Raw genomic sequence first — 71,314 nt, 5'->3', positions numbered from 1 at the left:
TGCATGATGTGATCAACCTTCAAACACTGAGGCTGCTGAACCAACACTTGAACACTTGGTCTGGAGCATAGTTGTATGGAGAGGGATTGTTATTGAATTTTTTTTTAAAAAAGCTTTTATTATGATTTATGTGGAAATCGTTGTGCATTTTTTAAGGTTTTATTGTTTATGACTACTTTTTATCTTGTAATTGCATAATTTATTCATGTTGTAAACAAAACTGTGTGTGAGAGAGAGAGAGAGAGAGGGGGGGGGTACTTTATTCCACACTAGTCACATTGGAAATGTTGTGGTCGCTTTTAGATGACCTGTTCATTACACACACATTCTCCCAGTGTTTCCTATTTCAAGAGAGAACATATGTCAATGTCACAGAACCTGCATTATATGCAGAAGGTCCCAGGTTCAATCCCCAGCATCTCCACATAGGGCTGGAAGAAACCTATGTCATCTAGTTATCTAGCTATAACCTACTGTACTTGGTTCACACATGGAACACATATATGCATGATATCATTAATTCACGTCTTCCAGAACTCAAGTAATTTGGCTGCAGTTCTAGGCACCAGCCTTCACTAGCCTCCAGATATTTTGGATTCTAACTCTCATTAGCTGTGATGGGAAGAGTTGGTGGAAGTTGGAGTCCCAAACATCTGTAGGGAATCGGGTGCGTGAAGGTCCCTGTACATTCTTATCTGAGAGTAAGACCCATTGAACTGAATAATACTGACTTCTATTCCCTTTACGGTAAGCCTGCAACAAGTGCATTTAACAGATGCACATTCAGCTTAATTTGCTTAGAAACAAATAAAATTAACACTTTAAAAGAGGGCAGAAAGGGGTGGGTGTCTGGGGTAAAGAGGCTGGCCATCCTACCTGCCATTGTACTCCATGTGCTTTGACTGTACATGGTTTTGATTTTAAGTGTGACCCCCAAAACTCCTGCATAAGTTGTGTGCTTACTGTTCCTTTTAAAAGAAATCACTGAAGTGTTTTGATATGTTTATATATTTAAAAAGAAACTTACAAACTGCATTCCTTTCCTTATTATTTGATGGTAGTTTTGGAAAACCTGTTACAGGGAGAAGAGACTCATGGATAAATTGAATGAGTTTTAAGATTACTCACCAGAAAATGGAGATATTAACAAAGAATATGACAATATAAGATCAAAATACTTTGATGGAGAATATACGGATTCAAAATGAGAAAAACGTAAAATACTTGGGTATTAACACGACAAATGCAAATTGAATATTGTTTAGAAATAACTATGTTAAGGCATGGGCTGAAATTTTTAAAAGATACTTTAAGATGGGAGAAACAAAAATTGTCATTGCTAGGTAGGATTTATGTGATAAAGATGAAAGTTTTGCCTAGAATGACATTCATGTTTCAAATAATACCTATTTTGACTATGGACACACCATTTAAACAATGGCAAAAAGACATATCTAAGTTTGTACGGCAGGTGGAAAAGGCACAAGTTGAACTCCAACTTATGCAAGATGCAAAGACAAGCTCAGGATTGGGCTTGCCTGATTTAAGGGTGTATTTTGCAACCTGCTGTTTGGTATTGTTGAAAGGATGGGTGACACTGAGAAATAAGAGACTTTGGAATTAGAAAGAAATGATTTAAGGTTCGGATACAATGGATACATGTGGTATAATAAAGTAAATGTGGACTTTAGGAACCACTTTATTAAATGTGCTATATTATGTATATCTGGAATACATATAAAGCTAGGTCAGTCACTTTGAATGATTTATGTTCTATTGCAATAGAACCCATAATCAATCCTGGTTGCTCAATACTCACTGTTTGCAGGTGGTCCTGGGGGTGTGGCTGTAACCCCCAGCCTATAAAGGAAGGCCTGGAGAAGGAAGAGAATTTACAGTATCTTTCATCTCTGTGGTAATCAGTGGGAACAGCCATTGACTAAATAATTGAAGTGAGAGGTTATAGAGATGGGTCATCAAAGGTCCTGGTCAGTTACATCTGCCTGTAACACATAAATGTGTGTTGATCGAGATGGACAGCATTCTGTAGCTGCTTTCCATGCCAGGAAGGTTTTATATGAAGAAGGCAGATAAACAAGACCCTGTTATAGCAAACATGCTAATACCAACCTGGAATGTTGAGCTTTATCTCCTACAGTGCAGCTATATCATTAGCCCTTGATCATCTAGCATTCTCCATTAGCTGGGAAGGACAACTAAGAGGATGGTGTAGAAAACAGGTGGGAGAACTATCAAGAGCTACTAGAGTGAAACCAAGGAGACTGTAAAAGTGACTATAAAAGAAGGGAACAAATAACAGTGGAAGGTTGTAACTTCTAGTGGTTTTCTCACTTACAACTAGTAGAGGCATTTAAGTTGTCTTTGGAACAAAGTGAGATGGATTTTGAAATGTAACTGTAAGGATGATGAACAAGTTGCTTCTAATATATAAAAATATTCAAACTTCTGTTGAAATTTCAAATGGAAGAGGAACAAGTTAAAGAATGTATGATTAAATGGGCAAAAAACCCTTTGCTTATAACATAGAGATGGAACAGTGGGGACAGTTAAAATGCACATTGTGCTATGACTTGAAAGAGAACAAGGAGGTTTAAAAAATGCTTGGTGAAGGTTTAAAAAAGCTAAACAAATTGAATACAAATACACTGATACCGAAGATTTTGGAGATTAATGTCCAACTGAAAGCAGTAAAGGAAAGGGCGGAAATGGTAAATGCCGAGATCTGAATCCAAAGTCCCTGATGTTTAGGGAGCACCCACAGATTGGCTGCCTACCTAAAAACAGGGTTTGATTGAAGGCAGGGCCTGAAGCGACCACCTCAGGGCAGCAGATCTGACCCCCAACTCATAGTGCTTCTCCTACTTAAATCTTCCTCTGGCTGCAGCCCACCGCTCTCCTTCTCTGGCCTTGACTTCCATCCAGCTCAGCTTCTGACTCCTTCTTGATCAGAGGCCCCTGTGATGCAGCTACGTTGCTTGCTTTTCACCAAGGTTGGAGAAGGGCAGCAGCTGAAGGATGAGGAGAAGGAAAAGCCAAAGCCTACACTTTGCCAATGCTGATCTTCAACCCCACTTCTTTTGTGCTCTTTCTCTTCCGCTTTCTCCCTCTTTTGGCAAAGATCCCTTCTTTTCCAGCTCCGTGCAAACTTTGCCTCCCCTCTTTCCCACCCCCAAATGCAAGCTTTCCCTCCACTCTTTTCATCCTCTCCATGCTAACTCCCCTTCCGTCTTTGTTCCAGGGTTGTTGCAGTGGAAGGGGTTGCTGTTATTGATATAATTTTTTTATTTTTAAAAGCTCGTATGATTTATGTGGAAATCATTTGTTGTGCATTTTTTGATGTTTTATTGTTCATGACTACTTTTATTATGTTGTAATTGCATAATTTATTCATGTTGTAAACAAAATTCTGTGTGTGTGCATGAGAGAGAGAGAGAGAGAGAGAGAGGAGGGTACTTTATTTGGTTTAAAATGACAGATCTTTGCAGCTGGGGAACCCAGTCAGATGGGTGGGGCACTGCTACTACTGCTACTACTGAAGGAAGGGCCGAACAGAACTTATTCTGTACCCCAATTTTGTGTAAAAAGTAACAAGCCTCTTTGCAAAATGAACCCCAAGCCAGAGCCTGTAAAAAGGAGAAACTTTCTCTCAGCAAAGCTTGCAGTTCACAAAGAGGTAAAAAGTTGGCTCTGATCGACTGAACCTGGTCTCTGGAATTGGCAGAGTTTAGCAGTAAGGAAGCTTGCTAATGCTAATTAGGAAGATTTATATGATATTCTAGGGAAGTAACATTATCTAGGCTGTCTCTTTGAAGTTTGTGAGAATGCTACAGGAAGGGAGTAATGAGTGAACTATTCCTCAGGAAGGTTACCATGACCAGACCAGCTGGACGCTATAAGAAGATTGGCAGACTCAAGGGATGAGAAAGTGTGTTAGCTAAGGAAAGTTGAAGGACTTGTTTGAAGATCAAAAGCCTGTAGGGAGGAACTGCTACTGCTTGCTTGCCAAGCTGTATCCTGTATGTCCAATCTTGTAATATGTCAAAGGTCTCATAAATCATGTCAATTTCTGGCTAACAGAACGTCCTGCTTCATAAATCATGTCAGAGTTCTGGACTGCACTACATGTTAATGTGTCATACAGATTTGCTTTCTGAAAAACCTATAAAAGATTGATCTGAACAGAGATCGGGACTCCATTCTGCTTGGGACTGAAGTCTGGCTGCAGCCATAAATAAAGGTGTTATTCCTCGAGCCCCTGGTCTCTCTTCCTTTGTTCTGAAAACTCCTGCTGCTACACTACTACTACTACTACTACTACTACTACTACTACTACTAATCAAGCTGCAGGCTTGCCAAGTCATGTCTAGAAAGGGCTATATGCATAAACGTATTGCTCAAAGGACATCAAAGTGCAGTCTCCAGGATGGTTCATCATTGCTCAGAGTTAAGGCACATGCTTTGCATGCATAAGATTCTAGGTCCATTCCATGCTGTACCCACTTAAAGGATTTCATATAGGAGACTGGGGTATGATCTCTGTTTGAAGCGATGAGCAGCTGTTGCTAGTTCATGGCTGATCTAGCCCTGCCAGGGAAGATATTTAGTAGGACCAATGGGTCATCACAGCATTAAGATTTGTGACTTTGGAATGCTGACCTCTACATTGCCTTCCGATTTAGTGAATCTAAAGCTTGGGATGTAGTAAAGATGAAGACTGATAGCTTATCATGCCAGTTGGACAGAGCTAGGCTGGCATACTCTTTCATAAGGCAATATATAGGTGATGTGATGCCATGGGAATAAAACAGTGATGGTTCTTCAAAGCTCATCTCAGTAATGACAGGAAATAGCTATTCTGCTATGTGCGACAACGTTGCTAAATGAACACATCTGTCTTTCCCTCAACCCATGGGAAAGGCAATAAGTCTTTGTGTGAAAAAGAACAAAGTTTTGAATGAGGCAGAAGGGGAGAGAGAGAGAGAGAAGAGCTTTGGCCTGTGTGAGCATGTGATAAGAATTGAGCAGAGTGGGTTATGGCTATTGGAGTGCTGAAGCTAAGTTTCTCCACTTAATAAGGACAAATAAAGAATGCAGCTGGATTAGATCCAAGGAACACCTGGTTCAGCATACTGTCCTTACAATGGTCAACCACACTTCCCATTATGGGAAGTCCTCAAGCAGGACCTGAGTGCAAATGGGTGTGATCAACCTCTGGAATAAATGGAAAGTGTGCATGTTCCCCTCTCAAATGTACATACAAATGAGGAAACCTTTCTCCTCATGGCCAGCCTTCTGGGGCCTGCATGCAAGTGGGCCTAACATAAGCAGGCAGTACCAGACCAGGAGCACACGCACACAGAGAGGCATACATGCATACATGCGGCACACACTCCACACATCATGTACTCTCACAGGCCTATATCCACACATACAGCTGAAGCAACTATCACTGATCTATGGCCCTTTTGCACAGACATCCATAGTAGTCACTTTGCACAGACACCCTGCAGTCACTTTTAATGCTTTATGTTCTATGCCAATAGAACCCATCATCAATCCTGGTTGCTCAATACTCACTGTTTGCGGGTGGTCCTAGGGGTGGGGCTGTGACCCCCAGCCTATAAAGGAAGGCCTGGAGAAGGAAGAGAATTTACAGTACAGTATATTTCATTTCTGTGGTAATCAGTGAGAACAGCCATAATAGCTGAAGGTCATCAAGGTCATCAAAGGTCCTGGTCAGTCCCATCTGCCTGTGACACATAAATGTTTGTGGATCTAGACGGACAGCATTTTATACCTGCTTTCCACATCAGTAAGGTTTTATATGAAGAAGGCAGGCAAACAAGACCCTGTTGTAGCAAACTTGCTAATACCAACCTGGAATGTTGAGCTTTGTTTCCTACAGAGGAGCTATATCATTAACCCTTGATCATCAACATTCTCCATTAGCTGGGAAGGACAACTAAAGAGAACAGGTGGGAAAACTTTTCCATTCCAGCTTTCATATTCCTCCCTTTTAGGGGTCCTGTGTCAGTGATGGGTGCTAGCATAGGCAAAGAGTGGATGCAGACATGGATGTGACTCTTAACTTTGTGCAGCAGCTTACAGTCCAGCCATGTAAATGTCATCTGCTCTATACAATTAAAGTAGTATCATACCACTATAAACAGTAATGACTCCCCCTCCACGAATCCTGGGAACTATAGTCCATTAAGAGTGCTTAGAGTCACTAAGAGACTCCCTCTCACAGTGACAATTCCCTGGGAAGATGCATTGATTGTTAAACTACTCTAGGGACTGTAGCATTGCTTGTCTTGATGAAGCTCAAACCTAACCAACAAGGGCCAAGATTGGTGCGGAGAGGGAGGAATAATGGAAGTGACACTGTGCAAGCAACTAACTAACATTAAAACACAGCCAAAAAAAATTATGTTGTTTTATTTTTACAATAACGAATAGGATTCAATAACTTGAATAGAATGAAAAAGGGTTGGAAAACAAGCAAAAAAGTTTGGTAGAGTACGGTGCTTGTATGATAAACTAAAGAAAGACAAGTTGAACAGATAAATAAGGATAGGACTGAGATTGATGGGGAAGAGGAGGAAACAGGGCTGGTAGAGTACTGAAGTAGGAAGGACAAGCTGCCTCCAATGCCTTTCAATATGATTACAGTGGTACCTCGGGTTAAGAACTTAATTTGTTCTGGAGGTCCGTTCTTAACCTGAAACTGTTCTTAATCTGAGCTAATGGGGTCTCCCGCTGCCGCCGCACCGCCACCACACGATTTCCGTTCTCATCCTGAGGTAAAGTTCTCAACCCGAGGTACTACTTCCGGGTTAGCGGAATTTGTAACCTGAAGTGTTTGTAACCCAAGGTACCACTGTATATGCATTTCACAAGCAAAATGAATGCTGATAAGTGGTGCTCCATTTGTCTGAAGTCAGATTGGTTATGATGTCTCTTAAGTACAACAGTTCCTTTGACACATCTGCTTCCTTTGAGGCACCAGGAGGAGTCTACAGTTGAGCCTCAACTTCCTCATGGCTTCCTTTACCTCTTGGTTCCTCAGGGTGTAGATGAAGGGATTGAGGGCAGGTGTGACCACCACGTAGAACACAGAGGCCAGCTTGTTGGTGTGGGAGCTAGAGAAGGGCTTGAGATACACAATAGCACAGGGCACGTAGAAGAGGCAGACCACTGTCAGGTGGGAGCTGCAGGTGGACAGAGCCTTCCCGCTGCCCTGTCTGAAATGGCCACAGAGGCTGGTCAGGATTGTGATGTATGAAAGGAGCAAGGCCAGAAAGCATGGCAGAGTTAGCAAGCTGCTGTTGACTACCATGAGGATCTCATAGGCATATGTGTCCGCACAGCCCAGCTTGATCAGTTCTGGGATATCGCAGAAGAAGTTGTCCAGGACATTGGGCCCACAGAATGGTAGGTGGGCAATCAAGACCATCTGGATGGTGGAATGAATGAGGCCCCCTGCCCAGCAGAGCATGAGAAGCCTGAGGCAGCACTGGCTATTCATGATGACTGTGTACCTTAGTGGGTGGCAGATGGCCACATAGCGATCGTAGGCCATGAGGGTGAGGAGGAGCATCTCTGCACCACCGAAGACATGGAGGAAGAAGATCTGGGCCATGCAGCCCCCATAGGAAATGGTACGGCCACAGTTCAACAGATCTGCAGCTAGCTTTGGAGCAGCTACTGAGCTGAGGGACATGTCCGCAAGACTCAGATTGGCGAGAAATAAGTACATGGGGATGTGTTGTAGCTGTTTCTCAGACATCACAGTCACTATGATCAACAGGTTGCCCAGAATGACAATGGTGTAGCAGGCAAACACCATGACAGAAAAGAAGATCTGGGAAGGGCGGGAGGCAGAGAAGCCCAGCAAAATAAACTCTGAAATCGTGCTTCCATTCATGATGAGGGCTGATTCTAGTAGGAGAGACAGAGAGAATTGGCACAAGGTGGTAACATTCCTTCAGCCCATGTTCATAGGGACAACCCAATACATTTTGCTGCCTGATGGGAAGGACATGAGGGCATCCCCCATACCATGTGCAGAATCTGACTGAGCTGGCTGTTGAATCTCGTTTCAGCACTGGTGGTGGGGCAATATCTTCCACCAAATCTGAGGGGTGCAGGAGAACTTAAGAGATATGGAGCAGGAAACGTAGGGGATTCAATGACAATCATAGGGTAGAATGAGTGCTACGCCCTTTCATCAGGCTGCCTCACTTTGCCTTATGGGAGAACCTGTCCTTAGTCCTATCTCTTCTGTTTTATTCCCAAGTTACCGCATGCAACAAACTGTTTCAAAGTGATATTCATCTCTTTAAGAAAAAGACTCTGTTTAAAACAGCACTATACCTGAATTAGGCAGATTAATGAGTTTGCTGATTTACATCCCCCCACACACAAATACACTCCTTTTGTTTTTGCTATGCATAAAGAGTTTGGGTAAGACTGTAGAGTGCAGAAACCCAGTCCCTGACAGTAGAATATCACTTTTGATATGCCACTAACCATTTCAAGCATATATTTACAGTATTAAGATCTAGAAACTAGATTGTGAATGACAACTGAGATTTTTCAGGATGTCAAGTTCTGTGTCTAGCAAAATTTTGGAGTGCATACAACTAAGACTATCCATAATATCAGGCACAGCAATGACCAGATCTGGTTTCCTCATTACTGGAGTTTCAGATGCAGATAAAAGCTTATCAGTTTTTTGTTTTTTGTTTTAAAAGGTGGGGATTTATGTATTTTTGGCAAGTGAGTTACTACTATGGTAGAAATGGTGGTGTTCTCTTCTGCTGTCCATAAAGCCCAGTTCTATTCATGTATCCTCAGAAGTAAGTCTCACTATGTTAAATGGACCTCAGCTCAAAGAAGTCTGCATAGTCCTATTGTGTTCAACGACACTTTGGAATTTACATACTAAGGATTCTACTTTTATCATTCTTCTAGTTTTTCCTATTTTTATTAATTGTGTTGGTCTTTCTTGCTTGCAAGTCACTTTGGGAGCTGCAAATAGAAAACAGATCCAAAATCTCATTAACAACAACTTAAATTATGACTACGAATTTGTTATCATCATCATATTATAGATTTATAAACAATCCTGCATCATAAAATCTCAGGGTGGTTCACGGAGTAAAATACAGGGTAAAAACAATAATAAAGAAATAAAAATAAATTCCCATTGCTGGGTCAAGAAGAAGAGACATAGTCTGCAATCCTAAATCAACTTACCACAGAACTCAGTGGGATTTACTTCTGAACAGTATTGTGCTGTTAACTATGATAGCAAAATGACTGGATGCAAGAGTCATGGCACTACTAGAAATAACTACCATGGTCACTTTCATATCAATAGAAGGCAATCCAGTGTCCATACCTCCTTCAATCTCTGCTATCAACACACTATTCCAAGGCAATCCTGAATTCTCCAACTTTTGTGATCTTTTAAAAGTATCTAGGTGGACAAAAGGAGAAAGAGGGGGGCAGGAGGTTGGTTGGTTGGATGGATGGTTGGATGGTGATTATCTCCAGGATTCATTTGTGGGGGTGGATGGTGGTGAGGAAAAACTGAGAACCTGAGTAGAGGGGGGTGGGAATCCTCCACACAATTGTGAATATTGAGAATACGAGTAAGAATGAGCACTTTCCTCAAATTTCTCCCAGACCATTTTGAAGCAAAGAGGTGGCATATCTCGGAGTTTCCTTTTATATACTCCTCCTGCAATAGATGTCTTTGGTTCCCACCCTATGTGACTAAACATGGATTAACTCTTCTTGATGCTGCTTAGCAGCCTAGAGAGATTGTACTGGCTGCTGTGTGGTCCCAAATGAGGTAATTAAAAATCGAAGAGGCTTAGAAGCTGTTTTAAAAGATCTTATCTGCTGCATAATATGTTGGCCTTTCCCACCCCACTTGGGAGAAGATCTGATGCTAGTAAATATTGGTGTGTTTTACTTGTTTTGTATCAGAACCCTTCAAGGGTCTCCAATGTTCCCATCTCATTTTCACAACAACTCTGTGAGCTAGCATGGCCCAAGGACAATAACCTACATAACCCAGTGGGCGCAGCATGACTGAGTTGGGATTGGAACTCACCTCTCCCTTAAAAATGAACCAGTGAGATGTGATGGAGGTTAGTCCATGAGGAGGAATGGGGCACTGTCCCACCAACCACAATCTGCCCTCAGCCAGCCTCCATGTGCCTCCATTTCAACTTCACAATGAGTCCAGGGGGGCACTACCTGTTGGCTTCCTCCTCCATAGTCTCCATGTAGACCCCAGGGACTTCCTGCTCCCATCTCTTCTACTGTCACCTGCCAGATTATGCATTTTCTCAGAAGTTGGAAGGGGGGAAAAAACGTCCTCAGCTTAAAAACCCAGATGACTTTAGTACAGTGGTACCTCAGGTTTCATACGCTTCAGGTTACATACACTTCAGGTTACAGACTCCGCTAACCCAGAAATATTACCTCGGGTTAAGAACTTTGCTTCAGGATGAGAACAAAAATCATGCTTCTGTGGCGCAGCAGCAGCAGGAAGCCCCATTAGCTAAAGTGGTGCTTCAGGTTAAGAACAGTTTCAGGTTAAAAACGGACCTCCAGAACGAATTAAGTACAGTGGTACCTCGGGTTACAGACACTTCAGGTTACAGATGCTTCAGGTTACAGACTCTGCTAACCCAGAAATAGTACCTTGGGTTAAGAACTTTGCTTCAGGATGAGAACAGAAATCACTCAGCAGCAGCACGGCAGCAGCAGGAAGCCCCATTAGCTAAAGTGGTGCTTCAGGTTAAGAACAGTTTCAGGTTAAGAACGGACCTCCAGAACGAATTCAGTTCTTAACCCGAGGTACCACTGTACTTAACCCAATGTACCACTGTACCAATCTCAAGAGGATGTATCCGATACTGCCCCATCTCCGATGTATTGATCATGACATATAGTGGACGCTCAAGTTGCAAACGTGATCCATGCGAGAGGCAAGTTTGCAACCCGAGGCGTTCGCACCCCACAACACTTCGTCTGCGCATGTGCGGGTCATGATTTGGCACTTCTGCACATGTGCAAGCGCCGAAACCCGGAAGTAACCCGTTCCGGTACTTCCAGGTTTTGGCGGGTCCGTAACCTGAAAACGTGTAACCCGAAGCGTCTGTAACCCGTGGTATGACTGTATATACAAATAAAACCTTCAAACTTGTTATTTCATGACCCTTTCTTCCAGGCTGTTTGATATGTTTTCAACTCTGCCATGAATTGCATTCAGCAATACTCCAATGAAACAGTAAAACTGAGCAATTTAATAAAGCAGTTATGATCAAGATGGCAGCAGTGTTATTTTCACTAGCAGATATGGAACTCACACATACTACTTCAGGGAAAGGGCTTCCTTCAACATTAGTCATACTCAGAGGGGACCCATTGAAATTAATTGCCCTAAGTTAGTCATCACTATTAATTTCCACAGGTCTGTTTCAAGTATGACTAACATTAGATGCAATGCAAAATGTTTGTGCAGTGTCCCTCCTTGATACTCGGGTGGGAGCATTCAGAAATGTTCTTTCTTCACCCTGTCATCCAGAATTTTACCATCCAGCTCATGGGTATGGAACTTCAGACCTAGGGGCTAAATGTGGCCCTCTAGGCCTTTCTGCCTGGCCTTTGGAACATTCCCCGGGCAACACACACCTCCTTAGGCCATGCCCTTCACTTGCTCTGCTTCATGCACAGAATGTTTTGGCCTGGCAAGAATGCATCTTTGAATTCTGACAATGCATTTTGGATGCCTGGATGAAGGATAGAAAGGGATCTGTGAGTGTGTGTGGAAACTAACCTACCCTCAGGGCTGGAGTCGTAGGCAAGTCAGCATGAAAGACACAGGGCTTTCTTGTCAGTGAAGCTAACCTTTTTATTCAAGGAAATAAAGAATCATGGATCCACTGTGTGGATGGGGAAGGGTCATGATCCATGGTGGAGCATCTGCTTTGCTTGCAGAAGTTCCTAGGTTCAATTCCCAGCATCTCAGTGCCAGACTTTTTTATGTTCTAGAACTATTCAGACCAATGATCAGATTTTCTACAAAGCAGCTTTTTATGTTCCTGAAAGTTGCAAGCCATGCCACATTTTCCTGTGGGTCTCATTTGTTCTTGATATTTTAAATAAATTGGAGATTCCTTTCAGGAGATGCATTCCCCATCTGCCCACATTCCTTGAGGCCTGCACATCAGCTTTATCAAAGCAGTCTGATGTAACAAGAACTCAGTGATGCAATAGAGGCTCCTCTGCCTTTGTTACTTACCTGCTTGCTCTGCCTGCCCTTGAACCACACAGGTGGTAATCCATGGGATGTCCTTGTGCAACAAATTGGATGAGCCTCCTGCAATAGAGGTCTATGAATCCTCTGTGAACATCCTAGTGACCTTTTCTGAAAATTGTTGACAAAGGTGTCAAAACTCCGGGGAATGCTTGCTACTGTTGAATGCCCCAGAGGGTAATTAAAAATAATGATTCAAGAAATTTTGGGAAATATTCAGCTCCAAAACAGTTCAGCATGTGCAAATATGGATATTTGAGAGATTTCCCTATTGGGGCACCATATATAGCACCCTTCCAATATACCTGATGAGCAGGCCCACCCTCTTTCTGAACCACTCTTGACCTTTCCGGCATCCAGTATTTTTTACCATGGGTTCCTTCTGGATTTGCCAGCTATCACATTTAATCATTTGGAGAAGCATGGGGAATGAATTTTCTCCCAACCACTGTGTTCAGAATAACTTTATGAAAATAGGAAGCTGTCTTACTCTAAGCCAGACCCTTGGTCCATCTTGATCAGTATTGCCCATGTTGATATGGCACCTGCTAACCAGGAGCTGCCAGGGATTGAACTAGGAGTTCTAACTATCTATTGCATGTTTGTGATGCAGAGATACAACAGAAACTGTAACCAAGAAAAATAAAACTAATCCAGCCAGTATTTTTTTGGTGGTTTTTTTTGTGGGGGGGGGGATATAATAGTACTTCAACATTCCCAGTTTCTTTAAATAAGTTCTCTCAATTAGAAGGAAAATATTGATACTGTTTTGATTTTGATTTTATTTTTTACTTATATTTATTCTGCCGGTGGATAAGCTTCCACATCTCATTTAAATTTTGCTTTAGAAGAAATCCAGTGACAACATATGGCTATTGTCCTAATGCATATTGAAGAGTTGCAGATAAAGCTTTAAGTTAGAGATCTGGAACACATATTGGCCCAGTGACAATATTTTAATGACTTTTCTTTTTCACAGAAAAGATTCTGTGAGACATGGAGTAAAGATGAGAGAGAAATTTGGTTTTGCTCACATTTTAATGCTCCTAATTTGCATTTACCAAAGCAATACATGAACCAAAACACAGCTCTCCTTTGAAATCAATACTTCTCCAAATGTTGCAATATAGTTCTTGAACCAAAAACATGTGTGCAAAAAATGTGTACATTCATGAGAATAGCATATAAAAATGCATTTTATTAAGCTTCCAAAAATGTACATATTAAGAGAAACAAAAACTAAAACACTGATAAATTATTGTGAGGACTTTGCAAACTGATATGGGAATGTTGTGAAAAATGAGAAACTGAGAGGAACCACAAATAACAGATTTGTTCATCCCTAGAATGAAGAGAATTTGGGTTGGAGCCAGACAAACTGAATCACACTTCAATCCTACTGATATTAATGTAACTAGAACCAAACCCCAAAAGTTGTAAATCCACATTCCCATATTAACTTTCCAGTTAACATTACAATTTCATAATACTATACCAGCAATAGTTTCAGATGTTTATTTTCTTCTTGTTACTCCTTATTAGCTGCTCTCTTCTGTTCAGTTCAGGCCTCAAAAGAATTATGTATACTTTGGGGAAAAAGATGCAGCCCAACAATCCAGTGCTGGAGGCCAAGATGGAGAAAATTTCTGCAGCCACCATGTATTTCCCTTTGGTGCTTAGATAAGCTGGAACAAAAGAGACCCACACACTGAAAAACACCAGCATACTGAAGGTGATGAACTTGGCTTCATTAAAAGTATCCGGCAGCTTCCGAGCAAAGAAAGCTACAGTGAAGCTGACAAAAGCCAGCAATCCCATGTAGCCAAGAATATAGTAGAACATGTTGGCTGAGCCTTCATTGCATTCCACTATGATTTCTTCAGGCAAGGAGTGCATGTCCAAATTTGGGAAAGGAGGGTTGGCACATAGCCATATCATGCAAATGCTTGCTTGAATACCTGAGCAGCAGAGAACAAGAGAGACTGAAAACCGGTTCCCAATCCATTTCCTTATCTGGGATGTAGGCTTTGTGGCCATGAAAGCCAGAACCACAGTAAGAGTTTTTACCAAGATGGAAGAAATGGACATGGAGAAGACTACTCCAAAAGCTGTTTGTCGTAGATAGCAAGTCAGCAACTGGGGACGGCCAATGAATAGCAAGGAACAGAGGAAACAGAGCAGGAGGGAGATGAGAAGAGTGTAGGTGAGGTTCTCATTGTTGGCTTTGACGATGGGAGTCTTCCTGTGTTTGATGAAGATTCCAAGCACCAGAACTGTGGCTGCAGAAAAAGTCAGAGCCAAAATAGCCAAGCTGATGCCCAAAGGTTCAACAAAAGATAGGAAGTGTAGATCCTTTGGAAGGCATCCATTTTTATTGGAGTTTGGATACAGAGCTTCTTGGCAAGCGAAACAGTCATCCATGTCTGGGGGGTAGAATGGACAAAGAAACAAAGAGATATGATCTCTTTAACTCCAACATACCATAACTGTTTTGCCGTCATAACATGCCATAATTGTTTTATTCCATGCTGAAGGAAACAACTAGGTTTTCTTTCAAAGGCAGAATCCAACAAACTCATCTGATCAGTGCAAAGATTTACTCTTGCACAATGGGACTTCCACCTTCTCTTCTCCCTGGGTGTGCCCTGTAGTTTCCTCAGATCTGCTCCAGAGGGTTGTGGGAATTCCCAAGATTTGATTTAGGGTGCATGGGGAGGAGGGAGGATGGGGTAAGTTCTATGGTACAAGCATAAATCTTTACACTAATTGAACATGTCAGATAATGTCCAGTGTCTGGTTATGCCTATACAATCATCATGAAGCATCATCATGCGGCAACTCCCTTGGAGATCCTTCAAAATGCAGGTCAGAATCAGAACAAATAAAGACATAGCTTTCTTGAGACTTCCGGTCGAGCCACAGACCCGTCGCAAGCGGGATTTTCTCAGTAAGAGAAAGTCCGGGTTCTCGAGGGTAAAAGGGAGTGCTACAGGGCGCGATAGCCCCCCAAAACCCCTCTGGAGGGAAACCATAGGGTCAGGATCCCAGCGGAGCCATTTGCAGATCGCCCGGCCGCCAGGTAACTCCATAATAGGAGCGAAGAGAGCAGCGGGCGGAGAAAGCAGGCACCGGGAAGCCATTGTCTCACCCTCGAGAACGCAGCCCCAGGCTTGCAGGGTGAGTGACTGATTCTCAAAAGCAATCGGAGCCTAATTTGGATTACAATTGGAATATGAAAGAAAGGCTTTGGAAAAAAAAGAAGGAGATAAAAAAGAGGTCAGTTTTGACTGCAATCGGAAAGGAGCGCAAGACTACGAGCGGAGCGTGGAGCGGAGGTTGGTAAAACGGCAAGCGGTTTGAGCTTCTCCCTCTTAGAGAACTTGTTAAAAGTGAGATAAATTGTTGCAAAAGTAACAAAAAGTTGCAGAAAAAGAGGATAACTAAAAGAGGGAGCAGAGGGTAACTACTTTGTGATTTTAAAAGGTCTTTGATACAACGAACGGTCTGAGCGAAGTTAGAAAGAAAGAAAGTTACTTCTTGGTACTTTCGGTTTTGGGAAAAAAAACTGCACAACGAAATAGAACTTTTGTTTCTCCATTTTAAGTTAAGGAAGTCATCCAGCGACAAAAAATATAATAAAGGGATGGAAAGACAATATTGAACAGTAATTTTTTTTCTTATATGATTGGATACCTCTGCATTTAATTTAATTAAATTTGAACGTTTAAATATAAAAGGAAAGAAAAAAGGACTATGTTGGAATGAGGCTATCTACCCAAGTTGTTTTTGCTTTTTTTTGTTTTTTTGTGTGAGTCCGCGGAATGAACTGAGAAAGAACAGCTTAGCTGTCTGTCTTCAGTACTATATTTTTATTTGGAGCTAAGGAAAATTGGAGCTGAACTAATTACTCCTCCATGTTTCATTTTTATTTTTATTTTTCATTTCCCATTATCGGATTAGTCTGGACTGTCAAACTAAAGATCACTCTTCTTTTTCTCTTCTCCCTCTGTTTTTACATCTGAATTTAAAAATATTATTGTTTTCATATTTGAACTCAAATATCACTCCAAAATAAGGAGACTGGTAGCCTTTACAATTATTGGTGGTCAGACTCCTTTAGATACTTCTTCTTTATTTCCTACCTCTGGATACACTTGGTGCCCCTTGGACATTTCTGGATATAATTGGAACACCTATCAGCATTTTTAAAAACTTTGGCCACATAATTGGATTATAATTTTGGGAATACAATATATAACCATTGGATTACAAAAATTTAGACAGTACAGCAGCATTATTCGGAGGGTATTTCTTCAATAAGAAGTCGGTATGGATATAGCCTAAGTGGTGGCAAGAAGAAAGAAGAAAGGAAGTTAATTTCTTTTTTGCAGTGGGAGATTGATCTTTCAAAAGTGTGAATCTTAAAAATTTATTGGTGTTCCCCCCTATAAGTATATATTTGTGAAAACTATTTTGGAAAAACTGATATACATAAATTGAGTAATATTTAGGTTTAAGTGCATGAGAATTGGGAAGGGTAAAAATTCTTATTTTTTTCTTTCGACGCCTTTTTCTGAAAAGAAGTGATTTTATGATTTATATTAAGATTAAATATTGATTGTTATTGATCGTATATATATTGATTGTCTTTGACTGTATATCATATCAGGTGTTCGGAAATTAATTACAATGTCTCATACACAAAAGAAAGGGGGGAGGGAGGAACACCGGTAGAGAGGAGAGGATCAAAACAAGAAGCGGACTTTAAAGGAGAGATTTTGAAAATGTTTGCAGAGATCAATTCCAATATTAAGCAGAGTGAAAAAAATATAGAAGCAAAATTAGAGCAAATGGACAAGAGAATGGGCCAAATGGACAAAAAAAATTATGTTACAGTTAATGAACTGAAAGGGCAATTGAAGGATGTGAGTAAGAGGACACAGAATTTGGAAGAGGGGTTGAAAAAGACAAGATTGGAAATGAGGGAAGTGAAGAAGGAGGAAGAAAAAATAAGGACGGGAATGTTGGAAATTAATAAAACACAAGAGGAAGTCTGGGATGCAATTTCTATGAACGAACTCAGGCAGAGAGAAGTGAATTTAAGATTGAGGATGGTTCCAGAGGTGCAAGGAGAAAATATTAAAGAGAAGTTAATAAAAGAGATTGCACAATGGATGGAGATGAATGTAGATGAGGTGGCAAGATCGGTGCAAAGTGCTTTTTGAATGAAGATAAGATCGGCTAAGGCAAGAAAATTTCCGGGGGACTGCCTGATTACCTTTAAGGACAGAGAGATGAGAAATTTGATACTCCAGAAAAATAGAGAGAACAGGCTGAACATTGAAGGAAACTACATAATCATTTTTAAAGACATCCCGATCAGACTACTTAAACGGAGAGACCCATATAAACCAACAGCTCAGATTTTAAGGAAGAATAATATAGAATTCAGATGGGAATACCCGGAAGGAATCTCTTTTATTTACAAAAGTAAAAGACATAGACTCACGAGCCCGGAAGAAATAGGAAAAATTTTAAGAAAATATAAAGAGCTGCGAAGTGATGAGGAAGAAACAAGAGAAGTGGAACCAGGAATGGAGGCGGCAGGAGGAGTGGACCCGGATGAACAAGAGGAAGAAAGAAAGAGGGAAGAAGAAGAGAAAGAAGAAGAAGAAGAAGAAGAAGAAGAAGAAGAAGAAGAAGAAGAAGAAGAAGAGGTAGACGAATTATAAAATTTGTAATAAAGAATTCAAAATGGCGAAAATGGAGCTAAAGTTATGGACTTGGAATATTAATGGGATTAACGATAAAAAAAATGAAATAAAGTCGAACAACATTTAAAAAAGAAAAATTTGGATATCATTTGTCTACAAGAAACTCACGTGGCAAGAAGACATAAAAAAAATTTAATTAATAAAAGACTGGGAAATGAATTTATATCTTCGGATAGGAGTAAAAAAAGAGGAGTAGTTTTGTACATCAGAAAAAAATTTGAAGCTCAACAAATTTTTAAAGATTTAGAAGGCAGAGTTATGGCAGTTCAAATTAAGTGGCAAGGAGAAAAAAATAATAATTGTTGGGATCTATGCACCAAATGGAAACAAGACAGAATTTTATAAAAATTTAGAAGAAAGATTGTTCGAATATATGGATCAGAAAATTATAATAATGGGAGACCTGAATGAAGTGGTGTCAATGGAAATGGACAGACTGAAAACAACAGGGGTGAGCAAAGATGGGAAATTACCTAAGACTTTCTTCTCAATGACTAAGAATTGTAATTTGATTGACATTTGGAGACTTAGACACCCACTGGAGAAACAATTCACGTTTTATTCAGAACCAAACCAATCCATGTCAAGAATAGACCAGGTGTGGGTCTGAAATGAATTAACTCCAAGAATCTCAAAAATTGAAATTCAACCAAGAGTGATTTCGGACCATAGTGCAATAAAATTTGAACGAAAGGGTTTTGAAGAAAGAACGTTTAGATGGAGAATAAATGACTATCTTCTAGATGATCAGAAAGTAGTAGAAAATGCTCAAAAGAACCTGTCGGAATATTTTGTAAATAACTGTAATAAGGGAACAAAAATGAGTACGGCCTGGGATGCCAGCAAAGCTGTGATGAGGGGCTTTTTCATTCAACAAAATGCCTTGAAAAATAAAAATAGGGAAAAGAATAAAAAGGAATTATTGAGACAAATAATGGAGAATGAACAAAAATTGATAAAAAAACCAAATAACGAAAAGATAAGACAAAACATAAAGACTTTACAAACACAGTTTGCAATGATAATAAATAAGGAAGTAGAAGGGAATATAAAAAGAATGAAACAAAGAAATTTTGAATTTGCGAATAAATCAGGAAAATGGCTGGCGTGGCAGATAAAGAAAAGAAAAGAGCAGAATACAGTAAACAAAATCATCATTGAAGGTACGGAAATAGAAGACCCGAAAGAAATTAGAAAAGGATTTCTGGACTTTTATAGACAACTGTACAAAAACAAAGAAACGAATAATATGAGGAAGATTCTTAAAGGAAAAAGAAGTGCAGAAGATCCCGACAGAGAAAAAAGATAATTTGAATGCCCCAACTGAAATTGAAGAAATTAAACAGGCGATAAGCGAATTGAAAAAGGGGAAAGCCCCAGGACCAGATGGATTCACAGCTAGATACTATAAGGAAATGAGAAGCACCCTACTTGCACCACTGAAAGAAGTTGTAAACAATATCTTGAAGAATAGGGACTTGAAACTATATTATGAAGCATCATGCCTCTGTTGGTTAAAGGAAGGGATTAAATTAGTGAATGGAGAGTTGTTAGATTTAGAAGGATTTGATAATAGATTCGGGTAGCATGCATATCTGTGGTATGAAAAGAAAAAAATTCATAAAGGATTTGAAAACCACATCTTCCGAAGATCATTGATAGAGGTGTGGGAGAGGTATAAAAATTTGTTGGAACCAAGACTCCCCCATTGGCTTTCACCATTGGAAGTGATGAGTGTGAAAAAGATAAACATGAGGGGGAGGTGGATAACTTATGGAGAATTGATAGTAAGAGAGGGGGGAAATGGAAAATGAAGACTTATGAAGAGGTGAAAGAATTTGTTTATGATTGGTTGCACTACTATCAGATTAGTGAAATGTTTTAAAAAGACTGTAAAATGTGCGGATATGAAGGAAAAGAATCAAAATTTCAAATAGAGGTATTGAATAATGAGTATAAAAAATTGTCTAAAATGTATAGAATGTTGTTGGAATGACATACAAAAGATGAAGAGGTGAAATCAGTAATGATACATTGGGCCAGAGACTTTGGTTATAATATACAATATGATGATTGGACGAAATTATGGAATGAAAGGTTAAAATTTACGGCGTGTACTGCGTTGAAGGAAAATGTAATGAAAATGGTATATAGATGGTACATAACGCCAGTTAAATTAGGTAAAATGTATAAAACATGTAACAAGTGTTGGAAATGTAAAGAAAAAGAAGGAACTTTCTATCATATGTGGTGGGAATGCAAAAAGGTGAAAGGCTTCTGGGAAACCATATATAAGGAATTGAAAAAGATGTTGAGATATACATTTGTTAGAAAACCAGAAGCCTTAGTACTAGGATTGGTAGGTAATGAAATTAATAGAAAAGATTGTAAACTTTTCCAATACGCTGTAACAGCTGCAAGAATACTTCTGGAGCAAAGATGGAAGCAGGAAGAAATTCCAACTGTGGAAGAATGGAGAATGAAACTGACTGAATATGTGGAATTGGATAAACTGACCGGGAAGATTCGATATCAGAAAGACCAAAATTTTCTCGAGGACTGGGGAAAATTTACAGATTATCTGAAAAGCATATGTGATGCACAGACAACGCTTGTTGGTTTTGAAGAGTCTCTGTGAAAAATTAAGAAATATTGTAAAAAAGAAAGTAGGAGAAAGCAAGAGGAATGGTTAAAGGCAATAATAAGTTCAGAAATGCGTTAACAATAGAAACTTTAACAAAAGATTGGCAGAGAAACTGAGGGAAGTCAAAAATTGATGAATGTGAGAGTTAATATGAGTTGATTGTATAAGAATGTTTGGAAAACGAATAAAAAATTATTATAAAAAAAGAAGAAGAAATACACTGCAAACTGAATTATACAGTTTAACAAATTCATAGCAAAAAAAAAGACATAGCTTTCTTAGAATTATTTCTGAACTGGCTTTGAGCAAAGAGGAGTCTGACTGACCAACTAAAGTATATGCCACAATACATCTGTTAGTCTTGACACAACCCAAAGATCCTGCTGTTTGTGCTGACAGAGGGCAATAAACAACAGAATTATTAAATTCTAAAGGCAAATTATGATTCAGTTATCTTCTAAGTGGCAGAAAGTATAACAGGCAAATGCAAAATATGAAGAAATCTCATTGTTTTTCTGTTAAAGTTAAATTAAGTGTGTTCAAGTCCATGCAATGGGGCAAGCTCCTGTTGCTCTGCCGCAGCTCCTGTCAACCCAGCAGTTCAAAAGCATACCAGTGCAAGTAGATAAATAGCTACCACTACAGCAGGAAGGTAAACAGCATTTCCATGCACTCTGGCACTCATCATGGTTTCCCATTGCACCAGAAGCAGTTTAATCATGCTGGCCACATGACCTGGAAAAGCTGTCTGTGGACAAACGCTGGCTCCCTTGGCCTGAACTGAGATGGGCACTGCACCCCATAGTCAGGTTTGACTGGACTTAACCATACAGAGGCCCTTTACTTTTTTAAAAAAGGCCTGGGAGTCCCTACCTGTGTTATAAAGTTTGTTGGAACCTGTTCTGAGACTTTATGGAGAAGGATGGGAAATAAATCTAATAAAAATAAAATAAGGAAGGAAGAAAGGAAGGAAGAATTGAAATCAATCAGAACTGATCTATTTTGCTTCTCCTACTATGCTTTTCTGCACTGAGCATTGCACATCCTACCCTTGTTGTCAGACATCTTCCCTTTTGGGCATGGAACACAATCATAGCAACAAAATGGCTGTCCTTCCTTCTTTGTTCTTCTGTAGCCCGGATGGCAGTTGTCATTGCACAAAGAAAGAGGCAGAACCTACAGAGAGAGAGAGAGAGAGAGAGAGAGAGAGAGAGAGAGAGAGAGAGAGGGAGGGAGAGAGAGAGAGAGAGAGAGAGAGAGAGAGAGAGAGATTGTATTCCCTAGGGAGGAATCATAGTCTAGTACTACACATTGGTACATAATGAAACCAGGTTCACTTCACGGTGTTGCCATTTACAAAGATGTTGTTCCTAGCTGGAATCCACAAATAATAAAGAGCAGAAAGTTGAAGATCAGGACCACAGACAGCTCCCTTTAAATGGATATGCAGGTTTAGGCTGCATATGAGAACTGCCTAGAAGCACTAGCCTGGATCTGACTTTATATCAGGGATGTGGATTGGAACCTCCTTCAGCCAAAGGACTGCATTCCTTTCTGGGCAGCCTTCTCAGGGCCACATGCTGTTGGTGGGTGGAGACTTTGTTTAGCTTTGTGCAATACACACACATACCAAGTTTTCCATGCTTCATCCAAACAAGAAGCCTTATCAGAGTTCAGTGGCACATTCCAGCCAAGCAGAAAACTGAAGTAGAGCCAGTGAGCAGGTTGGGTTGGAGAAAGTAAGCTCCAAAAGCCCCAATTAGCCCCTGGACCTGAGATTTCCTGCCCCTATTAATAAAGTCCTGCAGAAAGAGAAGAAGAAGAGGAGGAGGAGGAGGAGGAGGAGGAGGAGGAGGAGGAGGAGAAGTTTGGATTTGATATTCCACTTTATCACTACCCTGAGGAGTCTCAAAGTGGCTAACAATCTCCTTTTCCCTTCCTCTCCCACAACAAACACTCTGTGAGGTGAGTGAGGCTGAGAGACTTCAAAGAAGTGTGATTATCCCAAGATCACCCAGCAGCTGCATGTGGAGGAGCAGGGAATCGAACCCGGTTCACCACATTACGAGTCTACCGCTCTTAACCACTACACCACACTGGCGTTGATAGCCTCACTGGATAGTGCCTGCTTGGATATTTCAAAGATTTTGCAGTTCAATATGCCAATGTAGACTCAAACAAGGTTAATGAGCCCCCTTCAGCACAAGGCTGAGGTGATCTAGCACAAGGTAACAAATGACGCTTCATGGCTTGGAGGGATTTGAACCTGGGTCTCCCCAGTCCTGGTCTAACACTCTCATCACAACACCATGCTAGCTGGTGAAAAGCCAGCCACATTCTTGTTAAAATGAAATGTCTAATACATTAAGTTTGTGCTCACAAATCACTAAACTACCCCCCCCAAAACAGACAGATCCTGGAACTGTTGGCAAGATTCATATGCTCATAAAAACATTTTTGCAAGGGCTAAGTCCAGAGATTCAAGGATATTGTATAGAATTTACCCAGCATTCTCAATATGCCTTAGAACTACTTTGATATCCTACCTGATTATACGTGCTGTGCCAGGTGATAATATCCTCATTAATAGTGAACTCTCTGCCTGGTGCTTGGGGATCCATCCTTCCTACCTTCACTCTTTTAAAAGATTTGTTTGGGAAAGTAACCCAGTTTATAATATCAAGGCCAGCTGTCAACACACCATTCTCATTGAAAGATATTGTGTCCCCAGCACTGTTATTAAATGAGATTGTCTGAAGAAAAGGGTGAAGCTAGAATGAAAGTGAAGAAGGCAAAATATAGATGTTAATGGAAAAGGGCATGTGGGACACACGTCCCTACTTGTCATGTGATACCACTTCATGACTGGATTACTAGAATGCTGTCTCTGTGGAGCTGCCCTTGGGCCTCGTTCAGAAGCTCCAGCTTTTGCAGGATCCAACAGCTGAGGCTGCTGATGGGGCAGACATCTGCTAGATCATCTACACTGGCTGCCCATAGGTTTTCAAGCCATATTCAAGGTTTTGGGTTGATATACAAAGCTCTGAACTACTTGGACTCTGGATACCTTGAGGACCTCTTGTGTCCTTATACACCAACTGAGATAATCCTGAGGAGCACTGTTGAGTCTTCTCTCTGTTACACTGGCCCGACTCATCTTAACTAGAAGTTGAGCATTTACTGTCACCAGTCCCATCTGCAGAACACTCTTCCAGCTGTGATCAAGCAGGCACTCTCACTTTGGAGTTTCAGGCACCTCTTGAAGATCTTTTTAGGCTGAGAGGGCTTTGCAGCCATTTGATTCTAGTTTTAACCTTATCTATGTTATTTATGTGACGCGGGTGGCGCTGTGGGTTAAACCACAGAGCCTAGGACTTGCCAATCAGAAGGTCGGTGGTTCGAATCCCCACAACGGGTTGAGCTCCCATTGCTCGGTCCCTGCTCCTGCCCACCTAGCAGTTTGAAAGCACGTCAAAGTGCAAGTAGATAAATAGGTACCGCTCCGACGGGAAGGTAAACGCCGTTTCCATGCACTGCTCTGGTTCGCCAGAAGCGGCTTAGTCATGCTGGCCACATGACCCGGAAGCTGTATGCCGGCTCCCTTGGCCAATAAAGCAAGATGAGCGCCACAACCCCAGAGTCGGCCACGAATGGACCTAATGGTCAGGGGTCCCTTTACCTTTACCTTTATGTTATTTATGTTTTTATATATTTAATGAAATTTACATACTGCTTGATTGTACAAAACCTCACATGGTATAATGCTGTAAACCTAACAGATAGGTAGATGATAGAGATAGGTAGATAGGTAGGTAGATAGATGATAGATAGATTAGATGATAGATAGATAGATAGATAGATAGATAGATAGATAGATAGATAGATATAGATAGATGATAGCTAGATAGATGATAGATGATTGATAGATAGATAGATAGATGATAGATAGATGATAGATAGAAAGATAAATGATAGTTAGATAGATAGATAGATAGATGATAGATAGATAGATGATAGATAGATAGATAGATAGATAGATAGATAGATAGATAGATGATAGATAGATAGATGATAGATAGATATAGATAGATGATAGATAGATAGATAGATAGATAGATAGATAGATAGATAGATGATAGATATAGATAGATGATAGATAGATAGATAGATAGATAGATAGATGATAGATAGATGATAGATAGATAGATGATAGATAGATTAGATAGATAGATAGATAGATGATAGATAGATAGATATAGACAGATAGATGATAGATATAGATAGATAGATAGATAGATAGATAGATAGATGATAGATAGATAGATAGATGATAGATAGACATGGCAGTCTAGAAATACTTTTATAAATAAATAAATGTTCACATCCAAAATGGTGTAGCTATTTTGGAGGACATTAATTACCTGCCATGTATGCAGGATTTCAGACTCCATCATAGCTCCATTGGTCACTGCTCTACATTTGGATCTTGAAGAGTGCATGGAATGCAAAGCATGTGCTATGGCATACACAGCATTATAGATGCTGTAGCTCTGGCCAGTCATGCTCATTTCAAATAAAGGCCCAGGAAGGTTCTCCAGTTGTTCCTCACCTGTGCAGTGTACCTCCATATCCTCTTCTCCAGAACCTGAAAGTAAACAGCTGAATGCCTGCTCCCAGAAGACTCTAGTAAGAGTATCTCTTCTTGTTGAGTGGGGATTTAGACTTTGAAGGAAATGTTGAAATTCAGTCACCTCACTGGAGTGAATTGCTAAAGACAAGGCACCATGGAACAAATCTGTGTCAAATGCCCTTTGAAATGTCTGTAATTCAAAACTCCAGTGGGCAGTCATAATCCACACCTTGCCAGCATACACACCTCCCATATATGTCTCAAGAGATAAATAGCAGTTCAACCCAAGCATGGTCTGAATGTCTGCATTTACAATAAAGACACTGAATGTGGTGGTCTTACTTAAGTAAAAGATCTCATTCTTTGTGATATCAAAGTCGTTCACCATGTCTGAAAAGTATTTCATGATGGGTATTCTGTAAGTCAAGGCAGTGCAGATGCCATTCAGGGAAAGCTTTGCTATCAAGTTCTGCAAAAAAGTTTCACCTTTATCGTCAGCCGTTGCAATGAGCCCGACCCAGTTCCACTGGAAATGCAGAAGTAGTTGCACGATCCCTTCATACTGATATGCTTCATTGGGGACCATTTGGTATAAGAAAGGGAGCTTGGCTCGATCATTCACTGTTGGAGCAAATAAGCTATAAGTGACCTAAGAAAAACAAGGAGCGGAGTGTGTGTTTTCAGCTGGGTTAGAGATTGTTTCACACTCATCATCACACACTCATCTTCACTAGACTAGGCAAAATCTCACATTAAAAGCCTGCTGGAATTGAAATGTTTCCAGTTTCTTTATGACTGAAATACAGTGGTACCTCAGGTTACATACGCTTCAGGTTACAGACTCCGCTAACCCAGAAATAGTGCTTCAGGTTAAGAACTTTGCTTCAGGTTGAGAGCAGAAATCGTGCTCCAGCGGCACAGCAGCAGCAGGAGGCCCCATTAGCTAAAGTGGTGCTTCAGGTTAAGAACAGTTTCAGGTTAAGTACGGACCTCCATAACAAATGAAGTACTTAACCTGAGGTACCACTGTACAGGAAAGGGGAAACCTCAGAAATCCTTAGAGGGATTCTCCAGAGCTGCATCTCAAGTTCATTCACTTAAGGCAGGGGGCTGGGAAACTTGTACAGCACAAAAGGTCCATATTGCCTTCTGGGCAAAGTTCCATGGGCAACATACCAGTGAGGGGTGGATTGAGAAGCAAAAGTGTGAGAAGCAATGATATATATTCATATATGTCATTGGGTTTATAAATGCAATTACTTGATATGTGTTTTATTGTATTGTGGAATCACTTGGAGATGCTTTGTAGGAAGCTATTCATAAATGAAACAAACATCACCAACAACAACAATTTATCTTTGTAAAATAGTCTACATTCTTCACACACTCCTTTGTCCTCCATCCAGGCAAAGAAGAGGCTTTGCCAGAGTCATTTGGACAGCACATGCCATTTTAAAATTGTTTTTGTTCATGTCTTATTGTTGCATTTGTAGTCTAGCTGTAAATCACTTTGGTCCTTTCTGTCAGAGTTCAGTGAATTCCAATCTTTCCCCACTCACGGCAGACAGCCAAAGAAAGTAGACAAAGAAGCTCTGACTGAGTCTTTATTCAGTCTTTATTCAGTATTCCCAGCAAGAGGCATAGGTATGCTGACTCTTAGGTTAATGACATTGCTCCAACTGAGCTCCTCCCCCCCTCACTTCTTAGCAACAGCACTTACCATTACGGTGGCCAACAGGGGCTAATTGTCTCTGAGTCCTTTGTTCTTCCACTTTCAGTGCATGCCAGGTTATGGGAGAAGGGGGGTCAGGAATGCTTTCCAGTGATAATGTATCAGCTGGCTGCTCTGTCTCTGTCTCCCCCTTATCTTCTCCCAACACCTCCCAGCTCTTCTGTTCACCTGTCTCTGATCTCTGATCTGTCAAACCACTGCTTTAAATCAATACTGCCTTCCTCTTCTTTGGAAGGTTCAAGAGGAGGGGGGGGCGATCTCCACCACTCCTCCTCATTCCAGTCCCCCTCAGCCCAATTCCTGACACTTTCTTTTAGTGGGAAGTGCTATATAAATTTAATAAACCTAACCTAAGCTAGTGATGAATCCCCCCTATACCATGCATGCGACCCACCTGTGGAGTCTTGTAAGTGCCTAAGATAGTGGCTATGTGGAGGGAGGTTTCCAAGTCCAGCCCCCCAATGATGGTTACCATCTTCTTCTCAGTGTCACAGATGTAGTTGGGCACAATCTTATCCTGACCGCAGAGAAGCTTCAAGGTGTTCTGGTAAGTCATCTTTGCATCAAAGTAGTTCTCATAGACATGGAAACCCAAAGTGATGTTGGGTAAGAGCTCAGAGTTCTCACTGATCTCCTTCACAGCAAACACCAAGGAGAGGACATGCTGGTAGTTCTTTGGGACTGATCTGCAAGAAGAATCACATGTCATTTTTTGCTCTCTGTGAGACCCTAAATAAGAAGAGACAAAGGTAGAAACTGCCATTACCAAACCGAGCAGTCTTATCGGTGTCTATATCTTAATCAGCACTTGCTTGTTAGTTAGTTTGAACAATTTTGATACTGCTTAACACTGTAATTTCTGAGCAGTGTACAATAAGGCTACAAAATGAAATGAAATCAATGAAAAGTAACCATAAAAGTGATATTAAAATGCCCACTGGTTATTTACTTATTTATTATTTAAAGTCTTCACCAGGGAAGGAGGCTATCTAATCTCAGCACAGAGGAAGTTCCACAGAACTGGGTCTACAATACTGATTACACAGCTTCTGCAAAACCATGGATAAAACACTAGCAGTGTCTGCACCAAAGACCTCAGGATGTAATTTAGTTCCACTCCCAAAGAACTGCTGTCTCCAAGTGCCTTTACTTACGCAAGTCCCTCTATCTGCTTCATTTGGGGTGGTCCATTGAATATTATGCTATCTGAGAAGAATAAGAGTTGAGAAGCAATTCCACCAATGATGAAACTACTTGGTTGATAATACTGGTGCTGGATATGGACTGGATTGTCAAAAGTGCACATTGACAGATTTGCCTTACTGTATCTTTGAGGCTGAATAACTAGAAGAAACAGGAAGAGCCCAAGCATTCTGGGGGGCAAACCCCTTTCTCCTGACAATAATCCTGCAGTTTCCAACACAAACGTCACTGAGGTAGCAAACCTGCACCTGGGCTAATCATTTCACCTTCTGGGTGGGAAATCACATGGAAAATTATCAAAGGACTTTGCCCACAAACTATAAAGCATGGAGAAAAAACTTCCAGAGTCCCTCCCCACCCAGTTCTGTATGGCAAAAGGGCATTTTATATAAGCCTTCAGGGTTGGTTATTGATGTTGACTATGATCTCTCCAAAGTCTGGTGAGAACCATCAAGACTGGGAGTGGACAAGATGGGGAGTACATTCAGATAATTACAGGATTCATAATCTTCTCTCCAGAGGCACACTGTGTAAGAAAACATGTTTGTCTAAGTATGCTGCAACTCTTCTCTTAGAAGTGACAGGAGGCTCACTTGTGCTCAGTTTCACTCAATTGTATTTTAATGTCCTTGGATGGAACCAGAGAGGAGGTGACCATTTCTGGAAGCATATGTTACATTGTTCACATTGTTGATCCCCTTTAGGAAGAAGAACCTGTGGGCCTCCAGATTTTGTTGGACTCCAGCTCCCATCATCCCTGACCATTATCTACACTACCTGAGGATGATGGCAGTTGGTGTCCACATGGAGGGCTGCAAGTTTTCCATCCTTGCTGTAAGGCTAGAGTCAAATGAATCATTAGAGTTTTGAAATATCAACAGTGTTAATGTTAACTATTCAGAGGTGTGAGTTGGTGTATCACAGGTTTGCCCCCACTGTCAGAAAGGCCAGTGGCTGTGGTAATCAACAGGAGGAGGGTTATTGGCTTCATGTCCTGTCTGTAATCACCAAGGGAAAATAGCGTGCTGGACTAGATGCGCCGTTGGTTCAATCCAGTAGAATTGCTCTTACATTCTTAATCACATCCACTCACATAGTCCTGGAAGTCCAAAAAACCAGTGTGATGGTCATTCTCTCTGTTGCATGTCTGATAATAAAAAGCTGGGGCTCCAATTCAAAGTCCAATACTTAATATTAAAAGACCTAAATGGCTTGGCACCAGGAGACCTGAAGGAACACCTCCTCCTATATATACCTCTTTGGACCTTATGCAGTTGGTAAACCAAGGAAAGGGCCTCCTTTGTGGTGGTGCAGGTTTTGGAATTCCTGCTTCATTGCAGAGGGATCGTGGGTGGTGAGAGGAATGTGAAACCATCCCTCCCTGCACATTATGGTCCCAATAAAAAAAAGTCCCTTAATACTTAAAAAAGAACCAAACATATTCCATGTTTTCCTTTTAGCAAAATATGTTATTTGACTTTAGAATGTTTCTCATCACTCAAGGTACAAATTGTCTCCACTGACAACTATGGTGGTTTAGGATGATGCAAAAAGTCTTGTACATGTGCAGAAACTGAGCTTTCTGACACACAGAATAATGCACCCTCCCTGTCTCCTTACCCTCTTGAGGACATGAAGTTTCTTTCACTTCCTGTCTGCAAATGAGCACCGCACAGTCACAAATTAATAATTCCCTTTGCAACAAAGCTCTGGGATATGGTGTCACTAACTTCTCATGAACTATTCATTCATTGTGCTTATACTTGTTTCCTTTGCCTTCAGAAGTGATATATCAGCAGCCACAAACAGCTCCACACTCCTAAATGAAGCTGCAAGTTAGACTGAAGACCACTAGGACAATGGAGGTAAATGCCTCCATTAAGACATCATGGCTTATTACAGCATTTCTAATGGCTGTGCTATTTGCTGAGGCTGTTGGATAGAATTATTGCCTTGGTAGACCTTGACCTGAAGCAGCAAGTTAAGAGAACCTGAGTAAGCACTCTTGTTTTGTAGACTTAAAATATGTAGGTAGGAGCGGGCGTGTGTGTGTGTGTGTGTGTGTGTGTGTGGAGTTGTGTCATATAAGACAGGTGTTAGCCCATCTCTGATGTAAAACAATACTTTGTTGAATTGACATCCAGGTCAAAAACAGCATGGCAAGGGGAAACCTGACGTAGTCAAGTAGTTTGTGTATTTATTTCTTTGCAATTATTCTATACTTCCAAAATGAAGAAAAAATCACAGCATAATAGCATAAAATCAACAATAACATTTCATAACTACAGTGGTACCTCGGGTTAAGAACTTAATTCATTCCAGAGGTCCATTCTTAACCTGAAATTGTTCTTAACCTGAGGTATCACTTTAGCTAATGGGACCTCCCGCTGCTGCCGCACCACCACCACACAATTTCTGTTCTCATCCTGAAGCAAAGTTCTTAACCCAAGGTACTATTTCTGGGTTAGCGGAGTCTGTAACCTGAAGCGTCTGTAACCCAAGGTACCACTGTAGGGGCATTACAAATGCTTACTATGTATCTGTTAATCAAATTGCTATTTATAAGCAATATAGTCATGATGCAGAGGTGTAGGCAGAAGTTCACCCCTCTTTTCTTTGTTTTAAAAGAAAAACAACAGCAACCTTAGCTCCACCATTCAATTTTTTTATTTTTTTTAAGATAAGATAAAACTTTATTAGCATTAGCCAATGGCCATAGCAACAGTAAACATTACAGTATATACAGAAAAGGAAGTTTGATATAACAGCACAATTTAAAGTCCTGAATCAGCCGTCAGTTAGTGGCCCTTATTCTGATTGCTCCTGCTATGAACCTTTGCTGTTATCTGCTCATTTTGATCTGATAGAAGAAAGGACATTGTGGCAGTCGTTGAGCACCCTGGGATGGTTAGTACGAGTGGGGTGATGATTTTGTTCCTCAGGTCTTTGTAGAGAATACAAGACAGGAGGACGTGTGCCGCTGTTTCGGTGCTACCATCTCCACAGGGGCAAAGTCTTTTCTCAGGCGGAATCTTTTGGAATCGACCCTCAAGTACTGCAGGTGGCAAAACATCCAGTCTTGCAAGTGTAAAAGCACACCTGTATTTTGGGATAATACGTTTGTGCAGATATAGGGCCAGAGAATCAAAATGGAGTGGTGGAAAATGAACATACCAAAGGCAGATTTTCCTTATAGTGGCCAGGTTATTCTGATGCTCAATATTTTTTGGACATTGACCAATTAGACTGTTTGCTTTAGTAGGGCCCATAGTGAGTAGGTGTTGTGGGGATAGGCCACAAGAGTGAAGTTTTGGATAGACGGTTTTAAGCCAGGCACTTTTATGGGAGTCTTGAAGTACTAGGGATAGTAAACTGGGAGGATTTGAGTTTAGGCAGAGCCAGAAGTTAAGAGTTCTTTGCCAAGTCTGTACTTCTACTGAAGGGAGACTTGCCTCCAGTCTCAATGATGCGTTTGGGATGCATGGTGGTACAGAAAAAATCTGCCTTAGAAACTTTGATTGAACAGCTTCCAAAGTGCTAAGGTGGTTAGAAGTCCAAATCTGAGCCCCGAATAATAGCTGTGCTAGGGGTTTAGCTTGGAAGACTTCTAGGGCTGGTGGTATATGTTTGCCACCCTTTGTATGGAAAAAGCGAGTCAAAGTTTTGGCACTCCTCATGACCCCGTAGATTGGAAGAAAAGGCCCAAAGAGTTGAAAGCTTTGACCTGTTTGATTGGCTGATTGTCCATACGCCAACTGTGGGGCCTATATTTTCTTGAGAAAACCATAACTTTGGTTTTCTGATGGTTTACGACCAGGTGTTCTCTCTGGCAATACACTGAGAATTATCTTCTCAATCTTTTAAGGACTATTTTTGTTTGGGATAAGAGGACCGCATCATCAGCATATAATAGTACAGAGATTGGTTTTGAGGCCAGTTTAGGGGCATGGAACTCTGGAGATGTTAGGCACTGGACCATGTCGTTTATGTATAGGTTAAAGAGTGCCGGAGCTAAAATGCATCCTTGCTTGACTCCCTTTGTGGCTGGTACAGATCCTGTAAGTTGGCCATTTGTAGAGCAACACACTTTCAGCACAGTGTCTTTATAAAGGCAGTTAATCAGATATAATAATGTTTTGTCTATGCTCAAGGTGTTCAATTTAGCCCATAGTCTTACTCATGAGATTGAGTCAAAAGCAGCTTTCAAATCAACGAAAGCAGCATACAGCACACCGTGAGATTGCTTGGCGTACTTATCTATGAGGTGGGTTAGGATGAAGCAATGGTCTATAGTAGATCTGCCTTGCCTGAATCCTGCTTGCTCTTCCGCAAGGATAGCCTCAACATCAATCAGGTTGATTAACTTATTGTGGAGGTGTTTTGCATATAATTTACTAACTATAGGTAAGAGGTTGATAGGTCTGTAGCTGGCCGGATCCGATGTGAGTGGCCTCTGATGTGGCACAGGGCAAATTTATATTTCCCTCTGTATCCCAATATGAGCAGAGCAACCTGCCTTATACTGAATCACACCATTGATCCATGTGGCTCAAGGTGCAAAGCAGATGCTCTACCACAGAGCCCTGACCCTCCCCTTAATGTTCAGGCTGTTGAGTGTCATTGCTTATGTAACCAAAATAGCACCACTCATGAGAGGGAGGTACCAGAAGGCACAGAGTAACTTCAAAGCATTCGGGACATTTTTGAAGGAAAGTATTCTAAGGGAAGCGGACTCCAAAGCATCCCAGTGAGAACTGACCATTGTCATGGAATGCCCACGTGAAAAGGGGAAATATAAAATGGGAGAGGGGTTGGAATGAAGTAGAAACACTGGAGATCTAGGACTTCCGGGTTAGCGCCATCAGCAATGGCGGAGTTCCTCTGACCGGGAGGAACCCGCTCCGCAAAAACCGGGTCTTGCCGCCGCGGCGAAGGCGGAGACCCCTCAAAAATACCAGGCTGATGAAGCCTGGGGACGTGGGATTCGGCTGACACCAGGAGCGCCTCCCCTACTCGCAGGGAAACCCCTCTTTCGGGTTTCCAAAACGACGTGGGGTGAGCAGCGCGGTGTTTTGAATCGACTGCTACTTTTGTGGAGTGAAGCCGCATAGCCGTTGCCGGAGAGCGCTGACTTTTTCCTGTGGACAATTGGATTCTAAAATAAGTACCCGTGAGTAGAAACGGAAAATTGGATCAAGAAACAGGTTAATTTGGCACCAAAGCGGGAAGGTTCAAAACAGGAAGTCCGCCTTCCGCTTTTTGTAAACAGACTGAAGCAAAAATCTTGTAAGCTATTAGCCTGCAAAGTCGTTTATAAAGGCTGAAATTTCCTTCATTTTTAACTATGAAAACCCCCTTGGAAGCAGGAGAAAGGGGGGGGGGATTTTGATTGTTCAAGCCTGCAGGAGAGGGAGTAAAGAAAGTTAAGTTTCCACCGTCTCAAACCTGGGAACGGGGTGTCAGAGACAGAAATTGTCGGAGACGTTCATTGACTGTGAATGGAACATTTTGACAGATAGCTAAAAAAGAGAAACAAACTGATTCCAATGTTGCCTTTTGCATTTTAAAGAAACAAATTATTTGAAAAATGAAAGTAACTTTCCTTTGTTGGACTTGCTTTAAAAAGATGGACACAAATAGAAATTGTCTCCTCTAGAGGGAGCTTGTTAAATTGTTGCTGCAGCCTACTGGGGGACTTTACAGCTGTGAGATTAAGATCGTGGGACCAGTCTTTTGACCTTGAATAAAAATGTGTTGGGAGGAAGTTTTGGTGCTTGCTTTTTGCAAGACAAGTGCCTTGTTGGAGCAGATGCATGAGAAGATAGATTTGATGAATGAGAAGATGGATTTGACGACTGTTGTAGTCAGTAAATGCGGACCAACAGGGAATACTGATACAGAAATCATCCAGGGATCAACTCAGGAACCTGTTTTGACTGGGCAGGTGCAAGTGCAGATGACAATGGAGGAGGTGGCGGTTGCACCTCAAGTAATACAAATGGAATCCGAGGCCCTGCAGGAGCATAAGCCACTGTTTTTGAAGATTGAATTTGGAGTGGGCCAGGGGGTGTCTGGAGCTGAGGAGGCCCTTAACTTCGGAGGGACTTTGGAACATACTGTTAAATATTTTTTGGATTACACTGATGACTGTGGGGAGTGGGACTGTGGGGAATGGGCTGGTCTGATGAGGGGAGATGGAGATAATTTTGGGCTGGAATCCCCCAGAGACCTACTCCTCAATGAGAAAGGGAAGAAATTAAGAAAGAGACCAACAAAAGACAAGGAAAAGTGTAAGTATAAACAAGAAGAAGAAGATCTGCAGAAGGGACATGGAAGAGATTTAAGAGCCTCGGACATAAGATTACCAGGTTGATGGACTTGAGAGAATGGACAGTAAGGACTGACATAACCCAAGACCAGGAAGAAGGGACGTTGGATGAAAAGTGGAAGAAAATTTTTAAAGAAAATTTATATTTTGGGAATTAGTGTAAAATTAATGAATATTAAGGAAAATGTTGGAATGAAACTATCTGGCTTTAGTAGAAATGATATAAGGAGTTATGTAGAAATAAGTATTAAGTTTTAAGCTCTAAGGTATTTTATGGTAAGATAAGGTTAAATAAATTAAGGCAAATTGAATAACAGAATATGGTGAAAGATGCAAAGGATCTGCTGAGTTAATTAACTAGGTTAGACTGTTAAGATAAATTGTTCAATATAAATTGAGAAAGATGGAAAGAATTTGCTGAAACAATTAATTAAGCTAGAATACAAAAAGGGAGGTGTGAAGAGGTCAAGGAAATAAGCAAATGAAAGATAAAGAAATGAAATATGGGATTTGTATTTTTTATTTTGTTGTTGTCGTTATGTTGTTGTATTGGTTTCTATGTATTTTTTCTTTTTTCTCTTTTTTTCTTTATTATGTATTGTAGTGTTGTTTCTTCTTTTTTCTTCTTTTTTTGTAACTTTGAAACTTTTAATAAATATTATTTTTTTAAAAATAGAAACACTGGAGATCTAAATAGCAGCTCTGCCCACTGCAATTTTGTTGCAGTTCCTATGTTTTAAGAATGAGAGCAAAACGAGTAAAGTGGTACCTCGTGTTATGAACTTAATTCGTTCTGGAGGTCTGTTCTTAAGCCGAAACCATTCTTAACCTTTTGCTAATGGGGGCCTCCCGCTGCCGCTGCGCGACTTCCACTCGCATCCCGGAGCAAAGTTCGCTACCAGGAGACCTACTTCCAGGTAAGCAGAGCTCCTTACCCAAAGCATTTGTAAGGAGGATGGTATGTAACCCAAGGTTCCACTGTACTCAGAAATACCACCAGCTGCATACAGCCCACAATGTGATGCTTGTTTCCTGACACACACACATCCAACCAATTCTATCAAGTTATAACTATAGATCAGTGGTAGAGTATCTGCAGTCAGGAAGTTCCAAGTTCAATTCCCATCATCTCCAGGTAGGACTGAGAATGTCCCAAACTGAAACCCTGGACAGCCACTGCCATCCCATGTGGACAACACTGAGCTGAATGGTCCAATGCTCTGGACTGATATAATGCAGTTTCTCATGGTCCTATCAAAATGTGACAAAACGTTGCACACAACATCAATGGAACAATTTTTCTTTATTTAATTTTTTTCTTCCATAGGTTTTATTGATAACTATCCTGTATTCTTTCAGAGTCCTATCAGTGGGGCCTCAACACACATGATGGAAGCAGAGAATGGCACCACTGTGAGAGAGTTTGTATTTCTTGGGCTGACCAGCAAGCCAGAAGTGAAGGTCCTCTTGTTTGCTTTCTTCTTGGCTGTATATGGCACAACCATGCTGGGCAACCTCTTAATCGTTAGCCTAGTGGCTTATGCACCTATCCTCCATACCCCTATGTACTTCCTCTTAGGAAACCTCTCATTCCTTGATTTCTGCTACTCTAGCATAACTGCTCCTAAAATGTTGGCCGGTTTCCTATCAAAGACCAACACCATCTCTTATGTGGGCTGCATTTGCCAGATCTTCTTCTTCCACTTCATTGGCGGCATCAAGATCTTCCTTCTTGTCATCATGGCCTATGACCGTTACATTGCCATCTTCTGCCCATTGCGCTACATGGTCATCATGAATGGGGCAGTGTGTGGTGCCCTGGTGTGTGCCTCCTGGACTGGTGGCTTTGTCCACTCCATCATCCAAGTGGCCATTATTACCCAGTTGCCCTTTTGTGGCCCCAACAAGCTGGACAACTTCTACTGTGATGTGCCACAGGTAGTCAAACTGGCTTGTACTAATACCTTCGTGGTGGAGCTACTCATGGTGTCCAACAGTGGCCTCGTGACTTTAATGTGCTTTGTGGTGTTGCTTGTGTCGTACTCCATCCTTCTGGCCAAGCTCAGAGCAGGGTCTGCACCCAACCGGAGCAAAGCTATCTCCACCTGTGCTTCCCATGTCACTGTAGTGACCCTGATTTTTGGGCCTTGCATCTACATTTACATCCATCCCTTCCACAGCTTCCCCATGGACAAAGCCATCTCCGTTCTCTATACTGTCATCACTCCCATCTTGAACCCTTTCATTTATACCCTGAGGAACAAAGATTTCAAAGTTGCATTAGAAAAGCTCAAGGGAAAGAAGCAAAAGAAATTGACTCCCTGACAGACTTTGCAACTGACTCCCATTCGTATTGTTTATGGTTTCTTCACCATTCAAGGTGAAGCTGTGTACAAATGACCACACTGTGGAAATCAGACCATGAGAGAATCATTTGAAGCATATGCCGGGGCATCACTTTATTTTCTGATATGCGTATGAGAAGAGAAACCTTGTACACCTGTGCCATAGGCGCTCTGAACATTGTAAGTGCAAAATATTTATACAGAAGTTGACATACGACAAGCACACAAGTCACTTTCTCAAATATACTGGAAAATTACAAAAGTTGCAAGAAGTAACTAAAATAGGTTTGCTCAGCAGCTTTCTTAGTGTTATGTGATAGTTTATAGTTATCTCCATCCTTTGTTTCATACAAATGTTAACTTTTGTGCGGAGCAAAGTTGATTTGTCAATTATCCAGAAGTCTAGGCCTTACTGATTTCTCCGGCAACCTCTTGATTTTCTGCACCCTATTTGTGGGGAGAGAAATTGGAGCTGCCACATCCCACAATTTTCTAAGGGATAGGAAAGCAATTCTTTAATGGTTTCTCAGGGTTTGGGGGCCCTCACCTTTCCAAGTGGCACTAAGAAAAAGCTTCCTTCTTGTTTTTCTGAGATTACTTGTTTTCTACCACTGCTAGGGATAACAAGTACTTCCACACCACTTTGCATCCACCACAATTTCCCAGACCTAGCATCTTTCCAGGGAATTGTGTGTTTGTAATGACATACAAAAAATGCTACATAAGCAATGGCGTTCGCAGCCTTAACATTAAGGGAAGGGTTGTGGCACAGTGGGAGAGCATCTGCTTTCAAAACTGAAGGTCCCTGGTTCAGTCACCATCAACACTAGGTAGGGCATGGAACGATTCCCTGCCTGAAATCCTGGATGGCTGCTGTATAATACTGTACAATATTGTCTACATACATCAACATTGTAGGCAAAATTAATGGTTCCAAATATTTGGAGAATTTCAGTGGCTCTCCTCTGAGCCAAACAAAATGATGTAATTGTTATTAATAATACCACTTCACTAGAATGGTTTACAAAAGATGAACAGGTTAAATCTGTAATGATACACTGGGTGAAAGATTTTGAGTATGATATGCAATTTGCAGCATGGGAGAAGTTATGGAAATGTGATTTTAAATTTACAGCATGTTGTATGTTTGAAAGAAAATTATATGAAAATGATGTATTGATGGTATCTAACTCCGAGTAAATTAGCAATAATGTATAAAACAGGATCAAATATGTGTTATGTGCAGAAATTCCAAGAGAGCAGAAAATATTATTTATGTACGCACTGACGGCTGTGCAGATGTTATTAGCCCAGAGCTGGAAAGAAGACAGAGTCCCTCCCGGAGAAGAATGGCAGATTAAGTTGATGGACTATGCCAAAATGGCAACAATGACCAGAAGAATCAGAAATCAGGATGACCAAGGCTTTAACAAGGAATGGGAAAAATTTATAATTTATCTTAAAAACCATTGTAAACAGTTAAAATCATTAGCGGAATTGGAATAACATAATGTTACAATGAACTATGGACATAATGGAGATACACAAATTTGGATTAATATAAAAGATGCAGAAGGAAAGTATTAACAATAATACCCACAAAGGGGAGGAGGGAAGTCCAAGGGATTCTTGGGAATCTTGTTTTTATATATTATGTTATTATGTGAATGTAAATATTAATCTGGAAAATTAAATAAATAGATTTTTAAAACAACAACAACAACAACAACAATAACACCACTACAATTCCATGTATGTTTTTTGTTCCAAGGTTGAGATAGTTGTGTTTTGTTTTTTTTTAATTTGCTTCTGCAATCCATTTTATGTTGTATTATACATTTCTGTTCTTCTAGGTTTTTATTACTATTATTATTACTGTAAGCTTCCTGGAAAACTTGGTTTCTCACATACCATAATTTTCCATGTATAAGACATCCCCATGTATAACATGCCCCCTGTTTTTGAGGACTCAAATTTAAGAAAATGGGGGGAGGTGGCACATGTCACAAAATCCACCTCTTGTCTGTCCCCATTCTGCCAGAAGCTGCCAATGGCCCCGCCCAATTGCCGCAGCATCAGCCAATCAACACCAGTCATTGATGCAGCAACCAATGACATGCCCAATAGCTGCTGAAAGCCACGGCAGAAGCCAATCAAACGTCCGTCCTATGCACTACCCATGTATAAGACCCCCACTTTTAGAATAATTTTTAAAGAAAAAAACCTAGTCTTATACACGGAAAAGTACAGTGTGTGTGTGTGTTACTGTATTATTAAGAAATAGATGAACCAAGAGCAAACCACTCTACCTCCCATTCCATCTTAATCCCAAACCAAGCAGCTCCTGCTGAAATCTTAAACTACCAGTGCAAAAGGTAAAAGTAAAAAAGGTAAAGGTACCGGTGCAATCCTATGCAAAAAGGCACAGAATCGTATTTTAGGGGAATGTATGTGTAAAACTGCATCTATTGGTGAAAAGAACATAGAAAAATACATTGCATATTGTTAAAAAATGCAGTACACGCTGTTAAAAATGTGTATATTGGGTAAAATGTCGTTCCAATATATGTATATATGTATGGGGGAAATGTACACTAAAATGCTGGCAAATTTCTGTGGTGACTTTTTTAAGGGATAATGGTGGTTGTGAACTGTGGAAATGTGTGGAACTGAAATTAACACTGGGAAAATGAGAAACTAAGGGAAACTGAAATTGACAGATTTTTCAATCCCTACATAATACTGACAGCCAGTGTGGTATAGTGGTTAGGACCTAGGAGACTATGGTTCAAATCCCTGCTTGGCTACAAAGCACAATGCATGACCTTGGGCTAGGCCCTGCTTCTTTGCCTAACCTACCTCACAGGTTTGTTGCGATGATATAATGAATCAGACAGGGAATTCTTGGATGCTGGCCCATTGCCTGTCTCATCTCCCACTGTAACTTTCAGTAGCCAGGGGACTTCCTCAAAGTTTTTTCCTTCTGAGTACCCCATGGGGAAACCCAAGTTGCACTTTTAATAATTCCCCTTGCAACTTGCATGTCGCCCAGAAGTCGCTCATGCTCTCTTGGGCCCCAACTGATCCAGAACTTCCAAGCCCATTAAGGGCGTTGCATTTTGTAGATCAAATCATATGTTGCTAAGAAGATGCTCTCTCAGGTAGAGCAAATGCTGTGCTGGTGGAAAGAAGTGGCTTCACTTTAGCTGGTAGGTGCTATGCAGACTTGCTAATCCATAGTCCCAATGGTCCTGCGAGTGATTCTTCCCCATAAAAGGCTTACAGAATGCCCTTTGTTTTAAGGTAATGCCTTTTCCTACAGAGAGTATGATTGCTACAGGCAGCAAGAAATACCTCTTTGATTTCAGAAATTTATTTCTATAGCACTCTACAGAATTGATGCTAGGACGTACTGTTTTTAATTTTTCTTTGATTGCCCCCATTAATGGGAGTTTTGTCTGAAGTAGGTCCGAAAAAGATGTGTGGCTAAGAAGTGAGTATGGTGTGTGTATTAGTCAGGTATGACTGAAGGCTGACAATAGATATGAGGATGGAAAGAAATCAGAGAGCAAGAATGTTGAAACAGCTGACTAATGGATGAGGAAGGTCCAAATAAGAGGAGAGTAATAGGTTCCTATTGCAGCCAACTTGCCTGAGGCATTGAACACATCCTAAATAAGGAGTGTGGAAGATGTGAATAAGGAAGCACAAGGTGGCAATTTCTTTTCCACTAGCAAGCTAAACCAGGAATGTTTTGAAATAACTGAGCACAGAATTGTTAACATTGGGGAAACCATGAAACTGAAAGAATATTTGTTCATTTCACATTTATTTCATGAGTCCTCCAAAGAGTTTGTGGGAGCTCTCTTCTCCCCCATGTGAGGTCATTTTGGAATTAGTGAATTCAACCCAGGCCTCCCATGTTCTAGACCAGTCCTTCTCAGTCCAGGATATTGTTGGACTTGTAGTTGTGCAACATTTAGAGGGCACCTGGTTGGAGAAGTCTGCTTTCAACTGATGCTACTACACTGCTGAACTATTTGCTGTTCACCAAGGAATATACAGCGGTACCTCAGGTTAAGTACTTAATTCATTCCGGAGGTCCGTTCTTAACCTAAAACTGGTCTTAACCTGAAGCACCACTTTAGCTAATGGAGCCTCCCGCTGCCGCCGCAACGCTGGAGCACGATTTCTGTTCTCATCCTGAAACAAAGTTCTTAACCTGAAGCACTATTTCTGGGTTAGTGGAGTCTGTAACCTGAAGCATATGTAACCTGAAGCGTATGTAACCTGAGGTACGACTGTATAAATAAGAAAATACTGAGAAAAGGAATGAGGTGTGAGAGAAACCTCCTTTATAAATCTCTATAGACATGTAATTATTCTTGGAGCAAAATCAACCAAGAGTTTTGTGGCACATTAGAGACTGATACATTTATTATGGCATAAGCTTTTGCAGTCTTGAGTTCATGGAAGCCTATACCATAATAAAAGTGTCAGGCATTAAGATTGGACAGGACTCTGTTGTTGCTTTTAGGAAGGAGCTCTTATGGGCGTGTGACAGAGACATACTTGAGGAAGCGCTGCAGCTCAGTGACAGAACATCTGTTTGCATGTAGAAAGTCAAAGGTTCAGCCCCTGACATCTTCAGATAGGGTTAGGAAAAATGGACCTTTCTGAAAACCTGGAGAGCTGCTGCCAGTCGGATGGACCTTTGGCTCCTGTGTTTAAGTGACAGCAAATGACACAGAAGTAATTTCTGTTGTCTAAATCCTTTGCTAAACACAGGAATAGCCAACATAGTGTCCTCCAGGTGTTAGACTTTCAGCTTCTATCATCCTTGACTACAGGTGGAGTTATAGTCCAACTACATCTGAAAGGGATCAGATTGGCTGACTTAGAACATCTTTCATGAGGTCCTCAATATCAGGCTTGCCACTTTAATATAAATATTTATAACTCCTACCCATAGGAAGCTGCTCAGAGTAGCTTACAAATACTTTTCTGTTTTAATGTCACAGCTGCTGCTTTGATGAAAAGCAGACACACTCAGCGCCACTGGCTCTTCTCTGCCCTCCTACACACAATGCCACCCAAGGGTGCCAACTTGAATAAAACGGGGGGGGGGGGAGCCCAGGTAAGCCCCACTCATGAGATGCAATGCCCATCAAGTTGGGAGGGGAACTGAAGGGACCTCGGCCCCTAAGAGTCGGCTCCTGTGATGCCACCAGCTCCCTCCTACTTTCCCTTATATTGGTGATTTGTTTGAAAATGTAAAGTGGAGCTCTAGGGTGAAACACCACAAAAAGGAGAGAATGAGGTTTATTTGGTGTGGTTGGCACTTAATCAGGTCCTTGGTGAATTAAGGAACAAAGGAAGCTGTGTTATGCTAAGTCATAAGAACACATAAATAAGAACAAAGAAAGCTGGTCCTATCTTCTCTATGTCACCTTGAGTTCCTGTCAGGGGAAAAGGTGGGATATAAACATAATCATAATATGGGGTGGTGTGTGTGTGTGTGTGTGTGTGTGTGTGTAAAAAGACTAGGGTAAATTGATCTACTCATGTATCTATTTATTGATCCAATCACTCACCCATCACTGCATAGAAAACAAGAGATATATGATCTACTAAAACATACAGAAAAATATAATAAAAGCAGCACAGCACTTTCCTTAAAAGCAGTCAGGTACCAAAATCCTATTGGAATAAGAAAGCCTTCACCTGCAGGGAAGGAAAGAGCCAGTCTAACTTCTCCAGGGAAGGAGTTCCAGAGTCCTGGAGCAGCCACCGAGAAGCCCTTCTTTAATTCAAAGGTTTATTATTATTATTATTATTATTATTATTATTATTATTATTATTATTATTAATTTATACCCCGCCCATCAGGCTGGGTTTCCCCAGCCACTCTGGGCGACTTCCAACAAGAGATTAAAAAATACATTAAGATATCAGTCATTAAAAACTTCCCTAAACAGGGCTGCCTTCAGATGTCTTCTAAACATCAGATAGCCGTATTTTAAGCTGTATTTTAATTAACTGGTTTTTTTTCTTTTTTTCTATTACGTTTTATTGTAATTTATATTCGGTGTTAGCCACCCTGAGCACAGCCCTGACCGACGAGGGCGGGGTATAAATAAAATTTTGTTGTTGTTGTTGTTGTTGTTTGTTTGTTTGTTTGACATCTGATAGGAGAGCATTCCATAAGGTGGGCGCCACTACTGAGAAGGCCCTCTGCATTGTTCCCTGTAACTTCACTTCTGTAACTTCACTTTCCTATCTAGGTGCAGATCACTCAAACTTCACTTGAGGTATGGAGGACACCACAGCAGTGGCCAAACTTAGGTTGCTGAAGTCTACCCACTTGGAGGGTCTGAGGAACAGCACCCAAGTGACTGAGTTCATCCTGACAGGACTGTCACATGAACGTGGAGTCCAACTTTTCCTCTTTGCCCTGTTCCTCACTTTCTACATGATTGTCCTGCCAAGCAATGTGCTGATCATCATCACCATCCGGAGTGACCCTCATCTCAGCTCACCCATGTATTTCCTATTGGCCAACTTGGCATTCCTGGACATCTGGTATTCTTCCATCACTGCCCCCAAGATGCTAGTTGATTTCTTGGCTGAGCGCAAGATCATTTCTTTCTGGGGCTGCATTGCTCAGCTTTTCTTCCTCCACTTTGTGGGTGCCTCTGAGATGTTCCTGCTCACAGTCATGGCCTATGACCGCTATGTTGCCATCTGCCGTCCCTTACACTACTCCACTATGATGGGCCGGCGCTTGTGCATCCTACTGGTGATAGCCTCTTGGGCTGGGGGCTTTGTCCACTCTCTCATCCAAGTTGTGCTGATCCTCCGCCTTCCATTCTGTGGACCCAATGAATTGGACAATTACTTCTGTGACATCACCCAGGTTCTGAGGATCACCTGTGCTAACTCCTTTGCTGAGGAGATGGTAATGATATTCAGCAGTGGCCTCATCTCTGTGGTCTGCTTTGTGGCCCTCTTGGTTTCCTACATCTTCTTGCTCACCATGCTGAAGAAGAACACCACTGGTGAGTCAGCCAGCAAGGCTCTCTCCACTTGCTATTCGCACATCACCATAGTCATTTTCATGTTTACCCCTGCCATCTACATCTATGCACGACCCTTTGATGAATATGCTCCTGACAAGGTGGTCTCTGTCTTCCACACAATAATCTTTCCGCTCCTAAACCCCATTATTTATACCCTCAGGAACAAGGAGATCACCACAGCTATGAAGAAGGTGGTCCACAGATACCTCCTGTGCAAGGAAACATGAGATCAATAGAATGGTAGTCATCCTGGGGTCTTCCTTGCATGACCAAGGGTGAGAAGATATGGTCAGTTTTAATATGGAAACATCATTAGGAAACACAATTTCTCCACAATTTTCCAGTGGCTTCTTTTGCTTATGATTGATCGCCCCAACCCCTTTCTGCCTCTACACATTCACACTCTTACATGATTAAATTGAAATACATCCATATAAAATATTCTATTCAATTACCTCTTGAATAGTCATTTCTTGACTTCATCAGCTTACGCTCAAATTATAGGAAAATTCTAACTGAAAATGGCATATATATTTTTTGCATTAAAGCTGCTTGTGTAAATTCCAACTAAATTCTAGTGTGCTCTATAACAGAATAAATTTATTTCAGAGACTCCTGTGAAATAAAATTTTAGAAGCAGTCCTTAAAAAAAATCTAACAAATTATCAGTTGCCTTTCAACAAGTACATGGGATAAAATGCCTGTAAGTAAATTATATTAAAGGTGTACATGCTGGTTAAGTGAACTATTAATAAGCTCTCTCTGTTGTTCTACTGAGCTCAGTTTCATGGAGTAAGCTTATTTTTTTAAATGGTGCTAACGTACTTCAGCAGTGTGAAATGAAGAAATCTTTTCAATGCCAGAATACAAAACCCTGCTGTGAAATAATAAAAACTGAGTTGTGTACATTACCTGAGTCCTGCCGGAGAGTTTACATAATGAAAATAAGATACCACAGACATTACACATTATGCCTGGAGAATGTACAAAATGGTCCGACACATGAACATCCCTCAAAGTCTGTTAGAGAGTATGCCTAATGTCTGGAGAATGTATAAGATGTAGCTGAGATATGCATGTCCCCCAATATGTATGGGAGAGGAGTACACACAATTTCCCATTCATGAACAGATTACTGTATTTTTCGCCCCATAGGACGCACCGCCCCATAGGACGCACCTAAATTTTTTTTGGGGGGGGAATAAAGAAAAAAAAATTATTCCCCCCCCCCGGCGCGGGGCTGGCGCGGGGGAAGCCCGAGCTTCCCCCGACCCCAGCCCCCAGAACAGGCTGCTGCCTACAAGCCTTGTGAGCCTGGCGGGACCACCCGCCGGGCGCGCAAGGCTTGCTGACACTTGCCTGCAGCACAGGGTGTCCTCCGGAGGGCACCCTGTGCTCCAGGCTGCAGGCTGCCGCCCGCAAGCCTTGCGCGCCCGGGGGGAGTTCCCGCAGGCGTGCAAGGCTTGCGGACACCTGCGCGAAGCACGGGGCGTCCTCCGGACTCCTGCGGGGCTCGCAAGGCTTGCGGATAGCTTCCTGAAGCCTGGAGAGCGAGAGGGGTCGGTGCGCACCGACGCCTCTCACTCTCCAGGCTTCAGCGAAAGCCTGCATTCGCCCCATAGGACGCAGACACATTTCCCCTTCATTTTTGGAGGGGAAAAAGTGCGTCCTATAGGGCAAAACATGCAGTATGTGCATATCTTCCATGTGTTGTACAATGACTGGTAGAGGGACTTCCGGGTTGGTGCCACTGTTTAATGGCGGATTCCCTCCGAGCTCCGGAGGGAATCGGCTCCGTAGCGTCTGGGTCTGGCCGCTGCGGCGAAGCGGGGACCCTTAAAATCACAGGCGCGGATGCCTGTGAACACAGAGACTCGGCGGGCACCATTTGCGCCCCCCCAATCCGCGACGGAGCCTTTTTAAAGGCTTCGGAACGGAGGCAGGGTAAGGCGTGGTGCTGAGAGTACTCCCTCGTCTACGGAGTGAAGCCGCAAGCCATTGACAGAGAGCGCCAACTTCTTCTAAGAGTGATTGGATCCTAAAACATCAACCCGTGAGTAATACGGAGATTGGAACTTTAAAAAACTTCTTATTTTGGATTTGGAACGAGCGGGAAGGGGCTAAAAAGGAAGTCCACCCCCCCCCTCTTTGTAAACAACTTAAAGCAAAGGACTGGGCAGCTAAGGTCGAGAGAATCTGTTTCTTGTTTTTTTTTAACTAAAGATCCTGACCTCACGGTTTGGACATTATAAGAGGATATTCTGGAGGATAAAAAGAATTTTGGGAGCTGAAACTACACCCCCCCCTAGACCCGGGAACGTCCGATGAGAAAGCCTGTTGCATGGAAGATTTTGACAGCTGTCAAGTGAGCTGCTAGTCAGCTAGTTGTCAGCTGGAAAAAGAGAACATTGTTTCTGCTGTTTTTGCTGGTTTATTCGGGATAACTTGTTGAAAATAAGGTTGATACAAAATAACTGGACTTTTGGTTTTTGAGCTGAAAGGAAGATCAAGGAATTAAATCCCCCTAGAGGGGTAACAAGGATACTACATTACAAAAATGGCTGGAGTGTCTAAATTCCAAGCAGAATTGGACAGAGCACTGGTTCTCTTGGGAAACTTACAAGATGAGTACGATGCTTTGTCTACAGAGGTAGCGCTATTACACTGGACAGTAAACAACAGCTTGGAGTCTGATAAGGATTTGAAACAGGAAGCCTATTCAACTGAACAAATAAATGAAACCGAAAGCGTAGACACGATGGAGCAATATGTTCTTTTTGAAGAAAACGAAGGAGGAGATGGAGGTTTGCAGGAGTCAAAGGAGAGCTACAATATGAGGCCTGACATGATGATAAAAAAGGACAATAAAAACTGGATGCGGAAAGCCTGGTTTGATTGGGAATTTGGAAAATGGAGAGATCCTCTTTTGAGGAGATCTGAAGACCTGAGGATTATAAATTTGTTGAAGGTGGAAGCTGGAGCTGTGGGGACATTTGGATTAGAAAGAAATTTGAAACAAGAGTTGGAATACCCCATAGGCTTTGCTTTTGCTTTTAAGTATGGAGGACTGGCTAGAAGCAACACCGATTCTGTTGGGCCGGAGCCCCTCCGAGACCTGGGGCTTAACATCAAGGTCTATCAAAGAGACCGGCAGAAAGGAACTGAGAGAGACATAAGGGCCTCGGACCTGAGATCTCCAGGCTAAATAAATAATATAAAGACTGATGGATATTGGTTGGGGACTGGAACCGGGAGAAGGGTGGGTGGAGGTTGGGAATCCAAAGGGTACATAAGGATAATTTGCATTGCTTTGTTTTTTATATTTTGTTAGTGGTAAGGAAATTGGGTAAACCGTGGAAGGGAAATTTTGGTCGACCTTAGGAAAAAGGTTCAAGAATAAATTAATGAGGTATAAGTATTGATGTGTAATTTTAATAAGGTGAAATTGGTTTTTTTTTCTTTTTTTTTTTAAACTAAGTGAGAATAAGGCTGTTAAAAATAAATGGAGGAAATGGAAAAAAGAAGTAAAGTAAAATAACAGTATGTTAGAATAAATGTTTAAGTTAAGGTGAAGAAATAAGTTAAGGACTTGCTGAATTGACAATTTAAATTGGAATACAAGAAGGGGAGGTGTGAGGAGGTCTGAGAAACAAGGTTGAGGAAAATAAGTATCAGAAACTGTATGTGTTTTTTCTATTTTTTTTGTTTAGTTTCGAATATTTTGTTTATTTTTTTTTGTTTTTGTTTGTTGTGTGTTTTTTGAAAATACCAATAAATATTTAAATAAAAAAAAAAAATACAATGACTGGTAGTTGTACACAAATATACATTATTTCTCAATAAAAGGTAAAGATAAAGGACCCCTAGACAGTTAAGTCCAGTCAAAGGTGACTATGGGGTTGTGGCGCTGATCTCGCTTTCAGGCTGAAGGAGCCGGTGTTTGTCCACAGAAAGCTTTCCAGGTCATGTGGCCAGCATGACTAAATTGCTATTGGCACAATGGGACACTGTGATGGAAACCAGAGCAGCACATGGAAACACCGTTTACCTTCTCGCCACAGCGGTACCTATTTATCGACTTGCACTGGCATGCTTTCGAACTGCTAGGTTGGCAGGAGCTGGGACAGAGCAACGGGAGCTCACTCCATTGTGGGGATTCGAACCGCTGACCATTCAATCGGCAAGCCCAAGAGGCTCAGTGGTGTAGACCACAGCGCCACCCGTGTCCCGTGTTGCTCAATATACATTACCATTAACTTATATATTGTGGAAGTAGAAGCACCTCTGGATTCAGTCCATAAAAGTGCAATAACACCCATTTTTCTACATGACAGTGATCTGCGTCAAGTTGTTCATGGCATAACAAAGTGCCAGAACAATCTTCTCTTCTTTGTCTGCGGCTTACCTCATAAACCCTCACCACTGTTTAATTCAGAAGGTGGAATTAGCAGCTCAGCACATGCAACTCCACTAAGTTTCCTTCCTCCCCACTTAGAAGCTTAAAGTGCACTGCGTTCTGCAAGCAAATAAATGTTCTTATATGTCTAATCATGCACATCGAGTTATCCCATGGTGTTCATTTTATTCCTTCTATGCATCACTCTCACACAAAAAAATCTTCATAAGGCCTAGAAGCTCCCACCACTTTAAAATCACACTGATTTTCACTAAGCTGTAAAATGGGACCGGTTTTTGTGGTTCGAGGACCCGACCCCCGCTTGGTGGAATAAAGACACGTGGACACAGAATATAAGGTTAATGGGCAAGAAAAGGCCACAACTTTATTGATTACAGCAAGTGAGAAGGTATTGGCTTAGACATTGGACCACGAAAGATTTCACTCCACCCACTCGAAGAGAGGTGAGTCTGCAGAGGGGTTAGCCACCTGTAGAGGAAGCCTTTTGATGCTAATACAACTATAAGCTCTCCCCTGATGTCACTGAGGGTCGTGCCATGGCCCCCCGCCACACAGGCATCGGACAGGATTCACGACCGCCGGATTCCTTTAACGGAATACCCAAATTTGAAGGGGTAGGCAATGGCCACACCTTGCCCTTCCACACACCAACAACACATCCCAATACCTAACCGCCACCCGAGCTCAAGAGGCTCGCCGCCAATACCCTCACAGCTGTAACCAATCCCTAATACTGCTGACGATGTTACCTAGCCAAATGTCGTTTCCCCGATCTGAAAGATGAACCCGTGAGCAAATGGGCTGAATGGCTGGCGTGGCTGCGTCTTGAGCAGCAAACCATGCCCCCACCAAGCCGCCTGATTGGGTGCTCAACCGGGGGCATGGCGCGCCAGCCATGTGGATGGGGCAGGGGGCGTAACACCCCCTGCGTGATGCAGGAATCGTCTCCCGCCCACAACACCTCCCCTCCGGAAGGAGGAGAGGCCTTTTCACTAAGCATAAACCTCTTCACAGGGTTGTTGTGATGATAAAATTGGGCAGGGCAGGGTGGGGGGAGAACCACATAAGCTTTCCTAAGGTCCTTCGAGGAATGGCAGGATCAAAGTTAAATAAATAAATAAATAAATAAATAACCATCCCTGGCAGGGATAGGCAGACATCAACCTATATTTCAACACTTCTAATGAAGAGTCCACTACCTTCTAAGGAAAGCTGCTCCACTGTTGCACAGCTCATACCATCAGAGAAGCATCACCCCCACCTTTTAATTGGAATTCCTTGGTTTGGATCCTACTCTCCTGAGCAGCAGAAAACAAATTTCCTCCAACTCGGGGGCAGGGGGAGCTCTAATTTGTGGGTTGTTCTTGGCCTGCCAGGGGGTCCAATAGGGTTTTATCCTGTAGCTGAACCCAAGTTAAAGATTTGTTCTCTGTTTCCCCCTGTCTTTCCTTCTCTAGCCTCCCTTCCTTTGTTTTTCTTGAATCAAGTTTTAGTCTGTAAAACTTGGAGGCAGAGGCCTATTCGCTTTTATGATGTGAATCACTGTGTACACTGCTGATGAAACAAAACAATTGCTTTAACATTTGTGAAACAAGGAGGCTAATCCACTGCACAAATCTACTCCGCTGGGTTTAGTGAGTTCAGATCAAATCTAAACGGGGCATGAGGATGAATTTGCTGTGCTTTGCAGATGGTGGCAAGTTCTCAAAGTTTGTTTCCTTTGTCTCACTGGGGACACCAGAGCCAGATGTCAGAGTGGTAACTTTGGAAACAAACTCCCTTTGTAACAAGGATCATCCAGCTCTTTAATGCCCATAGCACCAGTTTACCGTGCCAAGATCTAAAGGGATAAATCAAGCATCCTCTTCATTGTTCTCATTTTCCATCTGGCATGGAGAGTTCAAAGTCATCAAGCAAAACCGGAATGCTGCTTCTGAGACTGAGATTGGATCAGCTGTGGAAAGAAGTTCTCTGTACAATCTTCAAGTGACCTCAGAGTGAGTGAGTAAGGGGCAAGTGAGATGGATGGGGCTGATGGGGTATTTCAGATTCAAATTTGCTAAAAAAATATTACCCCCCTTCAGACACGAGCTGAGTTGCAAAGAAGGTTTAGAATCTATATTTTAATTCAGACCTTATCAATGTTATGCCTTCCACATGCTGCTGGATTAAAGGCAGCCCTCTTTAGTGAAGCTTTTAATATTTGATAAATTATTGTATTTTATTATTTTGCTGGAATCCACCCAGAGTAGCTGGGGAAACCCAGCCAGATGGGTGGGGTATAAATAAATTGTTATTATTATTATTATTATTATTATTATTATTATTACCTCCATCATCGCTGACCATGTGTTGGCTGGGTTGGCTGGAGTTGATTAACATCTTGACAACATTCCATTGGCTATATCTATTCAAATTCTCTACCGTAGGATATGGGAGTGATAGATGATTTTGAGTTCAGAGAGATCAGGCAGAGATTCTGTGGATTGTGACCATTCCTCAATTCTGTCAATTGTCTGCTGATTGCTGTAAGCACAAAATGCTTTGCTCCTCCGTTTTCACCTTCACCTCATGCTTGCCTCACATTTTCTACAACCTCTCTTGCACACAAACCACTGCATGTATCTCTTGTATCTTCCCCCTCCCAAAGACTTCAACATCTAAGCACTGTTTTCACATTCTGCCCAACTCCCATGCTGTATACCTTTCTATGCCAGTGCTTTCATATTCAACCTCATTCCCATTCCTCCTATTCACTCTGGGGTTTTTTTTTTGGGGGGGGGGCGTTGGCAACCGCCTTTCCACTTCCATTTTCAGCTTCACTCTTTTTTTAAATCTCTCCGCCCTTCTCCTTTCTCTTCTTAGTTCTCCCTTTCTGTGTGATCACCATCATTTCCATACCTTCTCCTGTTCTGCAGCCCCCTTTTTGTATACAACCCATACTGATATATGTTGCTCATCTTTAATATGAGAATCTTAAGAGCAAGCTGTCACTTTGCTTATTCAGATAGAGAATCTCAAGTTCAGTTGATGGATGTTGTGCACATATGGATGTTTAAAATATCCTTTCTAAACTACCACATTGAATCTAGAACCTTATGTTAAAGACAACAAATGGTACCAGGAGTGATGGTAGTAGATACAATGGAATATTAGAGGGCCTTGTATCCTTTATCTTTCCCACATGAGGCAACTGAGAAATGGAAGAGGGAAAAGTTTAAAACATCAATTTTCACTCTTCTTCATTGGAAATTCATTGGAATAGATGATTCTCTGAGTCCCAGCTCTACAGTTCTATGATTCTTTGATTCTATAACAGCAGATGTTTGCGCAAAGCAGTGGTGAAGAGACACAGAACAGAAAATAGCAGTTTTAAATGATGGAAATGGTCTGAGCAAAGTGGGAAGAAAGGGACACAGAAGAAAAAGACAGTTTTCAGCAGCAGCAGCAGCAGCAACAGAGGTTTGAGTAAATAAGGGATAAAGTGATGTGGAATAAAGTGGTGGTTTTAAACAGTGCTTTTCTTCTAGAAAGAAAGGTGTCAGAACTGCATAACCTTGAGGACCCCCAGAAAAAATCCCTGGCTTTTCAACATGATATATTCTATTCAAACATCTTCCAGAAAAAGCTATGCAGAAAATCAGTTCTGGAATAAATGTTTCATGCATAGAGAAGTGAATCAAAATTACCCCCTTCACTTAGAAGCAAATGGAAGCTAGTCATGTTCATTCATTTCAATTGGTTTACTCTGAAAGGGAAAATCATTGGGTTTAGCTTTGGTTTACTTACTTGTTCCCTGTCCCCTCTCTCAAGGAATCTATTTTATGATGTTTTAGCAATTTTATAGCACACTAAGACAATTTCTTCAATGAGGGGCATCTTAGAAAATATTTTTGAATGAATGAATAAAAAAATCTGTTTGTTTTCCCCTTTTACAGGCTAAATGGGGCACCTTAAAGAAAACCACACAAGAATAAATGAATTCCTTTTGATGGCCATATCCCCCACATGGGAGTCCCAATCCATCCTCTTTGTGGTCTTCCTCCTGGTTTACTCATCTACCATAGTAGGAAATAGTCTTATCATGCTGACAGTGACTTCTGACCTTCGACTGCAAACACCTATGTACTTCCTGCTGGGGAACCTCTCCTTCGTGGACCTTTGCTACTCCACAGTCACAACCCCTAAAATTCTAGTGGACCTTTTGTCCAAGAAGAAGAGCATCTCCTTTGATGCCTGCATGGCCCAGCTCTTTTTCCTCCATTTTGTGGGTGCTACCGAGATGTTCCTTCTCACCATCATGGCCTATGACCGGTATGTGGCTATTTGCAAGCCTCTGCACTATCCCAATATCATGAACAGGCAGCTTTGTAGCTGGCTGGTGGCAGCCTCTTGGACTGGGGGCTTCATCCACTCCACAGTCCAGTTAGTTCTCACTATAGGGCTTCCCTATTGTGGGCCCAACCAACTGGACAACTTCTTCTGTGATGTCCCACCGGTTATCAAGCTGGCCTGCACTGATACCTACGTCACTGAACTCCTCATAGTCTCCAACAGTGGCCTCATCTCAATCAGCTGCTTTGTCATCTTGGTTGCTTCCTATGCCACCATCCTGGTGAGGATCCGCTCCCCTGAGGGACGGCGCAAAGCCCTCAATGTCTGTGCCTCTCACCTAATGGTGGTGACATTGTTCTTTGGTCCTTGCATCTTTATCTACGGTGGGCCCTTATCCACTATCTCAGTAGACAAGCTGACCCCTGTCCTGTACAATATCAATATCATTACTCCCATGCTGAATCCATTGATCTACACTCTGAGAAACAAAGATGTTAAGTCAGCCATAAGGAAGCTGACAGGGAAGGAAACAATTTCTGATGGGAAGGTAGACATGTGATTCCCTGGATTATTGCTTATAGAGACCTTCACAGCAGCATAGTTGGGTGTAGCATGTAATTGGAGAGTGTTGAAAGCAACCATTTTTGATAAAAATTGGACTGATCTTTTAAAAATGTGCTTTGGCACATTTGAAATATGAATTAAGTACCCATCATATTCTTTTTTAATGCTGAGGAGTTAGTAAGAAATCTAATTAACAAGAACAATAAGAACCTACAGGCTTAATCAGCAAGTCCTTTATCAGTAAGGAGGCTTCATTTTTAAAAACCAATATTATGGCACTGTGGTTTTCATTTCTTATGCAAAAGCCCTGCTAGCTTCTGGTCAAATCCCTATTATTACTGCCTGACTGTGATGTAGATATCATTGGCAATCAAATAAAAAAGAGGTTAAATGCATGTGAATATAACCTGTAATTAAATAAACTTAGTATGTGTATTAAACAAAAATATCAGTTTTTGATATATAACATTCAATAAACCTGATAGTGTGATATTTTAAGTTGTAGAACTGGGAACACTCTTGAGTCCAAAAACATATTTCATTGACACTACCAAAGTAATTATTTCTAAACAACCACCCTACTCCAATTATTTTGGGGACATGACATGCATGGTCTTTAACCCTTTCTCCCCACACTATGGTTCTGATCTAGATTGCCTATTCTGAACATGGAAGGGGAAACTAGCTGCCCAACAACAGAACAGTCCCAATCCTGCTGGCTCTCCTCCCCCTCTGACACCCCGCTTGAGGAGAGTCCTGCACATTGCCGAACAACAGGCCAAACCGGTCTAGAGGAGGAGCCCCCCCCCCAACACAGCCTTTGTCTGCTTGGGACGAATCCAGAGTGAGAGGCTAGAGGGGGAAGATCAGGGCTAGTGATCAATTTCAGCAACATCTCAGCTGGATTAAGAGAAACCAGAGGACTCTACTGTGTTGTTATTTTCTGTTAATAAAAAGCTGATTGCATTTCATGTCTACCATGTGTCCCTGCACTGTGATCAACGTGGGCTCTGGCTAACCGAGCAGACTCAGATAGGATAGATGAAACAGAGTGGGTTAGTGTTGGCATTAGGAATAGTCTGTGGCCAAACAATTTTCTCTTTACCTAAAGAAAGGGTTAAGATCTGGAGGGGCTGGAAGTGTTCTGTGGGTGGAGTAAAACAATAGCCAGTCCTAGGAAGCATTTCTCTGTCCACTTGAATGTCTTCAGTGAAGACTTATTAAACATCACTGTTAAGCTACAACCTGTTATATAAACATATAAAGTTCCTGTTTTGTTATAGGTGCCTTTAGTTCCCCTTCACCTATTTATACCATCTTGCTTCTGGTAAATAAAAGACTCTACTAAAATTGGTTTAGACCAGAACCTCTGCTATGGGAAGAGTACAGGCAGCCGGTCTCATTTCACCACTTAAGGCAAAACAGGAATGAAGAAGACGAAGAAGAAGAAGAAGAAGAAGAAGAAGAAGAAGAAGAAGAATAATTTGGATTTGATATCCCGCTTTATCACTACCCGAAGGAGTCTCAAAGCGGCTAACATTCTCCTTTCCCTTCCTCCCCCACAACAAACACTCTGTGAGGTGAGTGGGGCTGAGAGACTTCAAAGAAGTGTGACTAGCCCAAGGTCACCCAGCAGCTGCATGTGGAGGAGCGGAGACGCGAACCCGGTTCACCAAATTACGAGACTACCTCTCTTAACCACTACACCACACCACTCTGTAGGCAGAGTCTTGGTCTATTCAATACTGCAAAGCACCGTGAACACTGGTGTTGCAACACTGTGGATTGCTTTCAGATTTATAAAGCAAGAAGGTGGTTGCAATGTACAAATCCATTCTAATGGACTTGCTAAGTGAAGATTAAAGGTAAACTGGGTTGAGGAGGAATTTCCTTTGCAAGTTCTCAAAGTTTACTGCCCTTCTCTCAGTGGGAATACCAGAGCAGTAACTTTGGAAAGAAACTCCCTTTGCAGCCACACTCACCAGCTCCTTAATGCCTGCACATATGTGCCAAGACTCAAAGAGATAATTAAATAAGACTCTTCATTGTTCCCATTTGCCAGCTTTCAAAGTCATTGAGTGACACCGCAAGGCCACTTCTCACTTCACACTCCAAGATTTGATTAGCTGTGAAGAGATGTTCCCTGTGCAACCTCAGAGTGAGTAAGGAAGAGAGTGCAAGTGAGACACACAGGGCTGATGGGGTAGACCTGATATAAATTTGCTAACCAATTTCCCTCCTTCAGACACAGACTAGCTTGCAAAAAAGGGGTTAGAACTTGTCTTGTAATTCACAGCTAGCTAATGTGTTCTCCAGATGTTTCTGGACCACAGCTACCATTATCCTTGAGCATGTTGGCTGGGACTGATCGGAGCTAGGGTTGAATAAACCCTGGGCAGCATCCAATTGACAGCCCTGTTCTAATTCTCTGTTATAGGATTAGTGATGATAGATGCTTTGGGGTTGAGAGATTTTAGGGGGAGATTTTGAATTTTGTGATTATTCCATAATTCTCTCAATTGTCTTGTGATGCTTGTCAAACAGAGAAGCAGGGCAAAGTGAGGCAATCACTTGAGGTGGCACATGGTGGTTTCATTTCAAAGTTGCTCTGGGTCACATTTCGGGGGGGGGAGCCAAATAATAAAGGATAATGGTGGTGGTGGTGATAATGCTGGGGATGGGTGGAGAGCAACCCTCTGGCTGCTTCATCTCACACACCACATCCAGTCCCCAAGATTGTTGAGGCAGACACAGTTGAATCAAACTGAGACAATAAGTCCTCATGTGAAGCAGAAGACAATTAGAAAGAAGGGTCTGTGATTCTCCTATTTTCTTCTCTCTGGGATTGGGTTTATTTCTCTTTCTGCAAGTATGTGTATTTCAAAAGTCTGCCCAGCCTCTTGAACCAGGTTGCCTGGGTCTGGTTCCTGTTGGAGGGAGATCTCTGGAAGCTTATTGGCATTTTGTAATATGTGTGTTTATTTGCAAAAATACAAGCTGAGCATAGGTGCTGGAATAGCTTAAACACCCTAATAGACTGTCAAGGACCACTGCACCCTCCAACATCAGGTTCGCGGGGAGCAATCCAGTACCCCCAAAACCCTGTTAACCCCCGAGTCCCAAATTCATCTCTTGCCTTCTCTCTGTGTATGTTTTTCCCCTCCAACTGCAGTTTCTCCTCTTAGGTAGGCATCTCAATTGCACAATTCTTAGCTAGGGTGGGGAGCAGAGCTTCTGGGCACTTGCAGAAGACCTGTTTATTGAGCAGTCAGTCCAATTCATTTGTAATTTGGTTAGGCAACATTGCATCAAGGAAGTGTTGCCACATACTTCCCTCTGCATTTTTCTTATCAGAAAAAAGTTAAATATTTGGGGGGAAGCATGTCTAGAGTGCAAGATTTCCCAAACAACTGTAAATGTACAATCTGAATTGGCCATAAAGTAACTGAATCCTACCTGAAGATGATGACACCCTGAAAGGGCCCAGAAAGAGATCTTAATCTTAGATATTGCTTGGACCACACAAAAAGCCAGCTATTGATAACAATCTCCCAATCACATTATTAAAGGAGACATTTGACAGTTGTCAGGACTAATAAGGTATTATGTGGCAGTTTTATTGGTTTCATTAGCACTCTCTTATCCCCATCCCCTACCCCCAATGTACAATATGGATAGAATTTTAAAATGTCCTGATGCAGAACTACCTGGGTTCTCAAAATGCAAGGTATAATTTTATGACATAAAGTTTGCATTCCAGTGCACACTTTTCTAGGACTGTGGTGTTAATCATGTTTGCTAGACAAAAAAATTTTTTTCCTTCCAGTAGCACCTTAAAGACCAACTAAGTTAGTTCTTGGTATGAGCTTTCGTGTGCATGCACACTTCTTCAGATACCATATTCTTCAGATATTCTTCTTCAGAGGTATCTGAAGAAGTGTGCATGCACACGAAAGCTCATACCAAGAACTAACTTAGTTGGTCTTTAAGGTGCTACTGGAAGGAAAAAAAATTTTTTGTTTTGACTATGGCAGACCAACACGGCTACCTATCTGTAACTGGAACTATGTTTGCTAGAGTTACTGAAGATATCTTAAAAACTGCTTCATTAGGAGAGTGCTAAATGATACCCACTGCCATCATGAGTGATCATTAGAAGAGTTTTCTGTGTAAGGAACTGAATACAGTGGTACCTCAGGTTAAGAACTTAATTTGTTCTGGAGGTCCGTTCTTAAGCTGAAACAGTTCTTAACCTGAGGTACCACTTTAGCTAATGGGGCCTCCTGCTGCTGCTGCGCCGCCACCACACAATTTCTGTTCTCATCCTGAAACAAAGTTCTTAACCCGAGGTGCTATTTCTGGGTTAGCAGAGTCTGTAACCTGAAGCGTCTGTAACCCGAGGTACACTGTATGCTGTGAAAATTTAGTGAAGAAGGCATCCCACTACTAATTGTGTTAGCCTATCTATAAGGGTGCTTAGAACAAGCAGTGTCTTGGCTCTTATTGATGCTTCTATTGGTTTTATGGTATTAATTAGACTATATACCACCTTACGATATTGCGTATGAAAATGCTGTTTATGAATATGTAAATAAAGAAAACAGAACTTGTTACCCTTATCCTGTTTAAAGCCCTGAGTAGTTCCAGGGATGTAGTGCTTAACTGGATCTAGTTTCTATTGGAAGTTACTAGAGGTTTATTGGCATTTTGTAAAACTTGACTTTGTAGTTCCCTAGCCAATTGTGGAGGGGCAGACCTTGGTAATCTTTCATAATAAGAGGCCTTTATGAGGCCACATTTGACACCCCCAAATGTATATTATTATTTTGCATCCCCTCAAACTGATATAGAAATGTAGTGAACTGGATGCTGCAAAAATGGGAAATTGCTAAAATGAAATTGACAGTTTTACCAATTCCTACACCTTGTATATTCTGTATACACCTTGACATTCTGGAGACCAGATACATAAAATGATTGAATGGACAGACAGAGAGATATTACCCTGTATACCTAAAATGTTGTTGCTATTGACATTCAACCTGTGAAAGTTGGCAGTCCCAGGCAATTGCTGTTAGTGTCCAAAAGCTTACACCAGTAAATGACTCCAGTCACCTATACAGTATGTGTAGCGTGTATGGCAGAAGAGTGGGGAAATAAAAGTCTTCAGATATTGATGAATTGTATCTGGAAATTCAAATGTTCACATGATTTTGAACTTTGGGCCTGATATTGGACTTTTTGAACTGTAGGGATAATGAGTGTCAATTGGCAATTATGCTTAAAAACCACCTAGAAGCCCCATCATGGGTCAAAGAAACCAGGCAGGAGTCAGGGATGGCAGGACTAACAAGGCCCTATAATGTATCTATTATGGTTTTGCCAGGAAAGGAACAGCTTGGCCACAGTCGTGCAAGCCTTGGCAACTTCTAGAATGCATTATTGCATGGGTAGGCAAACTAAGGCCCGGGGGCCGGATCCAGCCCAATCACCTTCTAAAGCTGGCCTGCGGATGGTCTGGGAATCAGCGTGTTTTTGCATAAGTAGAATGTGTCCTTTTATTTAAAATGCATCTCTGGGTTATTTGTGGGGCATAGGAATTCATTCATTATCCCCCCCCCAAATATAGTCCAGTCCCCCACAAGGTCTGAGGGAGAGTGGACCGGCCCCCTGCTGGAAAAGTTTGCTGACCCCTGCATTATTGCAATGCACTCTATGTAAGGCTACACTTGAAACTGCAGCTAGTGCAGAATGCTGCATCCCAGCATTTGGCCAGAGCACCTCCTTATTAACATACTACAATGGTGCTGAATGTTGTGCACTGTCTGTCGTTCTATTACTAGGCCAGAATATTACTGAGCTAACCAGGCATTATGTCAGCTCCCCATCAGACACCCAGAAGAAGAAGAAGAAGAAGAAGAAGAAGAAGAAGAAGAAGAAGAAGAGCAGCTCTGAACAACTGCAAAGCATAGTTCGATCCTTGCTTACATTCTATCAGTGATGGTTTTTCTGTAGACACTAGTCGTTCTTATCTGCTATACAACAACAATTCATTTAGGAATCTGCCTTAGTCGGTAACTAAAGTCATCAAAAGCAGGGGGGAAGGATCACTTTAGCAGTATTTATAAGGATGGGGCAAAATGTTACCAGCCTGAAGATGGTGAAGAAGAGGAGGTTGCGGCCCAAAATAAGAAGGTGTTTTGGACAGTTTGTTTTAAGTATGAACACTGAGCACATTCTACCCTGATTTAAGTTGCGTATATGCCATCCAGATTCTAGGTCCAACTACACACTTTAAAAAGTCCCTTGGAGGTAACAGTATTATTGTTAGTGAATAAAGTGCTTAAACAACCTGGATCCAGGTTACTCAAAGGACCAAATTTTCCCTAGTGTACAGGTTGGATCAGTATAATCACTTGGCCAAGCCTTCCTGACTGTTCCACAGTTATCTCCTGTTGATTTATTTTCTGTACCAACTGAAAGTTTTTATGGTAGTGGCTACTTGTCCATCTCTTGATAATATTTTTAGCTTCACCAAGTACTTTTAGAGAATTGATTAGATTCAGTCTTGATAATCTGATCCATGTTTTGTGATGTAGAGTTGAATTCAATGGTAGTCCTATTCAGGGGAGAGCCAATGAAAATGATGGGCCATTCATTTGAATGGCTCTACTCTAAGTAGGAATAACATTGGAGACAGCATTTATTTATTTATTTATTTATTTATTTATTTATTTGGTTGGTTGGTTGGTTGGTTGGTTATAGCTGGCTATTCCCCCCCCCCCCAGCAGCCAATTTTATAAGGTTTTCTTATTTTATTTTGCACCCCCATGATCTGCTTTAATGAATTGGCCACTTATCAAAATTCTTATTAAATAATTAAATAATTAAAAATGCTTCTTTCCACTTTTGCAGGCAAAATGGATCACCTGAAAGGAAACTACACCAGAGTCAATGAATTCCTCTTTGTGGCCCTTTCTCCAACATGGCAGTCCCAAGCCACCCTCTTTGTGTTCTTCCTGCTAGTCTATGCAGCCACCCTAGTAGGAAACAGCCTGATCATGCTGACAGTGACCTCAGACCCTCGACTGAGAACACCCATGTACTTTCTGCTTGGGAACCTCTCATTTCTAGACCTTTGCTACTCCCATGTCACAACCCCTAAGATGTTGGTGGACTTTTTGTCTGAGAAGAAGAGCATCTCCTTTGATGCCTGCATGGCCCAGCTCTTTTTCCTCCATCTCTTGGCCGCTGCTGAGATGTTCCTCCTCACTGTCATGGCCTATGACAGGTATGTGGCCATTTGCAAGCCTCTGCACTATCCCAATATCATGAATAGGGAGCTCTGTAGCTGGCTGGTGGCAGCCTCTTGGACTGGGGGCTTCATCCACTCCATGGTTCAATTACTCCTCACTATAGGCCTTCCCTACTGTGGACCCAACCAACTGAACAACTTCTTCTGTGATGTCCCACCGGTCATCAAGCTGGCCTGCACTGACACCTACATCACTGAGCTTCTCATAGTCTCCAACAGTGGCCTCATTTCAGCCAGCTGCTTTGTCCTTTTGGTGATCTCCTATGCAACCATCCTGGTGAGGATCCGCTCTCCTGAGGGACGACGCAAAGCCCTCAATGTCTGTGCCTCCCATCTAATTGTGGTGACATTGTTCTTTGGACCCTGCATCTTTATCTACACTGAGCCTTTATCTGCTATCACAGTAGACAAGCTGACCCATGTTCTTTACAATATCAATCTCATCACCCCTATGCTAAATCCGTTAATCTACACTCTGAGAAACAAAGATGTGAAGTCAGCAATAAGGAAGCTGACAGGGAAGGAAACGATTTCTGATGGGAAGGTAGAGACGTGATTCTAAAGACCTTCACAGAATATCCTCCAAAGAAACTATCTAAACAGCCATGCTTTTGCTTTTATGGAGAAGGGTGGATGACAAATTTAAATAATGACAACAGCAACAACATACAAATGTAACCAGCAAATGCTTAATCAACAATGACACTTCGTTTTAAAACTGATATTATGGCACTTTGGTTTTCTTTTCCTATGCAGAAGCTTGAGATTGAATCACAGTTATTACTCCCTGACAATGATGAAAACAGCCTATGCAATCAAGTAAATAAAGAGATCAAGCACATGAAAATATAACATGAAAGCAAATAAATTGAGTATGCATATTTAATCAAAATATCAATGTTCAAATAAATAACATTAATATACAGGATAATACAATGGTGTAGTGTGTGTGTGTGTGTGTGTGTGTGTGTGTATGAATGATATGTTGTATGTAACTTAAAAATGTGATATAGTTGGTGAGCTTCTCCATAGACCAGAAGACTAGGAGTGCTTGGATAATTGTCAAGGTTCAAACCCTCCCACCCAACCCAACTCTGTGATGGAAAATAATGGCACCTCTACAGAGCCCTAACCTTGACATTTTCCAATTTGAGGAAAGTGGAAAAGGAAGACCAAGAGAACAAAGGAAGCATTGGGAAAATCCATTTAAGGTATAATATGCAGATTGACTCATGAGAACAGTGTCATCAATAAGCTACAGTGTTAACCCTCTCATCACTGATTTCATCTGGCAAAGTTACAGAGGTGGAGGCTTAGTCATTGTTTCAGAAACTATATCTCTCCCCTCCCCCCCCATCACTCTCTCTATACCCAATCCTCACTATGGGACCACATTTTTTTAAAGCCAAAACCATTTATTCTCTTTACCCACTTCTGTCTGTATCATTCTGGTTTGTATCTCACCCAAAAAACCCACCTGTCCTGCCCATTTTCCCCTTCAGCTATGTGATTCTCTGGCACCACCCTCAGATCTACTTCAACCCCCCTGTACCCCACTCTCTCAAAGTTGTAGAGCCCTGAACTGGATTTCTATTAGGCCTTTTAAAAATTATTTATTTTTCTGCCTTCACAGATACTGAATGAGTCCCACCGCAGTCAGCAGTCACCCACAATTTTATTGATCACAGAGATAATAAATGATTTTACAATAGTTCAGTGCAAAGGAGCATATGGTTTCGGTAACATACTTAAGATGTGCCTTCGGTTCATATGAACACTCCTACCTACTCTACCATTCTAAATATATCCAGGCTAAATATACACTCACCATTTGTCCCCTAACCATGACCATTAATAACACCCACCCCACGCTCTCTCACTAATACTACCACAGCTACCCAAACACTTTACCCCACCCCCATGAAACTCCAACTACCACTGTTCCTTTCAACTAAAACCCACTAGTAGTCAATTTCCCTATCAAAATTCTTATCCAGTTACTATTTACTTCCAACATTCCAAGCAAAATCTCTCCCTCCCCCAGCCTAAGACCTTAATTCAACTATTATACAACCTGAAAAAGAGACAATGCACACACTTTTGTAAACCAAGAAAATCTTTAATAAACATTATTTGAAATGCACTGCAAAGGCTTCCAGTGCATGTCCAGAAAGAAAGAAAGAAAGAAAGAAAGAAAGAAAGAAAGAAAGAGAGTTTGGATTTGATATCCTGCTTTTTCACTACCCTAAGGAGTCACTACCCTAAGGAGTCTCAAAGCGGCTAACATTCTCCTTTCCCTTCCTCACCCACAACAAACACTCTGTGAGGTGAGTGAGGCTGAGAGACTTCAGAGAAGTGTGACTAGCCCAAGGTCACCCAGCAGCTGCATGTGGAGAAGCAGGGAATCAAACCCGGTTCACCAAATTAAGAGTCCACTGCTCTTAACCATGACACCAGAAAGAAAGAAAGAAAGAAAGAAAGAAAGAAAGAAAGAAAGAAAGAAAGAAAGAAAGAAAGAAAGAAATTATACTCACCTATATATTTAGCAAAATATATATACTATCACATACCAGTTTACTGTAATTATTCTAATATTTACACACTTTCATTTATATATACACCAGGCTCCAACTGCTATCACTCCCAGGAGGTATGGCTAATGGTCAGGAATGATGGAAGTTGAAGTCAATACAGCATATAAAATGTCAAACATGAAAAACAAGAAGCTGGTTGCAAAGTACAAATCCACTCTACTGGACTTCAGTGCAAATTAAAGGTAAATTGGGCTGAGGAGGAATTTCCTTTACAACTTCTCAGAGTTTTCTGTCTTTCCCTCATTGGAGACATGAGAGCAGCAACAGCGGAAACAAACTCCCTTTGCAATCACAGTCATGCAACTCCTTAATGCCCAGAGCACCTGTTTGCCTCACCAAGATCCAAATGGATAAATTGAGATGTCTTTTCATTGTTCTCATTTTCTGGCTTGCAGAGAGCATTTGATGTCATTGAGCGACAATAGAAGACCACTTCTCACTTCTCATTCCAAGATGTGATCAGTTGGGGAGAGACATTCTCCATACAACTTCAGACTGAGTAAGTAGAGAGCAAGTGGAATGAACAAGGCTGATGGGGGAGACCTGAAACAAATTTGCTAATCTTTCCCCCCTTCAAAGAAAAACCATCATGTCCTCCAAATGTTACCAGACTACAACTCCCCTTATCATTGACCATGTTGGCTGGGACTGATGGGAGTTGGAGTTGAATAACATTCAAATGGCATCTCATTGGCTATCAATATTCTATTTCTGTTATAGTATTTGTGGTGATATATGCTTTTGGGTTGAAAGATTTTAGGGGTAGATTGTGATTATTCCACAATATTGTCAATTGTCTCCTGTCAAGCACAGAAGAAGGGCTGGCCCTAATATTAGGCAAAATGAGGCAACTGCTTCAGGTGGCCAGCTAACTCAGGATAATAATAATGGTGATTATTATTATAATGATGATGGGAGGTGGTAGCAGCACCCATCAGTTATCTCCCTGCTTTGGAGATCACAGCTGTGTGCCACACAGCCTGCCTTGCAAGAGAGAGGGTCTTAGTGAAAGAACAACCACTTTGCATGCAGAAACTCCCAAGTTCAATCCCTGGCATTGCCAGGAAGGGTAGGGAAGCCCTAGAGAGCCACTGCCAATCAGTGTAGACAATACAGAGCCAGATTGACCTATAGGTCTGAGTCAGTACAAGGCAGATTCCTATCTTTCTATGCAGTCACTAAAGAGTCTGCTGTCATCCGGTACAATGAAGGAGGATACTCTCCCATTGCCAGAGTCAACTGCTAGCCCAGTCAGTTTGATTCAGAGAGAAAGCAAGACAGAGACGGACACACATAGAAAGCAGAGAGTGACCTCTAAAACCATAGTAACACTCTAGAAGTACCAAAATAGCAAAGTCAAAGGTAACGATGGGGTTGCACATTGCTTCAGGCCAAGGAAGCTGGTGTTTGTCCACAGGCAGCTCTCCAGTTCATGTGGAGAGCATGACTAAATGACTTCTGGTGCAATGGAACACCGTGACGGAAACCAGAGCACACAGAAACACTGTTTCCCTTCCCGTCACAGCAGTACCTTTACCATAACCATGTTAGAGTCCTGACTGTCCCCAAAGGTACCTGATCCCAAAGCAAGGGGCTTTGAATTCTTGTTGTCCAGATATTTTGGACTGCAACAACCATCACAGTACAGCCATGCTTACCTGAACAGATTGGGATGGTGGAAAACTGAAAACATCATGAGGACGCCAGGCTAGGAAAGGCTGCCTGAGAGTGTTTCGACGCTGAGTCTCTGACTTATATGGTTGTAAGTAAACACACATATTCCAAAATGATATCAACTTTCAGTGACTTTCTTCTAAAGGAAATCAAAGCTGAATAAATGGTACACTTCTCAAAATTCTCACTACTCAGGGGCATGAAGTGATTGTGACAAAAGGAAATGAAATGGGACAAGATTTTTGATATAAGCAAAGTTAAACCAAGCAGAGACAAAACATTCTCACAGGGAGCTGAAGGCATCTGGCAGATTGGTAGCTGCTTGTGATATTTTCATCTTTCTGGGGTTTGCAAGCTTGTACATTTCAGAAACCTACACAGCCTGTTGAACCAGATTGCCTGGATTTGGTTCCCTTTGGAATGAGATCCCTGGAGGCTTTCTAGCATTCTGTAATATGTGTGTTTATTTAAAAAGATACAATCTGAACAGAGGTGAAAGTAAGCATACTAGCAGTCAATGTCCACTGTACCCCCCTCAGGTTCCCAGTGAACATTTCCAGACTTGTTTATTGTGCATGCATCCTGATTTAATTGTGGGAGGTTAGGCAGCATTGCATCAATGAAGTGTAAACTCACACTTTCTTCTGCATTTTCTTCATCACAGAAAGTGCAATATTTTGGGAAGTGTATTGTCCTGCAAGACCTCCAAACAGCTGTAACTGCTCAAGATGAGTTTGCCAGAATGTGACTGACTCTAATCTGAAAATAGCAACACTCTAATAGTGCCAAGAGAGGGACGCAGGTGGCGCTGTGGGTTAAACCACAGAGCCTAGGGCTTGCTGATCAGGAGGTCGGCGGTTCAAATCCCTGCTCCTGCCAACCTAGCATTTCAAAAGCACGTCAAAATGCAAGTAGATAAATAGGTACCGATCTGGCAGGAAGGTAAACGGCGTTTCCGTGTGCTGCTCTGGTTCGCCAGAAGCAGCTTAGTCATGCTGGCCACATTACCTGGAAGCTGTACGCCGGCTCCCTTGGCCAAAAAAGCGAGATGAGTGCCGCAACCCCAGAGTTGGTCACAACTGGACCTAATGGTCAGGGGTCCCTTTACCTTTTTAACAGTGCCAAGAAAGAACTCTTCATCTCAGATATTCCTTAGTCATTTAAAAGGCTGGTTGCTGATAACAGTCAACCAATCTTCCAAACAAATGCAATATTGGGCTGCTTCATCAAGACTAATACGCAATTCTTTGGCAATTTCTCCTGGCTCCATTAACCCTCTCTTCTCCAGCCACCCATCTCCCCCATTGTACAATATAGATAGAATTTTAAAATATCTTAAGGCAGAACTATATATGCTTTAAAAAGTCAAATCAACTGCAGGTGCATAAAGGATGCAATTCAGTTCACACTATTCCTGTCCCATTGAACACAGTGGAATCAATCAAGACTAACAGTGAAATCCTATCCATGCCTATCCAGAAGAAACAGGGTAGAACAGAACCTTGAAACAGCCCTTGACACATCTCAACTATTCCTATTTCTGGAAAGGAATAGCTTGGCCATAATGGTGTAGGCTTTGGTATCTTCTAGACCATATCCTCCAATTGCCAGAAAGATGCAGGGACAATCACAAAAATGTTTAAGCCATCACGGGACCAGGTTATTTTAAGCAGTATCTTCACCAAATTAAGGTTTTTAGCATAGTGGCACCAGGATTTTTGCAAGACTGTGACTATCAAAATCAGACAAGCACTTACCATTGAAGTACTTGGTCACCTTCTAAAAACAAGCATTTTTAGATAAATGGTTTGATTAAGCACTGGCCATTTCTTCTGAATTTTATGATTTCTGGATTTTACTAATCTTGGTTTGAATGCAATGCTAGTGCTCCTCCGAACAGACCTATTGGAATATATTGTCCTAAATGAGTCATGTTTATTTATTTCAGTGGATCTACTCTAAGTAGTTTATTTTTTATTTCCCGCCTTTTCTCCCAAAGTAGCTCATTTTATGATGTTGTAATGATTTAATTGTATATCACCAAGATATTGCTTAATGAGCTAGCAATATATATAAATCTTTATGCGGTCCAACGACCCGTAACATGGATTCAGAATAAAATACAGATTCATACAGACAACCCCCCAGGGAAGGGAGACCGAAGCGTTATTTTTTTAGTCATGTTGATCTTTGATTCGTATTACTACTGAAAGAAACTTTGCCATGGCCACTGTGATATCTTTGGACTTGTCGTCCAGAAGATATTTGGTATAATAGGCTTCAGATTGACCCGGTCAATTTGCCAATAGTGCTTTAATCAATAGTTCCCTAGCTTGATAATATTGTCCGAAATGCAATAAAATGTGCCTCATGCAGTCGACGTCCTGAGAGTGTACACAGATCCTATTTTGATAAGGAATACCTCTCAGTCTGCCATTTAACACTTCTGATGGGAATACATTTAATCTGGCTTTGGTGAAAAGATGCTGATATGTTGGTACAGACAAATTTCTAAGATATGCAGGTGTCTGAAAATTGAACCCATAGTAAATTCCTACTGCTAATGGGCCACAGATAACATGAGATTGAGATTGGAGATCACTATGTGATATGTCTCAGAGCCTTTGCCTCAGAGATTCAAGGGCAGTATGGTACAGGAGAGAAGGTGGCATACCAATCGAAGTGGCTTTTCTAACCATAATTTTCATCCATGAGCTGGTAAACTCCTTGTTGTTTAGGTATGGAAGTAACCCCTTCCCTAGGCCAAAGACTGAGATCTTGAGCCAGTATCTCAGGGCAGCCCACCATGCTTTAGTTGATAGAGGACATTCACCTGTTTCTAAAAATAGTATTGCATTTGGAACACAATTTGGAACTTGTAGAAGGGACCGGAGAAAGTTTGCCTGGAAGCCATCAAACCTGGAGAATGAGCCATTGAACCAGACGTTTGAGGCGCAGAGGAGTTGAGAGACAGATTTTGCATTAAATAACTTAATGGCTGGTGGAACATAATGGCCTCCCCTTGGATAAAAGAATCGAAGTATAGCCACTTTGCTTACCTCCGCCTTTTGATAGGTGACCTGCCAATGATGTTTCCAGGACTTGGAATGATGGAATAGAAGCCCTAGGTACCGGAAGAATTTGGTCTGCTCTAGTTTGTGACCGTCCAGTACCCATTTACTCGGGGAGAATCTCTTCTCAAACACCAGGACTTTTGATTTTTCATAATTGATGGATAACCCATTACCAGAGTAGTAGTCTGAGAATTTCCTTAGTTGGTAGTTCGGGCCAGGTCTGGTTGAGGAGAGGATGGCCATGTCATCCGCATACAGCAAGAGAGGGGTCTTTCTCGTCCCTATTTTTGGAAGATGGCCATCAGGGTCCATTAAGTTTGCCTCTAAGACATCAAAAACAAACTGAACAAAGTAGGGGCCAAAATGCATCCCTTTCTCACTCCCTTGGCCATCTCAATACAGTCAGAGAGCTGGCCCTGCAACCTGCACCTAACCTGCAAATTGCTTCCACAATACAGGGCTTTAATAAGATGCAGGAGGTGTTTATCCTTAGTACTAGCTGTAATTTGGACCATAGTTGGAATCTGAGGATGGAGTCAAAGGCAGATTTCAGGTCCATAAAGGTCACAAAGAGTATTCCCTGTAGAGGTCTGGTGTACTTCTCAGCTAGGAGGGACAGCATTAGACAGTGGTCTGATGTTGAGTGGTTCTCGCGGAAAGCTGCCTGAGCTTCAGATAGTATATTATAGTCATTTAGAAAAGTTGTCGGTTTGTTACAGAGAAAGCGGGGCTACAGCTTTCCAAAACTGAAAGCAGACTGATTGGCCTATAATTAGAAGGCACATTTGGCTGGCCTCTCTTAAAGGTTAGGGCTACTATTGCATGTTTCCAGCTAGACGGTACTTTGCCCGAGTTATTTACTATGTAAAAGTGCCACCAGAAGAGGATCAATTCAGCTAAGATAAAGTCATTTCCTGGGGCCTTACCACTCTTCAGGTTCCCAATTAATGTGTAGACTTTTTCCACTGTAATCGGGCTCCATTGTGGGAGCAGTGACAGTTCTGCTGAATCTTCATCATAAAAACTGGCGGGGAGATTTGAATTTTCCATGAATATATTTCTAAAATGGTTCTCCCATACCTGAGCTGGAATGGCACAGCTAGGGGCTGGAGAGCTATTGCTCAGGAAGCCAGAGACCAGTTTCCAGAAGAGTTTTGTTTCATTGTTTAGCGAAGCATTCAGTAAGAGAGACCAGGAGTTTTGTTCAGACTGCGTTTTGTTTGAAGCAAAAGGGCTTTGTACTCTTTTTAAATTTTGAAATAAGTTGGGGGTAAATAGTTTAGGCCAGCATTAGGCCAAATAAGAGCTCCTTAAGGCTTTCTTCTTCGTGCAGCACTCTTGGTCGAACCATCTGAATCCTTTAGCTATATGGGGCTTGCTGGCTGGGTTTGTGTTAACAGAGACCACATCCTGCAAGAACTCAATGAGATTATAGTAAACCAGCAGGGAGGAATCTGTTGATAGGTCATTTATTATAGTTGATCTTAAATTAATTGCAGTTTGCGAATTCAATCCGGTCTCAACTACAGTAGCCAGCTCAGGTGTCCATTTTTTCCTACACAATGCTGGAACATTAGCTTTATCAATTTTCCCTTGTTCTATGTGAGAGCGCTGAATTGAATTTTGGCCAATAGTGGAGATGATTAGAGGCAAATGATCACTGTTATCGATATTGAAGTTTTTGATTAATTAAAAGGCCTCCCTGTTAGTGAGACAGTACTCTACTCTGCTAGCAATTTATAAATAACTAAATAAATTTCTCTCCACACTTTCATAGGAAAAATGGAGAACCTGGAAGGAAACTACACTCGGGTCAATGAATTCCTCTTGGCAGCCCTTTCCCCATCATGGCAGTCCCAAGCCACCCTCTTTGTGGTCTTCCTCCTGGTCTACACAGCCACCCTAGCAGGAAACACCCTCATCTTGCTTACAGTGACCTCTGACCCCCGGCTGAGCACACCCATGTACTTCCTGCTGGGTAACCTCTCCTTCCTGGATCTTTGCTACTCCACCGTCACAGCCCCTAAGATGTTGATGGACTTCTTGGTCGAGAAAAGGAGCATCTCCTTTGATGCCTGCATGGCTCAACTCTTTTTCCTCCATTTTGTGGGTGCTGCCGAGATGTTCCTCCTCACCATCATGGCCTATGACAGGTACGTGGCCATCTGCAAGCCACTGCACTATCCCAATATCATGAACAGGCAACTCTGCAGCTGGTTGGTGGCAGCTTCTTGGACCGGAGGCTTCATCCACTCTACAGTCCAGACCATCCTTACTATGAGGCTGCCCTTCTGTGGACCTAACCAAGTGGACAACTTCTTCTGTGATGTCCCACCTGTCATCAAGCTGGCCTGCACTGACACCTATGTTATTGAACTCCTCATGGTCTCCAACAGTGGTCTCATCTCAAGCAGCTGCTTTGTCATCCTGGTGACCTCCTATGCCACTATTCTGGTGAGGATCCGCTCCCCTGAGGGACGTCGCAAAGCACTCAATGTCTGTGCCTCCCACCTAACTGTGGTGACATTGTTCTTTGGTCCCTGCATCTTTATCTATGCCAGGCCTTTCTCCACTTTCTCAGTAGATAAGCTGGTCTCTGTCCTTTACAATATCATCACCCCCATGCTGAATCCGTTGATCTACACTCTGAGAAACAAAGATGTGAAGTCAGCCATGAGGAAGCTGAGAAGCAGGGAAACAATTTCTGGTGGGAAGGTAGACATGTGATTCCCTGCATTCTTCCCTATAAAGACATTCACAGCAGCTAAAATGTACACAGTGTGTTAAATGGAGAGTCTCCAAAGTAATTATCTAAACAGCCATGAACTGATAAAATGTGAGATGCTTTGACTCCTCTGATATATGATATTATGACCCACCCTGTTCTTTTGCTAGTATGGTGAATGGTTTATAGGAAATTATCATGATCACTGCTATTTTTCTAGAAAAAGAGATGCTGGAATTCACCCTGAACACCTCCGTTGTTGTCTTATGACAATGGTGCCCAACTGAGAGCTGCTGGAACTGAGTTCCGATGAGTTCCAGCTGAATAAAAGCCCTGATATGATTATCACTCTACATTGAAATCTATGCTATTATTACTCTACACTGAAATCATTAATTTACTCAAGCCATAGGGAAGTCTCTGAAGTTTAATACATTTCTGAGTATTCCATCATGTGCTAGTTTGGGCTGATGAGAGTTGTCATCATCTGGAAGGCACTAGGCTGGGGAAGACTAGAGTA

At 41.7% G+C, this 71,314-nt stretch overlaps 6 protein-coding genes across 14 annotated transcripts; 5 read left to right on the top strand and 1 right to left on the bottom strand.

Annotated features, from left to right (window-relative positions):
• Positions 1 to 6,982: 6,982 nt before the first annotated feature.
• Positions 6,983 to 14,257, bottom strand: LOC310747328 (olfactory receptor 4Q3-like; the record flags this gene model as incomplete). The annotated part of the gene is made up of 3 exons (XM_083581694.1): positions 6,983 to 7,962; positions 9,305 to 9,505; positions 14,089 to 14,257. 3 exons carry the CDS (start codon positions 14,255 to 14,257, stop codon positions 6,983 to 6,985), a joined length of 1,350 nt encoding a protein of 449 aa, XP_083437820.1.
• Positions 14,258 to 36,061: 21,804 nt separating this feature from the next.
• On the top strand, positions 36,062 to 36,997 carry LOC310747150 (olfactory receptor 4D5-like; the record flags this gene model as incomplete). The annotated part of the gene is made up of 1 exon (XM_083581502.1): positions 36,062 to 36,997. One exon carries the CDS (start codon positions 36,062 to 36,064, stop codon positions 36,995 to 36,997), a length of 936 nt encoding a protein of 311 aa, XP_083437628.1.
• A 6,309-nt stretch (positions 36,998 to 43,306) lies between these two features.
• On the top strand, positions 43,307 to 44,550 carry LOC310747172 (olfactory receptor 4M1-like). The gene is made up of 2 exons (XM_083581529.1): positions 43,307 to 44,075; positions 44,257 to 44,550. The coding sequence occupies exons 1-2, from the start codon at positions 43,331 to 43,333 to the stop codon at positions 44,280 to 44,282; spliced, it is 771 nt and encodes a 256-aa protein (XP_083437655.1). The 5' UTR covers positions 43,307 to 43,330; the 3' UTR covers positions 44,283 to 44,550.
• LOC310747137 (olfactory receptor 4Q2-like) lies at positions 44,251 to 61,328 on the top strand. 2 transcript variants are annotated; one of them, XM_083581487.1, is made up of 3 exons: positions 44,251 to 44,371; positions 52,452 to 53,395; positions 61,272 to 61,328. In XM_083581487.1, exons 2-3 carry the CDS (start codon positions 52,457 to 52,459, stop codon positions 61,281 to 61,283), a joined length of 951 nt encoding a protein of 316 aa, XP_083437613.1. In that variant the 5' UTR covers positions 44,251 to 44,371; positions 52,452 to 52,456; the 3' UTR covers positions 61,284 to 61,328. The 2 variants fall into 2 exon arrangements, with proteins under 2 accessions (XP_083437613.1, XP_083437614.1); XM_083581488.1 differs by lacking the exon at positions 44,251 to 44,371 and adding an exon at positions 50,453 to 50,514.
• LOC310747131 (olfactory receptor 4Q2-like) lies at positions 44,286 to 61,283 on the top strand (the record flags this gene model as incomplete). Of its 7 annotated transcripts, none has more annotated exons than XM_083581477.1 (3): positions 50,378 to 50,510; positions 55,475 to 55,570; positions 60,328 to 61,283. In XM_083581477.1, exons 2-3 carry the CDS (start codon positions 55,549 to 55,551, stop codon positions 61,281 to 61,283), a joined length of 978 nt encoding a protein of 325 aa, XP_083437603.1. In that variant the 5' UTR covers positions 50,378 to 50,510; positions 55,475 to 55,548. The 7 variants fall into 7 exon arrangements, with proteins under 7 accessions (XP_083437606.1, XP_083437603.1, XP_083437607.1 ...); XM_083581483.1 differs by having other exon boundaries at positions 50,466 to 50,514; positions 60,439 to 61,283; XM_083581478.1 differs by having other exon boundaries at positions 50,469 to 50,514.
• A 548-nt stretch (positions 61,329 to 61,876) lies between the features above and the next one.
• LOC310747142 (olfactory receptor 4Q2-like) lies at positions 61,877 to 70,928 on the top strand. Of its 2 annotated transcripts, XM_083581493.1 has the most exons (3): positions 61,877 to 61,938; positions 63,717 to 63,820; positions 69,847 to 70,928. In XM_083581493.1, exon 3 carries the CDS (start codon positions 69,852 to 69,854, stop codon positions 70,794 to 70,796), a length of 945 nt encoding a protein of 314 aa, XP_083437619.1. In that variant the 5' UTR covers positions 61,877 to 61,938; positions 63,717 to 63,820; positions 69,847 to 69,851; the 3' UTR covers positions 70,797 to 70,928. The 2 variants fall into 2 exon arrangements, with proteins under 2 accessions (XP_083437619.1, XP_083437620.1); XM_083581494.1 differs by lacking the exons at positions 61,877 to 61,938; positions 63,717 to 63,820 and adding an exon at positions 66,962 to 67,996 and having other exon boundaries at positions 68,134 to 70,928.
• The last annotated feature ends 386 nt before the right edge of the window (positions 70,929 to 71,314 follow it).

Source organism: Podarcis filfolensis (assembly GCF_964270895.1).
Source record: "Podarcis filfolensis genome assembly, chromosome: 13".
In the NCBI taxonomy this organism is placed as follows: Eukaryota; Metazoa; Chordata; class Lepidosauria; order Squamata; family Lacertidae; genus Podarcis; species Podarcis filfolensis.
The sequence above is the reverse complement of the archived record's forward strand: the minus strand, read 5'-3'. Positions and strand labels throughout refer to the sequence as shown.

Excerpts from the sequence above, each read along its gene's own strand:
- LOC310747172 (XM_083581529.1), top strand. The coding sequence starts at position 43,331 with ATGGAGGACACCACAGCAGTGGCCAAACTTAGGTTGCTGAAGTCTACC. Across the intron at positions 44,076-44,256 it reads GCTGAAGAAGAACACCACTG|GAACAAGGAGATCACCACAG; the intron begins GTGAGTCAGCCA and ends TTATACCCTCAG.
- LOC310747137 (XM_083581487.1), top strand. The coding sequence starts at position 52,457 with ATGGGGCACCTTAAAGAAAACCACACAAGAATAAATGAATTCCTTTTG.
- LOC310747142 (XM_083581493.1), top strand. The coding sequence starts at position 69,852 with ATGGAGAACCTGGAAGGAAACTACACTCGGGTCAATGAATTCCTCTTG.